This window comes from Myotis lucifugus, unplaced genomic scaffold (assembly GCF_000147115.1).
Source record: "Myotis lucifugus unplaced genomic scaffold, Myoluc2.0 scaffold_33, whole genome shotgun sequence".
Taxonomy (NCBI): domain Eukaryota; kingdom Metazoa; phylum Chordata; class Mammalia; order Chiroptera; family Vespertilionidae; genus Myotis; species Myotis lucifugus.
The window spans coordinates 3,444,387-3,509,507 of NW_005871081.1; the positions used below are offsets into that span (position 1 = coordinate 3,444,387).

General features: G+C 36.5%; 2 protein-coding genes across 3 annotated transcripts in view; both read right to left on the bottom strand.

Annotated features, from left to right (window-relative positions):
* Positions 1-5,776: 5,776 nt before the first annotated feature.
* Positions 5,777-36,491, bottom strand: TNFSF13B (TNF superfamily member 13b). The gene is made up of 6 exons (XM_023752469.1): positions 35,691-36,491; positions 35,493-35,580; positions 20,719-20,786; positions 10,322-10,435; positions 10,084-10,234; positions 5,777-7,385 (listed from the first exon to the last, which is right to left on the bottom strand). Exons 1-6 carry the CDS (start codon positions 36,039-36,041, stop codon positions 7,273-7,275), a joined length of 885 nt encoding a protein of 294 aa, XP_023608237.1. The 5' UTR covers positions 36,042-36,491; the 3' UTR covers positions 5,777-7,272.
* A 17,629-nt stretch (positions 36,492-54,120) lies between these two features.
* ABHD13 (abhydrolase domain containing 13) overlaps positions 54,121-65,121 on the bottom strand; it is a 24,751-nt gene continuing 13,750 nt past the window's right edge. For both annotated transcript variants that reach the window (XM_006086910.3, XM_014454195.2), the window contains exon 2: positions 54,121-57,430. In XM_006086910.3, the coding sequence (XP_006086972.2) occupies positions 56,469-57,410 (942 nt within the window). In that variant the 5' untranslated portion in view covers positions 57,411-57,430 and the 3' untranslated portion in view covers positions 54,121-56,468. The remainder of the gene's footprint in view (positions 57,431-65,121) is intronic.

Here is a 65,121-nt window from a genome sequence, read left to right on the forward strand (position 1 = left end):
TATATATATATATTACTGATTTTTTACAGAGAGGAAGGGAGAGGGATAGAGAGCTAGAAACATCGATGAGAGAGAAACATTGATCAGCTGCCTCCTGCACACCTCCTACTGGGGATGTGCCCGCAACCAAGGTACATGCCCCTGACCGGAATCGAACCTGGGACCCTTCAGTCCGCAGACCGACGCTCCATCCACTGAGCCAAACCGGTTACGGCTCTTTCCTTCTTTTGAATTCCAATTCAAATCCCCATTCTTATGTATGTGTCTGAGGATGTGGGTACGCGTGTCTTTTAAGCAAAAGCATTTAGCACTTAGAATGTGCCAGACACTATATCAGTTCGTTTATTTCTCATAGCAACTCCATGAGTTTACCAGTACTGTTACCTTCATCCCCCAAATTATAAAACTAGTAAACAACTGAACTGGGATTTGAATTCCAGGGGTGTGGCCCTAGAGATGTGCTCTTAACTACCATTCTCCATGTCTTCGCTCTAATATCTTCAAGCAGGGACACTTCATAATTTGTGGGGCCCAGTGCAAAATAAAAATGCAGGGCCCCTTGTTGGAAAAATATTATGAACTTCACAATGGCAATAGCAGGGGATTAAACTAAAAAATAGGGCCTTCCAGAGAGTGTGTGGGGCCCTGTGCTACTGCTTAGATGGCATATCCAAGAGGTCAGTTTTGTCTCCAAATACTCCTTTCTAATATTGTGTGTGTGTGTGTGTGTGTGTGTGTGTGTGTGTGTGTGTGACTATAGGAGAGGGGTGATGGGAAATTATCATTCACATGCAAGACCACATTGTATCAAAGGTACCGTCCTAATTTTGATTCTAGTTCTGTAAAATGCTAACATGTGGGGAATAAAAGTAAAGGGTATAAGAGATGTCCTTGTACTCCTTCTTCTCTATATTTTTATAAGCTTTAAATTATTTCAATATGAAAAGTCAAAAACATGTAAAGCAGAGTGAATCTGTCACTTCAATGGTAAAGAATTCCCTCCTTTCTCTCATAACTATTTTTTCCTGTTATTTGTCCATTCATCACCATCATCTAATTTCGAATGATGCCAGTAAACAAGTTGAATCTCTTTGTTGGCCTCTGATATCCAGAGAGTGGGGTCAGGGCCTCGGTGTGGGGTCAGGAGATGGCTGTCAGTGAGCTTGCACTCAGTGGCCACATCATGGTCATCGCAAAACTTTGTCCAGATGGAATTTTGCCACTTCATACTCAGCTCCAGGGGAGAATATTTGACCTGTTATTGGTTTTTACTAACCTTTAAAAGCACACACAATAGGATTAGTTTTATAAAAACATTCTCATAAAATATATCTACCACTATCAATACAAGCCTAAAGGTAATGTTGCTACCTACCATCATAACTAGCTAGCTAATATTAAAAATAGGAAAGGAGCAAAGGGGAGGCCAGACATTATAAGCATGGTCATCAGGGCAGCTTCACCAGGAAGCTGCAACTTCACGCTCCACGGGGAACCATCGGTCCATTCGCTGCCAATCACTGGGGAAGGGATCCAACAAAGGGGGTGATGGCACATGCCTAGAGAAGTGGGGTGAGATAGGGAAGGTATTTGCCTGTCAGTCTAACCTGGGAAAAAGATAATTAGCCACAGGGATGCAGCCACTGAAAGCATGTGAAATCCTGAAGGATTTCTTGGATAAGCTCCCACTTAAAATCCCCCAAACAATTAATTCTCTCTCTTGCCACTTGAACTCCGGTTTCTCTTTGCTCCGTGACCTGCACTTGTTGTGTGCCTCCATAGCCATGTAACCCCAGAAGCCATATGGCCCATGGCCATGCGGACTGCAGCTGGGAACATACGGAACAAAAACTCTGGGCAATGGCTTTGATCCTAGCTCTGCTGAAGACAAGATGGGTCTTCTTCCATGGCAGCATGGAGGGAGACGGGACCTTGGAAACTAAGGGGCTTAATTCCACAGAAAGGAAACTTTCCACAGCACCTCATTCTCCCATGGGGGCCTCAGGAAATATTTATTCCCATGACACCCCAAGAAGCCCACTTCCACCGGCAATAGGTGGGGACACAGAGAGCACCCCATCAAAAACAATGATACAACCAATGTTTTCCTCTAAATGGTCTAAAATGGATTTCATTACTTTATTCATTTATTTGTGAAAAAATGTTACTTTTGTGTAGCTGGAAATGTTAAACAAAGAAATTAATCAACTTGCACTGCTGCACATCAGATATATCATTGTTTCTGTATTGTTGATCTCATTTGTTTAGTCCTTGAAAATGACAAAGTAAGCAGCCACTGGGTGATCCCAATTGACAGTTCAGTGTCATAACACCACCTCAAACATTTCTTCATCGCACAGAGCTACTCACCCAATCTCAGCACATTAGTTCCTATCTTTGTGATTGGTTCTAAATACGGTGCAGAGTTGCAGTAGGACCTACAAAAACATACAAGATATAACTAAAACAAAACAAATGCCCAAAATTGTAGAGAAAAAAGTATCGTATATTCTAAATATATCATTCAAAGTATTGGTAAAGGCCATAAGATTGTAAAATAAATCTAAATAAGCAACAAATTTTTCCTTGTACTGTATTATTAAATATTTCTATAATTTTATTTTATTATCTTTATTTTTAAAGTGATCTTAAACACAATGTCATTAAATTATTTTTTAAATAACAAAAGGCTTAGTAACTTGGATAATGCCAATGGTGAAGATGAGAAAATCAAAGACAACCTCAAACCAAGCTTAAAAGAAAATTGCACTCCCTTCTGATGGTCTGGACATGGCTTTGCAGGGATAGCCCGTGTTTGGAGGTGCTGACTGCCCCATGCCAGCCCTTCATTCCTGTGTGTGGCCCAAAGAAGAGGAACCCGGAGAAGCTACTCTGACGTGAGCAAGGCTAGAGATCTTAGATTCCCTTTCTAATCATAATTAATTTGTAAAACTTAATCAAATTTATTTTATATACTAGAGGCCTGGTGCACAAAATTCGTGCACTGGGGGGGTGTCTAAATTGGCAGTTGGACATCCCTCTCACAATCCAGGACTGCTGGCTCCCAACTGCTCACCTGCCTGCCTGCCTGCCTGATTACCCCCTAACCACTTCCCTGCCAGCCTGATCGACGCCTAACTGCTCCCCTGCTGGCCCAATTGCCCCCAACTGCCCTCCCCTGCCGGCCCGGTAACCCCCAACTGCCCTCCCCTGCTGGCCTAGTCCCCCCCAACTGCCCTCCCCTGCAGGCCTGGTCCCCCCCAACTGCTCTCCCTCCACTGCAGGTCCGGTCACTCCAACTGTTCTCCCCTGCTGGCCATCTTGTAGTGGCCATCTTGTGACCACATGGGTGTGGCCATCTTTGACCACATGGGGACAGTCATCTTGTGTGAAGGTGTGACAGTCAATTTGCATATTACCTCTTTATTATATAGGATATTTTTTTATTGTTGATGATATTACAGATGTCCCTCGTTTTCACCACTTTATCCCCCTCCACCCAGCCTCTATCCCCATTCCCCAGGCCTTCACCACCCTATTGCCCGTATCCATGGGCTATGCATATGGGTATATATCTTCTTTGGTTTATGTCTTCTCACCCCCCACCCCCACATTAAGGTATGTCAGTTTGTTCCATGCCATGCTTCAGGTTTTATTTTGTTGGTCAATTCATTTTGTTCATTAGATTCCATAAATAAGTGAGATCATGTGATATTTGTCTTTCTCTGATTGGCTTATTTCACTTAGAATAATAGTCTCCAGGTCCATCCATGATGTCCCAAAGAGTAAGAGATCCTTCTTTTTCACAGGTACATAGTATTCCATTGTGTAAATGTACCAAAGCTTTTTTATCCATTCATCTAATGATGGGCACTTGGGCTATTTCCAAATCGTATTGTAAAAAATAAATAAATAAATAAATAAATAAATAAATAAATAAATAAATAAATTTAAAAAGGGAGAGAGAGCCCACCTACCCAATTAATGAGAGTCTGTTAATAAAGACAGATCCTGTGGTGAAACTCTCCTTCTAGTAACAGTTCAAGAAGTGAGAAGTGTTTCATCATTAAAACAGCGCATACTTATTGTAGAACATTCAGAGAAGGCAGAGAAAGGAAATTAAAACTATTCTATCATTCTAAGATAACCCCCTGCACTCAAAGACAATCACCATTGCTTTGGTGTTTGCTTTTCTTTTGTCCTTTATTTTTATGCTGATATTTTTTGTTTTACCAAAAATGGGATCATACTCTACATGCTGTTATAACCTACTTTTCCACTTGACTCTCTTGATCTTCTTCCAGGACTTGGAATAGAGTTCTAGAACATAATTTTAATGACTGCATAGCATTCCATTATGTAGGCATACCTTAATCTACACAGCCAGACACTTATTGAAGTTGTTTCTCTTTTTTGTTAGAGTGTGAGGGGCTACTCTTAAAATCATGCTGTGACAAATATCCTCAAAGAGGGGGGGAAAAGGAGGTAAATCAAATTTATACAAACTTACAAGATTAATTTTACAAAGTGAATGTGCTTGCAGTTAATCTGGAGTAAGCAATATTTTATAACTCCCAGGTTCTTAGCATAGGGCCAGACAGATAACAGGCACTATTTTATAATTCATAATTCAAATTACAAAAGAATTTATGAAATTTTATCAATAAATTGCTGCATCCATAACAAACCACACTGGGAGGACCGTCTCTTACACGATGACTGAGAGTGGAGCTGATTTCTCCAGAGGCCACTGAGGGCTGCACATGATTTCCCTCTGGGCGCTGTGCTAACTGGCTTAGTTCCCACACAAGTGAACAATTTAATACCCTCAAGTAGTTATTCATCATCACACTCCTGATTTCAGATTTTGGACACGAGTGTCTGGACTGGATCCATACACTTAAACCTTAGAAATGTTCTATTGTAGGTAATCCTAGTATAACATCTTTTTTTTTTTCCTAAAATAAGTTGGGGGAAGGGTAGAGCAGTGGGAACTCGGGCGGCGGCTGCTGCGGTGGGAGCCCCATACACACCTGATCTTAATTCTATTTCCTGATATCTAAATAAACTTTCATTCAACCAAAGTCTAATATTCCTCACATTTCATATACGAGGAAGATAGGGTTCACATTTTAACAATGGTTTAAACCGAAAGTAATATAAGATTTAAGAATATTTTATGTGGCTAAATTCTACACCTGCTGACAAAATATGCTAGGTCATTTATAAAGAATAATGGTGCAAGCTGCAGATTTTAATAGCTTAATGTGCAAGCTTATTATAGTGCAGGATTATCTTTTCAAACTTATTCTCCAAGAAATATGTAATTTATATCCTTTCTTTATAAAATACTAATGTGTACAAATCCTTTTTTAAATTTAAATATATTTTATTGATTTTTTACAGAAAGGAAGGGAGAGGGATAGTTAGAAACATCGATGAGAGAGAAACATCGATCAGCTGCCTCCTGCACACCTCCTACTGGGGATGTGCCCGCAACCAAGGTACATGCCCTTGACCGGAATCGAACCTGGGACCCTTCAGTCCACAGGCCAACACTCTATACACTGAGCCAACCAGCTAGGGCTACAAATCCTTTTTGAAATATGTAAAATATTCTTGATTTCAAATACCTTATTGTCATGCCCTAACACATGTGACTTTCTAATGTTTTACAAGTATGTACCTAATTTTTAAAATGGCATTTAGTAGTTATATGGAAAGAAACTAAAAGAGGAGTGGTGTTAGACAAACTCAATCAAAAAATGAGGCAAAAGACTCGGAGCGTTTTTATTTGGCAATCCAAGTTAGCAGCAACACTAAGAAAATTCCTAACCACCTCCTGGTATCAAAACTCCTACCCTACCTATCCCTTCCTTTTAATGATTATATTGTAAAACAAAATAATTGCAAAATAGATTTTGTTTTAACAAAAAAGTCAAAATTATATTTAAACAAAGTTTAAGTTTATATACAAAAATACAAATCATTGCTTTTGTTTTGAAAATTATACCTTTAACATTGTTTTCATACAGACTGGGGGAAATTTAGTGCTGACCAGGGTCTATTCTTCCAGCTACTGATTAAACTAATGAAAGAAACTGTTTAATGAAGTGAAAGCTCTTTAAATTGATGACATTTGACATTTAAAAAACAACAGCAAGCAAAACAAAGGGGAAATAGATGTAATAAATGTCAGTATTATAGCAATCTCAAATGTGGTTCTTTATGAAATGAAAATTAGGTGATATCTTCCGGCATATGGTAACTTTATAAACAGCATATAGCATATAGCATACTTCAGGATGCCAAGAAATTGAATGAAACCCCACCTTCAGTAAAGCTAATAACATGACTGCTTTTGAAGGTTGGGACATGTGAACAGTAGTTTAAAACAGAAAAGGAAATAAAGAAAATTTATATTACATTATTACAAATGTATTCATTAATTTCTAGTGAAGATTTTGTTTTTATATAAGAACAATTATAGTTATTTTTTCAATTAATGGTTATATGCATGAATTAAAATTACCCTACATTAAGTTTCTGAATATTAGCTACAAACAACACACATACGTGCAGACACATGTGAGAGTTATTCTCCTCCTATGAAACCTGTTGGGGAGTGTTCCATTGGGTAATATATAGCATCAGAGAGAAAAACTGCAAACTTGAAATAAACCAAAAAAGACTTACATAGTACTATATCTTCAATTGTTTAATATGATGTTTAAATTTAGGCTTTAATTACTTTCACATGTAGGAAATGCAAAATTTCTATATATTTTTTCTTTTTACTTTCTCCAATGTTAACTGAAAAGGAGAGGGGTGTATTTTACATAAACATAGAGGATGAATTCTGAGGTTTCCCCCTAAAGTCTTACTGTCCTATGGAAATGGGCACTTGTTTCGTAGTGAAAAATGGAATACCGTTTTTGAGCAAATCATTACGGCCCTTTCGAACCCTGAGCTTCCTCTAAGACAAGAAGCTATGACTAAATTGTTTGACATGGCATTATGGTGAAAAAGTCTTCCTAATTCTATCTTTCCTTAAATGAGCTCTACTTCTTGTAATTCACATGACACCCTTTGGCTGTGGTTGTCTGTTAAATTTCCTGTCCGGTCTAGTTTCAGCAAACCAAAACAAATAGCTCACAGAAAAGGCTATGGTAACTACTTTTTTTTTTCCCTTTTGGTATTTCCAGTTAAGTGCTTTCTCCTTAGAGATACATAGAAAGGGAGGAAATTGGCCACAAACAAGGTGTAAATAGGTCACAGAAGTTTCAATGCACCAAAAAAAGTGCCATCTCCATCCTGTGAAATTTTAGCATCTCCACGTGGTATTGCAAGTAGAAGTTCATCTCCTTCTTCCAGCTTTGCAATGCCTGGAAAAGAATGGTTTACAAAAACTTAAAGTGGTTGTCCAATGGGGAAGAAAATAAAAAGGAATGTCAAATAAAACAATTTTGTTTTGGAAAAAGGTTAATGTAGGCATTTACACTTCAAATTACAACAGTGGACTTCTAAACCAGTTATTATTCTACCAGCCTAAAGAAAGTTAAATGAACAGAAGGACTTCCAGCAGATGTAAATCTATTTACCACTTACTGCTTATAAAATGGAGAATCTAAACAGGAACCAAATGTTAAAGTTTAAGAAAAAAAAATGTTAAGTGCATCATAGCACATCCATTGATGGAATATTATATAGTTAAAAATGGTTTTGCTTCATTTTATTGACATGATAAACTTTTATAATAATTTAAAACAAAAATACACAACTATATTTACTTCTAAATGTACATATAAGATGTATAAATCATTAAAAGTATAAAAATACTATTCATTAACAAAGCACATCTATTACATAGTTTTTCTCTAGACTAGAGGCAAGATTATGGGATAAGGAGTAATTTGGATTACTTTTTATTAGTCATTACCATAGAGATTAAAGATAATCTAATATTTTGGCAAAGGCTATAGATCACAAAGCATTAAGTAATATTAACTCTTAAATAAAATGGGAATTAACCCCTACCAAAACATGTTTTGTTTTTTATTTTTCTGTAGGAAATTGTCAAAAGTTTTCTAAAGTAGAAAGAATAATATAAACTCCATGTACTCAGTATTTAGTTTCAATGATTGTTAACCCATTCTCAATCTTGTTTCATCTATAATTTGAAGCAAATTCTAGACATCATATCATTTGAATGCTTCTGTGTGCATCTACACAACTTATCCACAAAAACTTACTACTTTTAAGGTAGATTCTATTTAAAATTCCGACACTAAGTTATTGGCTATTTCAATTCTTTGCGCTTATAGCAATCTAAACTTTTCTACAATAAACACATTTAATTTGTAAATGGAATACTGAATAAGATTCTGCTTAGTGTACAAAGAGGTTCTTTGGTATTATGTTGGGTCCCTCAAAAGGACCAGTTTTAATTTTTTTTTCAGGTTACTGTGGAAGCACTTTGGACATTTACATAGTTTTGTATAGTTTTTAATGGTTTTGAACACATGTGCCCTAGAACAGATACAAACCTGAATTTTCCTATAGAATGGTTTTATTTAATACTAAGCTTATTAGCATGGAGAAATATCTTCAGGGTCAATATTTATTCTTAAAAAGTAAGGCACCCAGGAAATCTGTCAAGAAAGTAAATATGAGAGCAGCAGCTTATTAGAAAATCTGAAAGTTTGCTGTAAAGCTATAACTACTAATGGGTATAAATAAATAGCAGGTTGGCATAGCCTCGTTTAATAAAATTTTGCAACACCAAAATACTAGTCACTGCTGGGTGCAGGGAAGCTTTTTTTAAAATGAAAATTAGGGGTTTCCAATGTAACAAATTTCCTCATTGCCCTGTTAAAGCTGTTTATGGCTGCAGACCCAGAATGACATCATCCCTATCATCACATGCTATTTCCCTTTCTTTCTGATTCATTGTGCATTTGTTAATAAAGGCCTTTGAAATATGCCATTTCAAGTTGAGCAGCCAGTCTCCAACCCTGTGTTTCCTACTGCCATGCATGGCAACTGCAACTGAAGACATTCCTCCGGGTTCCAAATGGATTTGTCAAACTCACCATAGAGGAATGAATGAGTTAAGACAAATATTCTTTTTTTCTAATACCAGCCTTGATTCATTTGGAATTACCCACCCCCCCCCCAAAAAAAAACAAAATAAAGGCCATGTTGTCAATACAGCCCAAACAGACCTGAAATAAATAAAGCCTACCCTTTCTCTTTTCTCTCCGTATCTTTACTGCCCCTGAGTTGAAATACAGGCTCACTGCCACAATTTCACATCCCCAAGTCACCTGTCTGGGATCCATTACACCAGATGTCACCTGTATGAAAGTGTGAGAAGCCACTGGGCAACTTGACCTGATGCTCACATCAGCCAAGGGGAACGCCTTCCATAGCAAGTAAAGAAGAGTTTCTGGTAGCTCACACTCTGGAATCAACCTGGATGGTTTAACCCAAGTTCTGGAACTTGGTCGTTGTGCAACCTAAGACAACGTGGGTCTTAGATTCCACCTTCCTGAAACAGGAGGGTTAAGTGAACAACTATAAAGTGCAGACCAGGGCGCCTGGCACATGGTAATCATTCTCTTATTCTTCTACTAAAGGCCCAGTGCATGAAATTCGTGCAAGAGTAGGCCTTCCTTCCCCCGGCTGCCAGTACTGGCTTTCCTCTGGCACCAGGGACCCGGGCTTCCCTCCAGCTGCCGACAGGTACCCAGGACCTGGGCTTCCCTCACAGCCCTGGCTTCATCCAGAAGATTCTCCGGTCTAATTATCATATTATGCTTTTATTAATATAGATTATTATCACTGTTGTTATTACAGTGTGAAGAAGATACAGCTTAGAATGGTTCTCAGTGTTGATTGCTATGAAGTTACTGCCCTTTTTATATGTATATGAAATTATTATGTATATAAAAATGATAAAACTATTAGTAATGATTTTATCTGCTTCAATTAAAACAGACCAGCTTATCACTCAAGATAATCAAAGCCACACAGTATATCGAGGAATGTCTTTTTGTCTATTTACAGAGAACTATTATTTACCAGCTGAATAACAGGAATTATTGGGTAGTGTTTCAGGCATGTTTTGAATACATCTGAACAAAGTCACCAAACTCAATTCATCCCCAAAGACATGGACTTTTTTCCTCTGTATTAGATGTCCCATGGCAAACGTGCTATCGGTGTATAAAACCTGAGAAACAAACCAAAGAGCTTTGTCAGAGGTGATCACAAAATGGGAAGCATTGTACAGCAACAGCAGAATGAGGGTGGAACCTACCTGACCATATATAAAAAAGTAACCGGTTTCTTTAACTAATATTTTATTTTCTCTTTCTTCTAGGGGCTCTTCCTCTTTTAAAGCTGAGAAAGCCAGGGGAACAAACGTGTAAATCTCCTACAATGAAGGAGAACAAATTTATAAGACAGGGAAAATTGAGAAAATCAGGTTTTTCACCTCTGCCTAATTTACTAAACTAAGTCTGAGACATAGAGGAGATTTTATCTTTGAAGAAAGAAGAAGGAGGAGGAGGAAGGAGGAAGGGGAGGAGGAGGAGAAGGAGGAAAAAGAAGGGGGAGAAGATGAAGAAGAGATGATGAAGAATGAAGATAATATGAAGAAGAAGAAGAAGAGAAGAGAGAAGGAGGTATAGGATGAGGAGAAGAGGTGAGTAGGAGTAGACTTTGGAGTGAAGATGGAGAGGAGGAGGAGGAGGAGGAGAAGGAAGAAGAAGAAGACGAAGAAGAAGAAGAAGAAGAAGAAGAAGAAGAAGAAGAAGATGAAGAAGAAGAAGTGGAGGAGGAGGAGGAGGAGGAGGAGGAGGAGGAGGAGGAAGGAGAAGAAGGAGAAGAAGAAGAAGAAGAAGAAGAAGAAGAAGAAGAAGAAGAAGAAGACAAATCACAGTACTCCACTGGTTTCTCTACTGTTATTTACATATTAACCCAGACAACTACCAGATATAGGAACTTGAGACCAAACCCTTCATTTGAAATGTCTGGTTTTTCTCTCATTCTTCTGAATTCCAGCAATTCACCTAATAAAAGCTGGATGGGAAAGGCTGAGGCAAAGGGTGTACAAAGTGTCTCCGAATAACACACTAAGAGAGATTTCTCAGTTTTCCTTCTGTTCCCAGAGCAGACTCAGTGAGTTTGTGAGAGTTTAGCAAAGGTTATCAGGAGAAAGCAAACTCCTCTTTTCACCGAAATAATGTTAGATCCACTGTGTAAATGGATTGGTTCCTTTCAAGGTGAAGAATGCAGATGGTCTGGTCACCATGATGAAGAGGAAGTAAAGTCCGTAGATGTCCATGTAGCAATCATGGATCCAGGATGTTTGTTGTTCAACTTTGAGTTGAGTTTAGCAAAAAGTCTGCGACTTAACAACAGTTCTAAGAACTGAGACACCGGATGTGCACAGGCCCCACCTACTCAGTGACCTCCCTACTCCATTTTAAGTGACTCTGAGCAATGCTTATTGCATTTTATTTTTTCCATTACCACTTACTGGAAATATTCCTATTAAAGAGAGTACGTGTTTATTTGTTTTTATGTATTGTCTGTGTTTCCCCCCACTGCACACACATGCATATACAACCACATTCACACTCACATACACACATGGATTCTACTCCATAAGGCCAAGGCTATGGTTCTTCTATGGTCATAGCTGTAAACCCAAATGCTAAGAATAAAGCCTAGCACATAGTATGCACTCAGTAATATATGCTGTTGAATAAATATCAAATCCTTAAAGAAAACAAACTAAACAGCACATTAAAAGCTAGAATATACACTTAAACATAAACATTATAACATGTTTCTACATCTTAAAACTTAGATTTTTAGCATGCTAGTTAGACTAAGTGCTGTGATTTAAAGTAAATTTCATCACTGCCTTTATGAAATAATTATGTTGGCATAAAATAAACAAGAGACTTCCACTATCAACATGAGTATGAAAACACATCTCTCCTTCTTTACCTCCTGTAAATAATATGAAAGAAACAGATCTGTGTTCTACAAAATAACTGCAAATGAGATCACACTGAGGGCTGAATGTAGAAGTAAAGAGAAGAATTAAAAATGGTGAGAAGGGCTGGGAGTGCAAACCTCACAAAGAACCAACAAAAATCAGCTCCCTAAAGGTGAACAACCCCTAACTTACATACAGAAATCTCTTACAGACAGACAATCCAGGAAATTTCAATGTTAGCTAAAACACTTGGGAAATTTGGAGGGGGGCAAAGCTCTTTTAAATGAAGGGAAAAAAGGTTTCTGAAGGGGAAAAAACAAAATAAGATTTTGCACAAAACAAAATAAGATGGAAATAAAAAAGAAGGTTAAGAAAAATGTACAACAATAGAATATAGAAAAGAGGTAGGAATTACCAGCATATACTTAATTGGAACCTTGGCATTTTGACAAAACAAACAACAAAAAGTCAAGCAGGGGAACCATCTAGACTAGAGCTACTACAGACTGAAAGGGAACATCATGTGCCAGGAAAAATTGGTTCCAAATAGTTTTATTAATTTACTAAAGGCCCAGTGCATGAAATTCATGCACTCGGGGGTCCCTCAGCCCGGCCTGCACCATCAGTCAGACATCCTTAGTGCTGTTCTCTCCAGACGTGAGCCTGGCTCAGGGCTTCTGGCTGAGTGGTGCTCCTCCTGTGGGAATCACTGACCGCCAGGAGGCAGCACCTGTGTTGAGCATCTGTCCCCTGGTGGTCAGTGCATTTCAAAGCAACTGGTCATTCTGCCGTTCGATCAATTTACATATTAACCTTTTATTATATTGGATTAGTTGCTGCTGTACCAAATTATCACAAATACACTGACAACAACACACATTTATTATCTCACAATTCTAAACATCAGAAGTCTCACTGGGCAAAATCAGGGTGTTGGCAAGTCTGTGGGGCTTTTTTTCAGGAATTTGGGTAACACATCCTTGCCTTTCCAGCTCTGCAATCTGCCTGTGTTCCTTGGCTCATGGCCTCTTCCATCTTCCCAGGCAGCAAGTACCTCATTCTGAAATCTGCTTTCATTACCATGTTGCTTTCTCTGGACTCTGACCCTGCTAATCCCTCTTTTAAAAGGATCTTTGTATTTACACTGGGCCTACTCCAATAAACCAGACTAATCTCTCCTAATTCCTTTTCTTAATCACACTTGGAAAGTTCCCTTTGACCTATAAGGTAATATACTCACAAGTTTTGGGGATTAGGATGTGGATATTTACTCTATCTACCATAATAGGCAATTCTGAGATATATATTAAAATAAGTATTACATTTTTAAGGTAAGTAAATAATTTCTTATAACCAAATAAGAAAGTCAAACCACTTATGAGAACAAAAATTTATCTTACTATAGTTTTCTTCAAAGTACAAAAGACAGTGTAGAAATTTCTACAAGACACTCAAGTAAAGAAAGGGTAAACTGAGAATGTTATATCTAGCCATCTGTCCTAAAAGTGTAAAAACTAAAAAGAAACAGCTTTATCAATGCAAATACTTAGTGACCATTGTTCTCATGCATTCATTTAGAGTAAACTAGAAGAGAATTAAATTCATCAGAGAAGACATGAATGAGGAGACCACAGCAAAAGGACTTGCAATAAGTATTGAAAATATTAATTTGTAAAATAAAGACAAAAACACATAAAGAGAACTTGGACAAAAAAAAGAATAAAATAGTTTAATGTCATGACAATATAGAAATTAAATAATTAACAAATTTAGAGAAGTAAAAGAGGAAAAATATTGGTAGTAAAATTATCAATTGTCTCCCAGCTGGGGTTTAAAGAATGTATATAATTAAAGTTGACAGATCAAGTAATAAAAATATAAAATTTTAATAGTAAATAGATAAAAATTAAGAAATATAATATTGCTATCCAAAAATGTATGGTAAACAAGAGGATAGAGAAATAAAGAGGAATCACATTAATTTGATCATTAGACGATCAACAAATATTGTCTAAAAATATAATTATAGATATCAGAATGATGTCATGGAAAATGGCAGAGTAGAAAGCTCAGAAAATAAGTCTCTTCACTGAAGCAGCAATTAAACTGGCAAAAACTCATAAAAATCAACATTTTTGGATGTATGAAATATGTAGGTAAAATCTGTATATATGCAAAAAACTTGAGAGTACCAAGGGCCTTAATGAAGAGGGTGGGGGGGAAGCCATTAAGTTTCAGTAAAAAAGCATTATAGTATTTTTTGCTTAGTCATTTACCATCTTCCATCTTGGCAGCAGACATGGCAATAGTGGCCTGAGTCCCTGGTGGCACCTTGCTGGTGCCAGGAAGTGAAATAGTTACTTTATTCTCAGACATTAAGGATATGCATTTTGACCCATCTTGAGGCTCCCTTCTGATGGATGCAGCCCCTCAGGCTGTTGTCAATCAAGAGCTTTGAAGACATATACTACCTGTAGCTACCTGGAGCAAGAGACAGCAGATCGGACAGTCGGCAGACTGACAGAAAGCCTGAGAAGGAACAGGCTAAGGAAGAAGATACTTAAAGGAATAAGGGCTTTCACACCCTATCCCATACCCCAAAGAATCTGTAATGCAACACGCATGCCCAGAGCCAGATCCATGCTCAGAAAAGACCTGAAAAAAATCCTAAGCTACCTCTAGGTGATCTTCAGTCTCTACACAGTGGAAGGGGAAGTCTAAGGCAGAGTTGCTGGCAGCTGGACTAAATGCTAAAGGAGTGCCCCAGCTCAGAGCCAATCTGCTAAGAAAAGGGGAATATTTTTTTTATTATTGCTGTTGTTCCTGGAATTTAAGTGAATCTCTGTTAGGATTAGGATTAGAGATTTAAAAAATAAATCTCTGACATATTTCCTTGGGTAAGAAAAACAAAAGAAAAAAAATAAACAAATGGGACCACATCACATTAAAATGTTTTTGCACAGCAAGGAAAACCACCAACAAAACGAAAAGACAGCCTATTGAATGGGAGAAGATATTCACTAATGATACATAAAATAATGAATTAATATCCAAAATTTATAAAGAACTCAGACAACTTAACACCAGAAAAACAAACAACCCAATTAAAAATTGGGCAGAAGACATGAACAGACCTTTTCCAAAGAATACATACAGATGGCCAATAGATAAATGGAAAGTTGCTCAAAATCATTAATCATCAGAGAAATTCACATCAAAACCAAAATGAGATACCACCTCATACTGTCATCAATAAATCAATAAATCAACAAACAACAGTGTTCATGAGAATGTGGAGAAAAGGGAACCCTAGTGCACTATTGATGGGAATGCAGATTGGTGCAACTACTATGGAGGTTCTTTAAAAAATTAAAAATGGAACTGCCTTAAGATCTAGCAATTCCACTTCTGGGAATATATCTGAAGAAACCCAAAACACTAATTCAAAAGAATATATGCATCCCCATGTTCATTGCAGCATTATTTACAATAGCCAAGATATGGAAGCAACCCTGATGCCCATTAATAGATGAGCGGATAAAAATGTGGATACATATACACAATGGAATACTACTTGGCAGTAAAGAAGAATGACATTTTGCAAGATCTAGAAGGTATTATGCTAAATGAAATAAAGTCAGACAGAGAAAGAAAAATACCATATGATTTCGCTTATATGTGGAATCTAATGAACAAAATAAACAAACAAAATAAAAACAGACTCACAGGTACAGAGAACAGACTGATGGCTGAAAGAGGGGAAGTGGGTTGCAGAGCTGGGTGAAAACGGCAAAGGGATTAAGAGGTAGAAATTGATAGTTACAGAATAGTCACAGAGATGTAAAGTACATAGGAAATATAGTCAATAAAATAGTGCTAACTATGCTTAGTACCAAGTGGGTTCTTGAAATATTCGGGGACCACTCTATAAAGCACATGATTGTCTAACGACTAAGCTGTACATCTAAAATTAATACAGAATAATATTGAATGTAAACTGTAATTGAAAAGTTTTAAAAATTGTAAAAATTTTATGATTTTAAGTAAACAAAATCAAATAAATGTCATGCTTTTTAACTTAGATACTGCTATATAAATATTTAAAAGAAATATATTGTTTCACTTTTTTTTTAATGTACTTATCAGCCTTGGCCAGTGTTTATCAGTGGTTAGAGCATGGGCCCATGCACTGAAGGGTTGCAGATTCGATTTCTGGTCAAGGGCATGTACCTTAGTTGCAGATTCAACCCCTGGCCCTGGTTGGTAATGTCTCTCTCACATCAATGTTTCTCTCTCTCTCTCTTTCCCTCCCTCCCTCTCCATCCCTCCCACTCTGTCTAAAATTATATATATATATCCTCGGGTGAGGATTAACAAAAAACACAAACAAAAAAATGTACATATCATACTAACCTTTTAAAATGTGCTTTTCAATCAACATTAAAATATTAAACTATATGTTGATATATGCCCTAATTAGTCTTCGCTAATAAATAATATTCTATGAAAAAAATAAGGCTGACCACAGAGCTAACAAAAAAAAAGACTTCAGTGACCACACAGAATAAGAAATACAGTCTTTGCAAAAATATTTTTGAAAAATCAATAAACCAATGGACAACTGCAGCCCACAACAATCAACAGCAAACCTGTGGGATGGGAAAACATAATTTCCAAACTTACTACATTATAATATTTAAATTGTTCAATCTTCAGAGAAAAATACAAAACATATAAACAAACAGAAAATTATGGATCATTCACAGAAAAAAAAAAGAAATTGTCAGAAACCATTCCCAAGGAAGCCCAGTCATTGAACTTAACAGAAAAAAAAAGACTTTACACCTTTCAAATATGCTTAAAGAGCTAAAGGAAATCATGGAAAGGGAACTGAAGAAAACCAGGAGAATTTTGTTTGAATAGACACTATCAGTAAAGAGATAAAAATTAATTTTGAAAAGGGAACCAAATAGAACTTGTGGAGCTGAAAAGTAAAACAGCTGGGGGGAAAAGTTACTGGAGAGTTTACACAGCAGATAGAGCACACAAAAGACAGAATCATCCCTAGCTGGTTTTGCTCAGTGGATAGAGCATCAGCCTGCAGACTAAAGGGTCCTGGGTTCAATTCTGGTCAAGAGCACATGCCTGGGTTGTGGGCTGGATCCCAGTAGGGGGCTGCAGGAGGCAGTCTATCAATGATTCTCTCTCATCATTAATGTTTCAATCTCTCCCTCTCCCTTCCTCTCTGAAATCAATAAAAATATATTTAAAAATAAAGACAGAATCAGCAAAAGGGAAGACAGAACAATTGAAATTATCCAGTCTGAATAGCAGAAAGAAAAAGGAAGTAAAGAGAGCATAAGAGACTTGTAGGACACCATCAATCATACTAATATATGAATTAAGAGAGTTCCAGAAGAAGAGAAAGGCACACAAAGAATATTTGAAGAAATAATTGCCAAACTCTTTACAACTCTGAAGAAGAATAAATCTATACATCCAAGAAACTCAATGACTTCCAAGATGGATAAACTCAAAAAGATCCATACCAAGACATATTAAAATGAATCAGTTCAAAGACAAAGACAGGATAGTATCTTGAAAGCAGCAAGAGAGAAGCAACTCCTCAAGTACAAGGGATGCCTAATAATAACCGCTGACTTCCCACTTGAAACTATGTAGGCAAAAGGCAGTAGAATCACATATTTAAAGTTCTGAATGAGGGATTATGTCAGCAAGACATGGCAACGTAGAAAGCCTTATAAATTACCCCTCCTCAGAAACAATGATTTAACAATATTATTGGAACCAAAATACCTTGAAGAGAAATTCAGAATCCAGCTAAGAAGTAGAAGTATCCTAAAGAGCACAAAGTGTACTCACATCAGTCCCTCCCCTTAGTAGGTTTAGCTCAGCACCAAGGAGACTGCTTCAGCCCATGATTCCCTCCTGTGGAGGGATGGGGAGTCTGCCTTCTGTGGAGAGAGTTTGCCTCATACCAAACACGGATAAAGCAAAAGAGCTTGGTCCCTGATACTGTTAGAAATAAAGAAAAGGGGAGAACATCCCCTTATAGCCAACATTTTTTTTGCATGATTGAAGAAAAGCAGAGAACTGATGCTTTCCCTTCAGCAGGGAAGAAAGGAAGCAAAGGGGGTCTTGTCCCTAGCCTTAGTGTGGCTAATACCAAGCCCTACTAACCAAGAAACATGTTTCCCTGTCAAAATCAGTCCAGAAAGACTGAAAGAGGTAGCTGCTTCTTCAAATGTAAAGATAACAAAGCAAATCTACAAGGAATATGAAGAATCCAGAAAGCACAACACAATCAAAGAAAGGTAACAAATTTCCGGTAAACAATCTGAAATAAATGGCTGAAATGAGTTGTAAATCACTTTTACTCTAGTGTAAAAGTTAAAAGACAAAGGTATTAAAAAGAACTATGACTACAGTAATTTAAAAGTTACACATTATAAAAAGATGTAAACTATCACATCAATAACATAATGTGTGGGGGAGTGGGAAGTGAAAGTTTAGAGTGGCTGAATGGGTTAAAAAAAATCCAACCATGTGCTGCCTACAAGAGACTTGCTTTAACTTTAAGGACACAGAGAGTCTTAAATGGAAGGGTTAGAAAATAATATTCTATGTAAATAGTAAACAAAAGAGAGAAGTGGCTATTCTTATATCAGACCAAATGGATAGTCAAAAACTGTCACAAGAGACAAAGAAAGTCATTTATGATAATCATCAAGAGGATATAACAAATATATATATCGCACATTGGAGACTCTAAATGTGTAAAGAAAATATTAAGAGCTCTTAAAGAGAAAGTAGACAGTAATATAGTAAGAGTACAATTCAATACCCCATTTTAGAAATAGTTAGATCATCCAAAAGAAAATTAGTACAGAAATAGAATATTTGAACAACACTACAGACTAAGTAAACATAACAGATATATAGAATATTCTATTCTACAGTACCAAAATATACAGTTTTCTTAAGTACAGAGGAAAATTCTCCAGGATAGATGAAATGTTAGGGTGCAAACGAAGTTCCAAAAGTTTGAAAACACTGAAATCATATTAAGTATCTTTTCCAACCACAACAGCATGAAACTAGAAATCAATAACAGGAGGAAAACTGGAACATTCACAAATGCATGGACGTTAACACATTCTTGAACAACCAGAGGGTCAAAAAACAAATCAAAAGGTAAATGAATCCGTGGCCAGGTGGCTCAGTGGATTGGAGCATCATCCATTACACCAAAAGGTAATGAAGAAATATCTTGTGACAAATAAAAATGGAAACAACATATCAAAATTTATAGGGCACAGTAGAGCAATATTACTGAAACGTACATGTATACTTACATTTACATACTGTCCAATGCTTGGTGGCATCACAAAGCCAACCCATGGGTCCAAAGGGCAAAGCACCCAGATGTGCACCCTGGATCGGTGGAGAACAGCCACCACACCAAGAAAATCATAACACTGAGCAATCCATGCTACAATGGAGTAGCAGCTGTATTTTTCTGTGTAGTTTATAGCATTTATTTTTTTTTGGCCAAATGTGCAAAACAAATCTTTTCCAAGTCACATTTTAAAAAAGTTTATCTTTGGACCTTAGGGTTTTTTGCTGGCTTAATTTTAATTCTTAGGAAACAGTTTGCTGCCTACTAAAAGTTGGAAACATATGCCTTTGGAAAATGCAGAGCCATAAATAATAATATAATTTCAAATAGTTCAATATTTGTGTTATGTTTAAAATAACTAAAATCACATAGAAAACTACACATGCAAGATAGCACTCCTGGGAACCATTACAAAGGGCAGTCCAAATTTGTCATCTGGACTTGTTTTCCCATTCCTGGCTCCAGCTTAATTTCCTGACACTTTTGAACTCCCTTTTATGGGTCACAACCCAAACATTCCCTTGCCCCTTGACTGCTTTATGTTTCTCAATAGCATTTAATTTTATGAATAGCATTTACATCTTGTTCATTTCTTTTTCCCCCTGATATAATAAAAGGGTAATATGCAAATGGACCCTAATGGCAGAACGCCCTGGAACGACTGGTCGCTATGATGCACACTGACCACCAGCAGTCAAATGCTTAATGCAGGAGCTGCCCCCTGGTGGTCAGTGCGTTCCTATAGGGGGTGCTCTGCTAAGCCACAAGCCTCTCCTACCTCCTAGGCAGCGCTAAGGATATCCAACTGCAGTTTAGGCCCGCTCCCCAGTGGGGGACCAGGCCTAAGCTGTCAGTCAGACATCCCCCAAGGGGGCCTGGGCTGCCAGAGGGATGTCTGACTGTCAGCTTGGGCCTGATCCTTGACTGCGAGAAGGTGCAGGCCAGGCTGAGGGACCCCCCCCCCCCCCCCGGAGTGCACAAATTTTCATGCACCGGACCCAATTTTTTAAACAATAAAAAATTGAATTTGCTTTAATATTGATTTTGTTTTATCATATGCTATTTAAAATTCCTAAGTATTAGTGTCTCTAAGATAATTCTGTTTTAAAATATTTATATATCTATTCCCTAATTATTTTGAATAAATTTGTTTGTTATTTTACATCTGACTATAAGAAGTTTGACGTAGAGATTGATTTGACCTGAAATTTGAATACAGTCTTTGGACTTGAAACTTACAACTAATTGGACTATACTGAATTCTAAGTGGAAAAATTACTGGGACTATTTTATTACCTTTTCGTATAGTAGGCATGTCACTGTCTGCAATCAGTTGCAAGCAGTCTTGAATGACTGAAAAGCAAAAATGTATCATTTTAGTTACTTGTATAGAAATAGTAAGGGAACTAAGATGACTTAGAACATAAAGCTACAAACTCATTCTCCAGTAACACCAAATCTATTATACTTTCTACATAGCTTGTATATTGTTCCTAAAATTACTTTATGAAATTTGTCCACAGTGTTTTACTATAACTTGTACTTGAAATATAATTTGTCCTTTAAAATTTATGTTTTAGAAAAACTCTACATGCTGTTGAAATACAGTAAGTATATCATCTTTGCTAACATTTATTGAGAAGACACAAATCCAACCTCACAAAACTCCTAAAAATTATGTGCTGAAAGCTAAGTCTTGTAGAGTGTAAACAACTTGTTCAGGACCTGAGGCGGAAACCACATCTGTTTCACTATGGAGCCAAAGTCAGGCTTTTATTAAAATATTTGGACCAAAAAGAGAAGAGTTAGAACATCTTTTAAAAATAAAATGGAAGCATTTCCCTAAGACTGCTTAATCAGTGAAGTTCCTGGGAAGCATCAATGCATATCACATATTACATGTACAGTAGAATATTGCAGGTAATATTGAAGGGAATAAAAAACTATTCTGTTAAATAAAGACAAAAGCTGTCAGGTAAAAGCAAAATAAGTAGACTGTAGAAAAAGAAATCAAAATAGTAAATGTATTTGAAATATATAAGCTTAAGTGTGCCTATTTTAAATTAAGAAACTATTAGTTTATATTTTTATTATCTAGCAAGTATTTTACTCAGCATTGAATAGTTTAAAACATGCTTCTCAATGTATAGATTTTAAGAGCTTGACACAAGAATTTCTGCTCCAGTTGATTAACTGAAATTTTTATAATATTTAAAGCCTAGAATAACAGATGTAATAATTACATATGATATTCTGAGGCTGTGCAAATGCATTGGCCTAAAAAGAATTCCATTAAAGGGACTTATCACATAAAAAAAAATCTGTTAAGAAATTTCCCTTGGCATTTAAAGGTGGGATATAATGTTAAAAACTGCAATTCCTTTATAACCAGGAAACTTTTCTAACACATTTTTATGTTAATCTGATCAATTCGATAGGAACAGCATGTTTGGCCTACTTTGTGATTCTTTCATACATTTGTAAAACAAGGGTAGTCATGTCTGTGCCATAAGGAAAATGTGACTCAGCGCAGTTACTAAGGCCGATCCTCTGCCATGAAAATATATAAAAGCATCGTAACAAGCAGAACAGTTGTAAGGAGGCTTTGAACTTAAGTAACAAAACATCCAAAGCAGCTAAAGTCTGAAGGTCATACCATATCAAAGGTCACACTATATAGCCACATTAAACCTCTTTTAGATGTGTTTCTATTTTTCTAACAAATACTTCTTAAGAAATTACTACTCACAAGGCACCCTGATTACTTTTGTGAGGGAGACAAGGGTCAGTCAGAGCACCTAGTTCTACTCTTTCCTCCACAGAAAGAAAAGAAGAGGATGTTGACAAAAGTCGAATTTCCAGATTTCCATCTTTCTTTTGTTATGTGTACATGCATATTATAAAGATTAAATGAGATAATACCCATGAAACATTTAGTATATAATAATTGCAAAATCACTCTTGGCTAGTAGTAGTAGTAGTAGTAGTAGAAGTGTTAGCATTTTTGTTCCTGATACAGCATTGCACCCAACAAACTGGGAACATAGTGAAGGACACTATGAGAGCATGAAGACCAAGTGAAGCTGATAGAAAAAGGACCAAAGAAATACTATAATACATTACTTCCTATTTCAATGAACCCTTTCCCTGTAAGAGAGTTTTACGCAATGAATGATGCCTCCACACTACCAAATTGATATGAAATTTTTAATTTTAACTGAATGTTAATCTCCGCAGCCTAATGAAAACTTGGCTACAACCTACATTTTGAAATGCAAGGATCAATTCCATCATGTAGTAGCAGAAATTTACTTTTTAGAAGAAAAGATACTATGGAGAGAAAAGTTTACTTCAAGAAATACCCTTCAGAAAAGAAAATGGGATCTAAGGATCACAATAAACTGATGAATAAAACAGAACCAGAGGCATGGAAACATGGAACAGACTGAGGAATCTCAGAAGGAAGGGGAGAGGGGGGTGGGAAGAGATCAACCAAAGGATTTATATGCAAGTATGCGTTGCCCATGAACACAGACAACAGGGTGTGGAAGGCCTGAGGTAGGAACCTGGTGGTGGGGGACAATGGAAATTGAAAGGGGGAGACATTCTAATACTTTCAACAATAAAGATAAAAAATAAAAATTAATGTGCAAAAAAAAAAAAACAACCCACAAAAGAAAATGGGATATGAAAGTGACAGTTCAATAGTAGTGTTTGAACCATACTAGTACACACTAAAGCTAGTACTATTCATTATTTTTTATTATTATTATCCCAGAGGAAGTCACTGGGTGTTTCAAGGAGTTTTGTTGAAAAATAAGATTTCCATCCTAGCCGGTTTGGCTCAGTGGAAACAGTGTCGGCCTTCGGACTGAAGGGTCCTGGTTCGATTCCTAGTCAAGGGCACATGCTCCTGTTGTGGGCTTGATCCCGAGTAGGAGGCGTGCAGGAGGCAGCCAATCAATGATTCTCTCTCATCATTGATGTTTCTCTCTCTCTCTCCCTCTTCCTTCCTCTGTGAAATCAATAAAAGTATATTTTTTAAAAAAGAAAAGAAAAATAAGATTTCCTCATTAGATGTTGCTCAGGTCCCATCAACCTCATCAGTGTTACCTATCTCTTCGCATTTCAACTCTTCCTTCTTAGGAAATTTGATATCTATTACCCATTTATCTCCAGTTCAGACTTTTAGGACTCTCTATTTCAACGTAGATTTGATCTTAACTATAGATTATTGCTCACAAAAAGTGGGCAAAAAAATGAGCATAGTATTTTCTGATATCTCCCAATAGCATAGATATCCAACCACAAAAGTTTTTATTGTAAAACACAATATCAATAACAATTATAAAACGTAATTGATTGTGCTTGGCTTTCATAAGTCTTTCATACATCATCTTCTCTAATATAATTGAAGGGAATTATATAAGAATTAGAGAATAGTTTGACTTTTTATCTAAGCAAGATAATAGCATACATTAAAACCTTTTGTGTCTGATAGGGAAACATATTTCTGAATATATATTTATTATATACATATAATAATGTGGGAAACATAGATAATTATTCTTGTTAAGTACATTTTGACAGCATAAGAAAATTTACTTTTGGAAATATTAAACTTTGTGTAAAATATTTCATTTTACACAAACTTTAATGTTTCTAAAGTAAATATTTCTAAAACAAATTAATATATTGATGACAAAAATAGATTACAAGAGATAATCCCTAAAATAAGAACTTTCACAACAAAATAATTTGCTGGTCAACATTTGATATGATAAAATCTAACTAACTTCACAAATGAAATAGCCTTTAAATATTTTCTATTCAAAAACATTTTGAGTTTGACAGCTACCTTCTTAAGTGTAATATTCAAATAGCATTTAATCAGGGAAAGGGACTTGAAAGTTTATGGGATTGTTAATATTTGTTGTATTACTTTCTAATTCTTCATCGTTCTTCTCACTCATTGGGCTAGAAAATTTTAATTAGAAGAAATCCCTTAAAGAGCTAAACATTGACCTAATACTAGACATAAATTTGTGAATAAATTGAAGACAGAAAGAATTGCTTTAGGATAAAAATTTCTACTGGAATGGAAACACAACAATTTAGATGTGGAAAACTGGATTATAAAGTTTTATTTGATCTATGATAAACAGTTTGCTTGGGTGGCTACTTATGAAATCAGTAAGAGTTGAGAGAGTTTTAAAAGAATTTCTAGAGAACTAGATTGAGAAATACGTACTTGACCTACTATAAAACAGGAAAAATAATCAGGAATTGTTCATCTTGAGAGGAACCAGCCTGATACATGTTGATCATATATGTGTCTATGCATAGAATGAATTGCCATAAAGGGAGACAACAGCAAGCCAAGTTTCAGCTGTTGACCGGTAATAAATATATGAGGATAATTTGGTCTAAAACGCAATTGTACAAATGAAGTAGCCAAGATATATTGTGAAAAAAATTAAAAGTTTGTGACTAATGACTATATGTATTTGAAGGAGAATTAAAAACTATAAAGAAATAAAACTGTTTTTTATTTTTTATTTTTTTTTAAATATATATTTTATTGATTTTTTACAGAGAGGAAGGGAGAGAGATAGAGAGTTAGAAACATCGATGAGAGAGAAACATCGATCAGCTGCCTCCTGCACACCCCAAACTGGGGATGTGCCCGCAACCAAGGTACATGCCCTTGACCGGAATCGAACCTGGGACCTTTCAGTCCGCAGGCCAATGCTCTATCCACTGAGCCAAACCGGCTTCGGCTAAAACTGTTTTTTAAAAAAAGTAAAAAACAAACAAAAAATATACAAGCTTTCAATTCTGGGGAATTCAGAGAGATGGTAGTACTATAATGGCCCTGGGGAAGTAAAAAAGGGGAGTTGTTTTTTTGAGGTCTGGAAAGTAGTTGATAAAATAAAACAGAAATAGCTACAGCTGATAGGAGTAAAAAAATATTTAAATTAAATATTTTCTATGTGTGTATGTGTAGACAGTTTTAAGCATTAATTAGGCATTGTCATGTACCACTTATAATATAATTATATTCTATGCTTAATGTAATGTAGGATATGTAAAATGGTAGCTCTTTACATAGCCTCATAGACAATAAGAGTAAAAAAAACCAAAAACAAATATTTTCATCTAATGTTTTTTTGTTTTACAATTGACCAAATATTTTAATTTGAAATTATTAATTTTATAGTTGAGTCATCATTGCCACAGGTATGTTTTTTCTTTTGACATGACTTTTTAGCATTATTTTAAAATATTTCCCAATTAATGATGTATACTCAGAACTCATTGGATATCAGTAACTTGCCAGTGAAAAACAATATGCAAACTTCTGGATATTTCTGTCTGGATACCATAGTGATTAATCAAGTTCGACATGTCCCAAATCTATTTCTTTATCTTCCTCATACACTCAACTCTTACTCCTCTTTTTTTCTCTTAATGGATATATAACTGTCCTCTGAGTTGCCCAAGGTAGAAACTTTATACACGTACCTAATTCCTTCCTCCTCAATCTTGAAATTCAATAAGCACATTTTAATGGTTTGAATTTCTAACTTTTGTTCAATTTAGATTCTATATTTCATTCAATAATTTTACTGAGCACTACATTTACGACATGTGTTGTGCCAGGGATAGAAAAGACAAAAAAGGAAAAACAATTCCTACCCCCATAAAACTTACAATCTAGTGGGAAGAACAAGCATGAATCAATATGATAAAAACAGAACTAAAGTTGCAATTGTGTGTGAGAGAGAGAATACTCAGGCATTTGACCCAATCAGGAAGGCTTCTCTGAATGATGGCACTTTAATTAAAATCAGAATTAAGGGGATAGGATCTTTCCAGACAAAATTAATAATCATGAGTATTGAGAAAGGCTGATTGGTGTTGGAAGGACACAGCAAGTATGTGTGAAGGAGAGAGAGAGAGAGAGAGAGAGAGAGAGAGAGAGAGAGAGGAACATACCCCATGTTCACATTTTTACCCTTATGGTTCTTACAAATTACATTTGCTTACTAAGTTCTGCCTCTTGTGTTTTCTACAAATCCTAGTCCATCATTTGTATTTCCTCTAAAATTATCTTTCTAAACCTAAATTTTATCTTGTTCTTCCAATATTTATAATTTCTTCAGTGGCCGCTCTTGAACATAAAAACAAAGTCTACTTTCACAGCCTCATGAATTATACTCACCTACCCAGATGTACTTAAACACACAGTTTCAGAAAAGGAGGTCATTTAATGCACCCATGCCTGTGTGTCTGCCATTCCTCTGCATAAATAGCCCTCAGCTTTTCATCTGGTGAAAGCCCCTTCATCCTTCAAGGCTCAGATCAAATATCAACTCTTTCCCTGATCCCACTACACTGTGAACATCATTTCACTATACATACTAATGGTTTCTTTAACTGTCTCTCTCGCCAGACCATGAGTCACTTGATATTAAGGAACATCATTTACAAACTTGTAATGTCTGGTTTAGAGCAGACTGAAACAGAAATCTGTGAAACAATTTATAAAAGAAAATAGTCATCATAACCTTTCCAAATAATTCTTTAAAAACCCATCCTTACTTCATAATACATTAAATAAATTAGTGCTTTAGGGAAAATAGGTTCTATAAAAAAAACTATCTCCATAATATCTGGACCCTCTAACAATAAATCTTTGGGCCCATGTTATATTGAAAACATTTTCCATAACGAATAATTCTCAATAATAAAGTATTTAATCTTCATCTACAGAACTGTAGCATGCGATTATATTTTTAAAGTAAATGGTTGTATACTTTTTGCCTGATTTCTTACTGATTATTTCCCTGACACACTCTATAGCAGCAGTTAGAAGAGAAAAAGGATGAGTGGATGTGTGACTTCAAAACTAATGTCAGAAGCTATCAGGAGGCAGTTATTTTCAATTTCCCCTATCTCCAACAGTCCAGCCATAGGAGGGAGGGAAGGAGGAGAGAAAAGCCTGAACTTGTAAAAACACTTCAATCAATCAGCACTTGCAAAAATCTTAAAAATTTAGAAGAGTTAAGGGATAATGTCAAGATGTTGGCATGTGTTATGCCTCTTCCACCTACTAACATAAGGCCTCTTTTATACTTTTTCTGTTTCCTGTTTTATTATTGTTCTCATACTCTAGGACACAGTCTTCTCTTGCCCAAATCTACTGAGTCTTCCAAACCCAGCTCAGCGCTTCTCCACCAAGAAGTAGGTAATCTTTTAGTCTATAATCATCATTACTAACATTCTATGATTCCATAACTACATGTCTCTCTCACTGCTAATAATATAGCAAGGGTCTGGGTATCAAAGGACTCAGTAATTTTTCTCAAATTTGGTATCTTATTTGAACAGTAAGCATATAAAGCTTGCATAATTGTAAAAACTCAGAATTTATAGTCAATTGGTAATGAATTGACTTCTCAAACCAATGAGCTGTTTAATCATGAGACTGACATAATTTTGAAATGTTTTCTTATCTATATAATGAAAATAATATCTATTTCATAGTGTAAGAATCCATTGCAGTCATAATTTACATGTGCTTTATAAAAGCTAAAGAGCTTATTGTTTATTATCTTAAATTTTACATTAATTTTGTTTAATTCCTCTAACTAAATATTTAGTTTGTTAAGAGGAGGAATTGGGCCTCAATTATATCACCTAAAATAAAGGCAGTAATGACAACCTAACAGGGTTATTGGGAGGGTAAAAGATATCACAGACCAACAGGGCATAACCCAGAGCTTACACATGGAACAAACCAATAACTTAGTTTCTCTCTTCTCTTTTCTGTATATTCCAGAGTGTCTACCTCAGAGCTTTGCATAGTGGCTGTTCACTCTAATATGAGGAAAATATGTTTCTTCTTCAGAAATGGAAATATCCTTTCAAAGAAAACCCCACCACAACAAAGGGACAGCTAACAATGTAGTTTTTTAAAGTAGGACTTGACCTATAAAAATCATACTTAAACATTAAAACTAACACTATCCATTCCTACAGAATTAATAATGAGAACACACCCCTCAATATTAGGAAATTTATGTGTAAAATACCTTCCCATGACTGAACTTTTTAAAATTGAAAGCATAAAGAATTATTGAGCTTTCAAGAGAAGATAGAAACACTTACCCTGGCCTCCCCATTTGAAATGGAAACATATCCTCTTTCCCTTTCCTTGCCCTTAACCCTGCCCTAAATTTTTTACTTTTATTAAAAAGAAATTTTTATTGATTTCAGAGAGGAAGGGAGAGAGGTATATAAACATCAATGATAAGAGAGAATCATCGATCAGCTGCCTCCTGCACACCCCACGCTGGGGCATGTGCCTTGACCAGGGATCAAACCATGACCTCCTGGTTCATAAGTCAATGCTTAACCACTGAGCCATGCCAGCCTGGCTAATATTTTCACTTTTTCAATGTATTTGGCATTTTCTAGTGTTATAATTTACTCATTAATTATGTTTACTGATTATTTTCTGTGTTTATCTGCTTTGTTTGCCAATCAATACCCAACAACTAGAATAATTCTTGGAAACGAGCAGCCTTGCAGGATACATGGAAGAGATGCAATATCACTCTTGGCTCCATTGATTTGTTTCCTGGCTCTTCTGTTTCCCAAAACTTTAAACTTGATAAGAACAGGGTTCAAAGATTTGGTTGTCAGATCACTATTTTCGTTTCAAATACTTTTTTGAAAATTGAACAGAAGCCTGCTCTTGCAACACTGATAAAAGAGTCTGTCATTACTGACGCAGGGGGTAAAAAATAACACTCATGGAAGAATCTGGCCAAAGATTACCATGACAGCAGCCAGCTGTTTCTGTTCTAGGAAAGAATACGCCCTTACTGGGCAAGAGGTTCCAGTTAGCCTAATTTTGATACAAACTGGATCGTTGAGTTCTACATTTTATGCTTTCAACATGTAAGTTACAGCTGAGCCAGAAATGTCAATGAAACAGACTGGACCTTATAGACCCCTCAGACTTCCTATCTTTCCTTGCAAAGGAAATGGGACTATGAATTTCAAAAAAGAAGACTCAAAAATAGTATTGGTATTTTTTATTTTAACAATTGAAAATGTTTACCCCAGATTAACAGCTAAATTACAATAATAGGTGTTAATTTATATTCAAAACTCTGTTTGAAAATGATAATACAATGTGGCCTCTTGGATGATTCCCGGGACATAAAAAGGGAAAACTGGCGAAATTCAAATAAAGTCTGGAGTTTCATTATTAGTTAAGTTCCAATGTTGGTTTCTTAGTTGTGACCAAAGTGCTATGGTAATGTAAGGTGTTCACATTAGGGGACACTGGAGGAGGGATATATGTCAACATCCTGTACTATCTTTGCAACTTTTCTATAATTCTAAAATAAGTACAAACTAAAAAAGTTTACTTAAAAATGAAGAAGCCCTGGCTGGTGTGGCTCACTCAGTTGTTTGGAGCGTCATCCTGTATTCTGAAAGGCTGTGGGTTCAATTCCATACCTAGTTTGTGGGTTTGATCCCCAATCTGGGCAGGTACAGAAGGCAACGAATTGATGTTCTCTCTTGCATTGATATTTCTCTCTCTCTCTTTCTTAAAATCAATAAGCATATCCTCAGGTGAGGATTAAAAAATAAAGAAAGAATAAAAATTAAGAAAAATAACAAAGCAAAATAACAAAGCAGTTTGGTCAAAATCTTACAATAAATATTTAGAAGATAAAATATGGGCACTCTTGTTTTTATATTTCTTTGATTTGTTCATGTTTTCACCACTATTCATTATTACAGTTCAGACAAGTACAATAAACATTATAAAAATGTTTGCCTTTCTATAATTTAAAACACATGATTTCTAATAACCATTAAATACCCTATCAAAAGGAGAAAATACAAAGAAAAATGGTTGTCTTTCTATAATTTAAAACACATGATTTCTAATAACTATTAAATAAACTCATTTTCTTGCTAAAGATGCTTATCTTTAGGTTTTTAAAAATTAATAGATTTCTATAAATTTAAGTTTATAATCAGTAAGTATAATTAATGATAAAGTGAGGTGAGGGTTCAAAATATGGGTCATCATGATTCCATTTGTGAAGAAATTTTAATGAGTAATATTTTTAAAGGCAATCACTTTAAAAATTAAAATTAAGAATATCTCCAAATACACTTTATGGGATTTAAAAGTGAATTTTTGGTTAATCTGAGCCATTTGGCAATTCTTTGATCCTGGATTTCCCCACATTTCTGCTGTTATACTATAATCAGAAATTATCTTATGAAACACATGAAACTTAGTAAGACTTTTATTTGAAATACAACATAATTAAGAAAAACAAACTGGGGCCAAAGTAGCAAATTTTAAAATTTAGTAAAAGCAGCACTTACCCCTGGGAGGACTGGAAGTAGTAGCAAGTGGGAGTGTGGGATGATGGTGGTCCCTTCATCTACTGCTGTCAGTTTATAAATATTCATCAAGCTATATTTTTGAAATATGAACCCTTTATCATCTATAATACTAAAAGTATAATATGCTAATTAGACCAGACATCTTTCTGGATGTCCTTCTGGACAACCTTCCCGACGAAGCCGGGGCTGTGAAGGAAGCCCGGGTCCCGGGTGCCTGCCTGCAGCTGGAGGGAAGCCCGGGTCCCGAGTGCCAGAGGGAAGCCAGTGGTGGCAGCCGGGGGAAGGAAGGCCTACTCTTGCATGATTTTCGTGCATTGGGCCTCTAGTATGTAAATAATACCTCAATGAAAAGGAAAAAAAATTAAATAAAACCATTAATCCATAAAATTTTAGTTAAACAGGTTGCTGAATATAGGAGCTTCTCCATAAGTTTTCAGTTCAAATTGAGTCTACTTGCTGCACCAAGAAGGTCTGAGGCAAGAGGTTCCCAACTCTCCCATGACTCTAGTCTTGTGATCAGGCTTATTCTTTGGTTAATTAGTTGCTTTAAATGGCAAGTTTAAAATTTAATAACTTGGTCTCTAAGTGAAACATGGAAAAATCCCACCAGCAAAATAATTCCAAGTCAATCTTTCTCGCTTCAAATTGAGGCCCAAATCCATCAACAAATATTAAAAGAATACCTACAGATACAAGTAGGTATACAGGAGAAGAAAAAGGAGCCAGACTACATACCTTCCTACTCTTCAGTTGTACAGACAGACATATACAAATGAATAGATGACAGTTTTCCTAGATGATATGTAATTTGTAGCAAATACTGAGGCAGTACTAGGCTTGCTGGTGCTGGGGAGGTTGGGCTTCCTAGACCAACACACTAAAATTTACTTATAAATGGTATATACACACAATAACATTGCAGTGGCTGATGAGATTTATGTTGGATTTATAAAAAATAAGAATAAGTAACATTTTGGTGTATTAGTTGGCAATATTTAGCTATGAACCTTTTTGACATAGTTAAAAAATAATGACACATTGTCATTGAGAAATATATGTAGAAAGCCGAGTTCTAGATAAAAAATAAAAATAATATTATAATTCTGTTAACTATAAATCCATAAATATGTTGCTATGGTTTACAAACAAGCATGAGATCAAATGCTATACCATTTATTTTAAATGATGTACATTTTTAACAGTTTAACAAGCTATTTGAAAATGCTAAGATTCCAGAATAGCAACAACACTTTTTTAAATTAACTTTGAAAGAATAGTGAAACCTACACTTAAAAACTCATGTCTTATTGGGAAATTAAATTCAGTATTTAATAGAGATATTAAACATTACTGAATATATAAATTAAACAGTGTAAAAATTCATTTGTCTCCTCAGTTTTAAATTCCAAGAAAATATTAATGATCCCAAAGTGTATATAGAAAAGCAATAAATAAGAACAAAAGTGAACACTTTGAAAGTAAAAGGGACAACCAAAGGTTTTTGAGCCTTCCTGAAAATATATCAGAACTGGAATGGAAACAAAAAAAATGAGGAAAGCTGCATAGGTTCAATCTGCATAGAATTTTCTCAATCTGCAGAACATCCTACCAAATAACAACAACAAAATCAGAGTTTCAGACAACATTCTTGGGTATATTCATTCATTTTAGAGTAGTACTAAACAAAAGGACAGTGCCCATAACAACAGTCCAGCTGATTTCATTGACAAGGAATAGCATATAGAACCTGTCACTAAGCCTCTTATCTTCAAATCTTCCATCTGAGATTATTGATGTTATGAGTATACAGAGAGAGATATAAAGATACATAGAGATATATACTATGTACTATATATAGATGCATGATATATCTATATACATATATACTATATACTACACATATATACTATATACAGAGGTGGGTGAAGTAGGTTTACAGTTGTGAGTACATGAAACATAGTTTATTATTTATTGTATTCTTTTCCATACAACAACTGTAAACCTACTTTTGCCCACTCCCATATACTATATTAAAGGTCTATAAAAATTGGAGGCAAAACATGATGACAACAATGATCACATCTGGACTGTGAAAACTGGGTAATTTTGATTCACTTGGTTAGAATTTTCTGTTATTCTCTAAGCTTTGTAAAAAATTGCAAATTATTTGAGGACATTTTTTCATCAGTATATAATTTTTTGTGCCATAAAAACACATATACTATGTAAGAACATGTACATGGAAGGAGTTTTAAAATATTAATAGAGAATATTTTGGGGAGTGAAACAAGAGGTTATTGATTTCTTATTCTATTCTTTTCTTCTTAAGTCTGCTGAGCCTATGTCCTCTTTGCAATGGTAAAGTTAAAGTTTATTTTTAACTAATATGTAGAACCAAGGGAATACTAGCACATAAGGTTAAAGATGACTGAGGCATCCTGATCCTACTAGATAGTGAAGCTCATTACATTTACTTAAAATGTTTTCTTTAATACAGATAAACAGATTAGCAAATCAATGAAAATGAGTCTCCAAATGCATTCAACGACATATGAGGAATTTAAAATAATAAAGTAAGCTTTCCATCACAAACAAGTTAAAAATATCATCTAATAAATTTGGTTGAGATATTTAGCAGCAGTTTGGAAGGAAAACATAGAAGGAAGGGAAAATCAAAGCTAGTATGACATATTCTACCAAAGTAAATTCCAGAAAGATTAATGAGTTGAATATCAAATTAAAACACTGTTATAAAAAAAGTCAAAACAGCAGAGAATAGAGTAGACTAAGAGGTTGTTAATGTTTTTAGCTTTGATGCATGAGAGAAAATCAAAAGGAAACGTTTATCACATTAAAATATACAAATGCAAAATCTCTGTACAAGTTTTTAAAAGCAGCACAATATTGTGAAAATATTTACATCAAAATTTTGATACACAATATGTCTAATATAGAGTTTATTCAAAGTTATAAAAGATAGAAGAGACAAATGAGAGACAATTAGCAGAAGATAAAATTAGAAATTATCAAAATATGTGGAAAGAATTTAATTCTTATTTGTAAGCAAACAACAAATTAAATTTGAGATACTGTTTTACAGGTACTAAACAAGCCAAAATAAGTTTTTAAAAATAAGATGCTGTAAAATTGTGGAGAACTTGTACACTATATTTTAATTGCATTTATAACTCATTTTGAAAACAATATGGCAAAAGGTAGCAAGGGTGATAAAAATGAATATCCTCAGACATCCCATCTACAGAATTTATGTTGATCATATAATTCCACATACACAAAAGAGATTAGCACAAAAATTTTGGTGTATTCCATTATAGTAAAAAAAAAAAAAGCGTGGGGAGGAAATTATTATGTTAAATCACTGCATAATGAATAAGTTACCATAGATGTATGAGAATTACTCAGCAATTGGGAAAATGCTTAATATATAATGATAAGTGAATAAAAAATACCATGTTATAAATGCTGTATTTTTTCAATTATGTAGAAAATACAAATGATAAAGTGCAAAATATGAAAATGATTGATGTGTTAAAGTATAGTATAAATACATTTCCTAGTTTAAAAACATTTAAACCCAATTGTTTCTGATAATTGGCACAAATATATGACAACCAGATAAAAATATGATTTTATGAAATAAAAATATCTTTTATGAATAAGACATTTAGTGAAAAACAAATGTACAGTCAAAGCATCGATTGTGGTGTTTGTGTGTGTGTGTGTGTGTGTGTGTGTGTGTGTGTGTGTGTGTGTGTGTCTGAGAGAAGAACACCTAGTCTCTACAAATATGTATAAATAATTACACGTGTTGTTTATCTCACAGCCACGGTGAAGATGAAAGGAAACAGTAGGTGAAGATGAAAGGAAACAGTAGGTGTGACAATACTTATCCTAGGACATCCCTGCCTGGCACATTCTAGGTGCTCCAAGGGTTTATTAAGTTTTGTTATTAGTAAACGCGATGCAAATGTTCTTCATCTTTATGAAGGAACTAAAACTGAGCATTTTAGGAGGTCCCACCAAATCTTAGGTTTCAGGAGTCTTTAAACTTCCATGGAACAAGTGGAACATGAAGAAAGATAGAAACCACGGATATGTATACATTGCAGAGAAGCTTTAAAATCAGTGTGTATGTGTGTATAAAATAAACTCTGTTAAGCACGAAACAAAATAAAGCACACACACCTGCTTCGTTTGATTTCACAGCGTGCCCTCAGGAAATGCTTGTCTGAAGCTGAAACTCCATGACCCAGGTGGACAAACACCAATTCTACGCTAACATGAAGTGCTTTTTTTTTTCTCTGGAGCAATGGGCAATGCTTCTGATACAGGAGTGAACTATTTGATGAGAAATATGTGCCCCCTTTTCCTCCTCAAATACTTCTATGCACACAGGCTGCTCATTGGAGGACAGAACCTGCTGTGCAGCCTATTAAACCTGCCGGTGCTCGGGCTGCTGGAAAGCCACATCTGGTGTAGAGTTCGCAGTTTCTAGGCTATGTCCACCTCTCGCTCCCCCAAACCAGTGCTACCCTCCACGCCTGTGGAGGCTGGGATCTCTGATCCCTAAAGGCTTCTGTGCCGCAGACATACCTGATTCTTCTGGACCCTGAATGGCACGCTTCTTCCTGATGCTCCGACTGAAGTTACTTTCTTGTGCAGCTGGTGGTGCAAAGATCCCCTAAGAGCAGAAAACACCCAGGTTATGGCAAAGATGTCTGAGGAAGGAGAGGCAGCACCGTGGGGAGAACTGTGCCCAGGCCTCACCCAGCTCAGCTGCTTCGAACTTACTTTCAGTGCCGAGATGGCAGCTGGAGCTTCCTGCACAGCTGCCCTGGGAGCTGCTGCTCCCGCCCGGGGAGGGCCTGGCAGCTGCTCAGCTTGGTGCTCCAGCAGTTCCTCCCGGAGGCTCTTCAGCTCCGCTTGCAGGGCAGCCACTCTGCAGAAGGACACCACCGTGAGGCAGCAGGACACCAGGGCCAGCAGCCAGGTCAAGGCCAGCAGCGAGCCATCTCTGGAGAACCGGGCAGAGGGGCTTTCCTTCTGGGGGAGGATGGAGACATACTCCTTCAGTTTCATTTCTTCTCTTCTCTTCAGACCAGGAGAGAGGCGTGCCGGCTTCCCTTCTGTGCAGTCATTCATTTCACTCCTTGGACTTTGAAGGTTTGGGTCTTCAGAATAAGTGACCACGGGGAATGGGTCATTTCCTGTTATCTGTGTTTGTTGATGTCCTACATTGACTACAGCGGCCAGCTTGGCGCTTGCCCTCAGGAGAATTCTCCTGAATTTTCTTCCCACAGGGCTGCATCTCTGCCCCTACGTGCAATAGGTCTTCCTGGCATTCGCACTTCCAGCCGATTGCTCAATCGGTCTTCCTCATTTCACTTTCAGTTTTTGTAAGAATTGTAATGACATCTCCAAACATTCAGACACAAACGAGTCCCTTAAATCTATTGATTCGATGGAACTTAGAGTTTGAGAGAACTTGTAAGCGACATGAGTGTTTAAGGAGCTCCCCCTTTGGCATGATGAGAGAACTGGGTCTGCTGGGGCCATGTAGCTTTGCAGGGAAGGGGGAAAAGAAGACGCAAGTTCCTGCTGGTGTAAGAAAAATAATTAATGTGAAGGTCAGATAAGCGAAGTGCCCTAGCATTGAACTGTACTCAGCTCGAAAGTGATTTATTAACAGCTCTCGAGTAGAAAATAAAATGAAGTATCCTCAAGGGGAGCATAGGAGTCCGCTGGGGAGCAATCTTTCTATTATTATCTTAGCAAAGTAATAAGAAGGATGTGACTGAAATGTGTACGCCTGTTGATTAGATTTGAGGAGGGTTCTTTACAGGAGGGGGAATACATTTTAAAGGGAAGCCTGCGTCATCTTTTACCTCTGGGACTCACTGCTAGGAAGTCAGTTACCCACAGGACAGCTTGCCCTGAGGAGGTGCCCACCTCTGCTGTTCCCACATCTGGAGCTTCTAGTACCCCTGTCTTGAAGGAGAATTGGCCTTACTTCCAGCTCCCAGTGCCTCAGTCCCACCATTCATTGCTCTTTCCCTATAGCACCTTATGTACTAGTCCACATTAGGCTGCCTCTGCCCCAGTCTAACAGGTTTACCAAGTGACCTATTCAAACCAGGATGATCTTAGCTTCAAATCTCTATTGTTAGGCTTGGTGTTGTGGCAAGGACACCCATCCTGAGGTGTCTACCTGGACATTCTCTGGTTTCTGGTTGCTTTGTCCCCAGCACCTACATATCCTGTAAGGAGCTCACACTTCAATAACTGAGTTACCAAGCACTTGCCAAGGCCTGGTGAGGCACAACTGGGTGCTAAGACTGCGAAGCATTAGCTCCATCTCACCACACATGCCTATGTCATCTTCAAAAAGACAGTTACAAAAATAATTTCAGTGAAGGTAAGTAAGGGCTCCAGAGCCAGGGTGCAAAATTGTAACCTCTCTGTTAAATGGGATGATAGCTGTCCCTGGAATTGGTAGTGAGGTTCACCAAAATGTAGAACAAACTACATTTCATATGCTTCCATTTTTCATTCATTTTTACTCATTGCCATTGTTGTGACATGAGATGTTTCTTTCCTTCACCCATTCCATGAAATATGTTACATTACAAAGTCCCACAATAGAGCACTTGTAACGTCTGCAAGAGTTTCCCAAGCAAACAGCTACTGAAGAGTAGGCACATCTTCACCTTTACCAAGTGTCACCGAGCTACCCTCCCATGTTTGTCTCGATAAGTGCGACTTCAGCCGACTTACTCATTTTTACCTACTGGGATTATTATTGTTCCCTTCGTGTCCACAAGTCCCAAGATCTTTTTCAATGACTTTACAAAAATAATAAATTATTCTAATCATTACCTTGGTCCTCCAAGTGTGCTGTTCTCTAATCCCTCAAGTGGAAGTTTTCTATGAGAGATTGCAAACTCTTTTGGTCAGACATCACACAATACAAGTCTTTTGTCACAGCTCTTGTTTCCATGTCAATCACATAGTGTTCCAATTTTTAAAAAGCATTAGTTTGGGAATTATATTAAAGCCTTCTGACTGAAAGTAACTGAAACTCACTCAAGTTATATGTGTGTGTTAATATTACCCAAAAACATAGAAATAAAAGAATTCAAGGCAGTGCTAGAAATCAGTTGCTTTCTCTCTTCTTTCACTCAGGACACCTGCTCATAGCCACTGTGTCTTTCTGGGAGTCAACCTTCTTCCATTGATGACTGACCATTGGTCTCCATATTCTGTTGTAAACGTTCTGAAGAGAAGGGGAATAATTAATTGCTTTAGAGAATTCCCTCTGCCTTTGTCGCTCTGTTGGGCAGAGAACATCATTGCCGACCCTCTCAAGAGGAGCCACTGACCACCCCACATGCAGGCCATTTTACATGTAGCCCACCTTGGGTCAAGCAGTGGGCAACTCTGAACACAGAGGGAGCTAGTGTTTCCTCCCCAAAAGGCAGCACGGAGGCCTCCCCTGACCAGACATGGGGCAAGCAGACTGCCATTTGCATGTCCTCCATGATGACCACACAATTTCTCTGAAGACAGGTAGAAAACTAAGAGGCATTCATCTGCTTTTGAATTTCTTATTAGAAGAACAAGAGGAAGTTATTATTCCATAAATTAAAGATCTGTTTCCTGTGGAGGAAATGGTTTGATGGTAATTCAACTGAAATTCTGTTAAACAAATAGCATGTTTATTTACTGAATAATACACCAAACCACAAGTTTATTCATGGGAGGAAAAGCTGCCATACCTGAGCCACAGAGTTCTCTGTCAGTATTTTGCTATTTTTTACCCACTTCTTTTTCTCAATGGGAATGTACAGCATTCTCCTGTAACATAGCTATACCAAATTTAATTAACAAATTGAGATACCATGTTCCTTGTCCCATTCACCCAGGAGTGGGCAGTGAGGAATGTGCGAGGGTACATTTGAAAAGAATTTAAGTTGTCCAAGGGACTAAACTGCAGCAAAAAATAAACATCCACTCTTTGAATGCTTGCTTCTTATACTGACAACTTCACCAATATTTAAGAAGTTTAACTTCTGGCTTAATAATACTATGAAGAACTAGCGGTTTGGGGAAATCCCTTGTAAACCCCTTTCTTTGAGGAAAAGATTGCCTTTCATAAGAGTTGTATCACTCAAGCACAGAGTCAGTTTTTCTAGATAAGCAGAAGTACCTAAAAACAGATCTGGGTAAAAATGGCTTCTAAAGTACTCAGAATATAAAAAAATAGCTTCATTTCAGAAAAAAAAAATGTTGTTGTCTGGTAGAAATAGATATGCAATCAATGGTTATTATAGTTACAATGAAACTTGATTTAGAAGGCTAAACGCTAACCATTTGTAAACTTAACTGCAAAATAAGCATATGCTTTTAAAATTATACAACTCTGGTCATTTCCTGTACAAAAAATAATGTCAGTGGCAAGGCTGATTTCTTTCTTAATAGACATATTAAAAAGAGAAGTGTGAATGCATTTGCTGGAGCTTAATTTTTGTCATTGTTGGAAAAAACGCACTTTAGTAAGAACTTCATTTTCATTCATGAATATATTCTCAATTTGTTATACAGCTGCTTTCAAATTTAATGCTCTTGAATGTTAGTCTTTATTTGTTTATTTTAAATAAATTTCTGTGTAATCAATGCTATTTTCAATTAGAGTGAAATTTAGTTGTGTCATTCTTTACCTTTATAATAATTATATAAGAATATTTGCATTAACATTAAGGTGAATATGTGCCAGTCAATGCGATCATCTACCTATTTTATATACATGAATGAACAGCCTATAGAATACACATTGACACACAAGGACACTCATCCTATATAATAAATAGGTAATATGCAATTTGACCATCACACCTTCACAAGATGGCTGCCTACAACCAGGCCGGAAGGGGGGGAGGGTAGTGAGGGACGACCAAACGACTGAACAAGCAGGCTGCGTGGGGCGACCAGGCCAGTGGGGGGGCTGTGAGGGTTGACCAGGCCAGCAGGGGGGGCAGTTGGGGGTGACCAGACTGGCAGGGGGGGCAGTTTGGGAGTGACCAGGCTGGAAGGGGGGCGTTCGGGGGTCACCAGGCCAGCAGGGGGGGCAGTAAGAGCAACCAGGCCAGCGGTGGGGCGGGGCAGTGAAGGGCGACTAGGCCAGGGGGGGGGGCGCAGTTGGGGGCAACCAGGCCAGCAGAGGGGAAGATAGGGTGACCAGGCTGGCAGGGGGTACAGTTAGAGGCAACTAGGCAGGCAGGCAGGTGAGTGCTAAGGAGCCAGCAGTCCAGGATTGTGAGAGGGATGCCTGACTGCCGGTTTAGGCCCTATCCCATACTTCAATCCTATTCATCCCAGGGATCAGGCCTAAACTGGCAGTGTGACATCTCCCGAGGGGTCCCAGATTGGAGAGGGTGCAGGTTGGACTGAGGGGACCTGTGCACGAATTTCATGCACCTGGCCTCTAGTGCTAGTATAATACCTGGTTAGATTCGACCACCTCAAAGATGTTGGAAGAAATGATAAAGTAATCCTACCCATGCAGGAAATATTACTTGTGAAATTCTCTTTACCTTTAGAAATTAATAAAGCAGAGTTTAGTTTTGAAACATATTTTTTGGCATTTCCTTTTTTTACTTGAATTTATTGGGGTGACATTGGTTAATAAAATTATGCAAGTTTCAGATATGCAATTCTATAATACATCATCTGTATATTATATCATGTGTTTTTAATGATTTATTTGAAATTTTGTTTATTGAATGTAAGTAGTTAGGCGTTAGGAGTGCAGACTCAGAAGTCAGACATGTCTGTACACCCAATTTTTTGTCACCATCTTAACAGATTATTTCCTGCTCAAGATCTAGAAACTGATTTTGTTTCAATATCCATCTTTGTGTGATGCTGACCAATTGCATCCTTCAATCCTATTCATTGCAATGCAGTCCTAGTGACTCCATCCAGTGGCTACTTATAGCTAAGAGTAAACAAATGAGAGGTTTTTAACAATCAGGTATTGTTATTTTTCCTTTTTGAAAAGGGTGACTGGATTTATTCTGGGTTCACATAGAAAATGCAGGTGCCGGAGTTCATTCATTGTCTTCACTAGCTGAGTTTAGACAGAGACCCCCCCAAAAGTTAGTAGCCATTGAAAGTCCTAGTAAAGGTCAGGGCTTGAAAGTCCTAGCAAAGGTCAGGGCTGTGCACCACCCAGTTAATCTAGGAACCACTCAGTTAATTTAGGTAATAATAGTTGAAGCATCCCCACCTTAGTTCCCTTAATTCCTTAGATACTTATGTAGATACTTGTTGATTATTGTTAATCAGATACTCTCAGAAATCTATTGATGAGTTAATCAGATACTTTTGTCTACTCCTGGAAATTGTCTGCTGATCTGTGTGTCATTGAAACTTCCTTACCCTAAGGGCTACTCCAGATCAATAAAAGATTGGAGCAGCCTGAGCATGGGTGGAAGTCCTTCGGGACTTGCCCACCTGGTCCCCCAATATTGCAAAATTATCTCGTGTCTTGTTCTCTCATTTGTTGTGCAGCTCCTCTTTCAGATACCGAACCCTACTCCACGCAGAACGTGGAGGGAGTGTTACTCGACATGCAGGTCCATTAGATATATCAATGTTAAAAGGAGGCTCATAAAAAAGAGTGCATCATTTTTTAAGAGAAACACAAGAAAAAGACACTCTTCTTGTTCTGTCACATATCTGCATATAACAACCTAGAACAGTGCTGGCTACCCACCTACTGCTGTGAAGTCCTGGTTGCCAGTCTGAGGGTAAGAGAGCAAGATCAGAGAAGAAATCCGGGTCTTTAATAGCACCATTGTGCTGTTGACTTAATCATGTTCTCTTATTTGGGGCCAACTTCTTTGGGTTTTTTTTTAATCCTCACCTGAGGATCTGTTTTATTGATTTTAGAGAGAGAGAAACATCAATGTGAGAGAGAAACATCAATTGGTTGCCTCCCATAGGCATCATGACTGGAGGTGAAACCCACAACCTAGCCAGGAATCAAACCAGCAACCTTGTGGTGTATGGACAACACTCCAAGCAACCAAGCCACCCAGTCAGGGCTGGAGACTTCTTATACTAAGTAATACTTTTTCCTTATTCTTTAAGCCAAGTTGGTTAATGCACCCAAAGACATCCTAATTCTGCTAGATTGAGAATATTTATATTCCTACAACTAAAGAACTTTGCACACAACAGTTTTGAATGTTCTTTTAGAATTTTTCCAAATGTCCTTTTAAAAACTACAATGTAAAAAGAAAAGGTCAGCATGCATTGCTAGAACAACTAATTCATTTAAGAAAAGTCTTATTCTCAGTTCTATAGAGTTATTTTTTGATAACTTCAGTTATTTAGTAGTGTTAGGAAACTTAAGAAAACATCTCTAAAAGTGCTATTATGTGGAGATGTATTTAATGGACCTGCCTTTTCTATGTGGACCCAGATAAATTCAGACCCTTCTTTCAAAAAGGAAATATGAAATCAGAATTAGGAGTCTCCTTGTAAGGAGTAAATCACCTCAAACAAAAGACAAACCAAGGGAGGACCAGGGTATTTTGAGAAAAATGCAACGTAGGTGAATCTTTCTTCTCCTTCCTACCAACTTTTTAAGTTGTCTATCTTTCCTGAGCTAAACTGCAGGGAGCCGAGAGCCTAGAGACGAGCTAGGCTAGATGTTAGTGAGACCTTGGTTCTAATTGGCCCTACACAGAGAAAAATGATGTGAGGCTTTTCCCCCAAAAGTAAGAATTTACAGTATTGTATATGAGACTGGAGTCTCAGAGGATCTTGGAATGAATGGGTAAGCAGAAATATATGAACTCCAGGGGTAGTTCTCATGAGCCCCATATGAATTTGCCAAGTTTCCTTGACCTCTGAGAGCCCACAAAGGAACTAGATGGGTAGAGTTCCTCCTTCTGTCCTTCAGACTGGGACAATATAAGGGGAGCAGAGGGAAGGAAAGTCTCCTTGAATGCCTCATCAGTAAACTGCAAGTTTCCCTGCAGGTACAAGCCCTCTGCTGGGGGTTTGTGACTTTGCAATGTGACTGTAGCTCTGCCTATCAAAGGATTCCTCTATTTCCTGGCCCACTGAATCTGAGTTGACTTTGTGAGTTGCTTTGACCAGTAAGATATGGCAGATGTGACCCAGTTTCTGCTTTCACTCTCTTGGACTGCGTCCCTGAGACTACCAGATAAGAAAGTCTGCCTAGCCTACTTGGGGATGAGAAGACACATGGAGAAGCACCAGAGTGTCCCAGCCAAGAGCCGGCATCTTCTGCCAGACATGTGAGCGAGGACTTCTTGAACCTCCCAGCCCAGCCTGGCTGCCAGAGGCATGTACCACATGAGTGAACTGAGGTGGAACTTGCAAAAGAACCACTCAGAAAATCCACAGAATCACAAAAATAATAAAATCATCACAGTTATAAGACACAAAATTAGGGTGGTTTATTACATAGCAACAGATAATTGAAATATCCCACTCACTGATTATAATTTAATAAAAATAGAAATATTTACAAAAGTTGATCAAAGAGTAGATTACTTGAAAATGTAAAGATACACAGGTAAAGTTTAAATCAAGGAGGTATGCAAAAGTGAAGTTAGAAATAACTACAAAGTGATCAGAATGAAAACAATATATACTAAAACAGCAAAAGTAATACTCATTCATAAAATTATAGTATTGAAAACAAAGCTATAGTCAAAATACAATGATATTCAAAAGAATCAAATGCTCATGTGAAGAAATTAGAAAAAGAATAAAATAAGCCAAAATAATACAGAAAATGAAAAAAAAAAGAAAACTGATGAAGATAAGCATTGATGATTAATTGTTAGTTAGGATGTGAGCCCAGGACACATTTTCAAAAATGTAAAATAATAAAGTTGTTTTTAAAAACAATCTGGCAATACCTAGTAACACTGAAAACATACACATACTTCAAATCACCAATCTTACTGCTAAGAATCTATCCATGCTGGAGAAAACAGTAAAAAAGAACATAAAATCTCACTTAAGATTAAATTCCAGTCCAACTAGCATGGCTCAGTGGTTGAGCATCGACCTATGAACCAGGAGATCATGGTTGGATTCCCAATCAGGGCACATGGTTGGGTTGTGGGCTCGATCCCCAATGTGGGGCGTGTAGGAGGCAGCCAATCAATTATTCTCTCTCATCATTGCTGTTTTTATCTCTCTCTCCCTCTTTCTTTCTCTCAGAAGTCAATTAAATATATTTTTTAAAAGATTAAATTTTATATGTTTAGTCCTCTATTTAGAACCAGTGACTACTTTATTGTTTTCTGTGCTACTCAAATATAAACCTACTTTCTTGTTTGCAAATTGTTTTATTACCAAGTCTTGTTGCTCAACAGAAATATAATTTTATACAAAAATTTATAAAAGCTGTATTAGATAATTGTGGGAAGTCATAAAACATGTCTCACAGATTAGTAAGAATTCATCAATTATACTTATTGTTAATTACTCCTGAATTTATTTAATTTAAAATGAACTTGCTGACTTTTGTCTATTCCTCTGTTAAACATAAGCCTGTTTGTTCTACTACTAGTGTTGAGAGAGAGAGAGAGAGAGAGAGAGAGAGAGAGAGAGAGAGAGAGACACCCAGAATTTTAAGCAAAAGCATAATCTGTTATCTCACAGCTACAGCTGTTTGCATATTTTAAAGTGAATAATGAGTTTCAAATGGTTTCAAAAATAAAACAATCCAGAACCATGGTGGTGTTTCCACACTCAGCAAAAACAATCATGATGCAGTGCCCAAAATTCATGTGAAATTTTCATTATTGTTTATCAGTTAACAATTAAGCTAAGATAACATGTCAAATCAAATAGCAGAGGTATAAGATGGCAGCAGAATAGGTAGATAGATCTATTCTGAACTGAACTGGAAATAAAAATTGGGGAACAGTCACCCTGAATTACCAAATGAATATTATCTGAAGAGGAGATTTTTAACCAAGGACTGGCAAAGGAGGCACCTCAAGACTGGTAGAAAGAGCTGAGACTTGAGGGGGGCTGGCTTCAAGGGAGACAGGCCAAAGAGGCAGGTCTAAGCTTTATGCCTCTTGGGAAACCTCCTGCAACTGAGATATCCCTACATAACCTTAGCATGCCATTTTTCTTGAGAGGTAAAGTGATTCTATACCTGCAAGCTACTGGAAATTATTCAACAAAAAAGAATACATATATGATAGACCTAAGCAAATGACAGAAAGGTGAAGCAAATATGGAGAAAAACAGAAGCAAATTCTTAATCTAAATAACCAAAAATGAATGGTTATCCATTTTATTATTATTTCAACATCTGTGTATGTATAAAAATTTTGTAACTCCCCAAAAAGGAATAAAAGATTAATCCCTGTTTTTTCTATTTACAAGTTCTGTGGAAAGTAACTGTTGGAGGTGGCACATCAGTGTTTTATCAATGTACTTAACAACCCTTTTTCTAAAAAGTAAAATGATAACACTAAGTTGGTGTAAAAGAGCAACTTTTTTATTTGGCCATGATTTGTTATTATATCAACGCATCTGTGTTTGAGTTTTTGGTGTGAGAATAACATAGTATATAGAAGCAAAATAAATAACAAAAATAGCATACAGGCAAGAAGGGAAAAACATAAATATAACATAAAAGTCCTTAAATTTTATGTAAGAGGTATAATAATTGAAAATAAACTGAAAATTAAAAAGAATGTTGAGAGAACTTAAAGAAAGCCTCAAGATATTTTTAAGATATTAATTCAACCCAGATTGATAGTCCATTAATTTCTAGGCTTTTACAAGAAAGTAGCATTCTGGTTTCAGTACTTGCAGGGAAATACAACGAATTAGGATAGTCAAAAAAATCTTGAAAAAAAAATGTTGCAAAAATAAATAAATAAATGATGCAGATTTACATTAAATGGTTGCAAAACTTTCTGCAAAGCTTCACTAAGTAAGAGGGTGGTATTGAAATGAAGATAGAGAAATCAATGAAACAGAATAATGAGGGCATTGTAAATAGCCTCTCCCTCTATGCTGATACAGTAACAGCAGAAGCAATCCTATATAATAAAGAGGTAATATGCAAATTAACCCTCCCAAGATGGATGACCAAACAACTGAACAGCAGGCTGCATGGGGCAACCAGGCCAGCGGGGGGGCCATGAGGGGCGACCAGGCCAGCAGGCGGGGCAGTTGGGGGCGACCAGGCCAGCAGGCGGGGGGCAGTAAGAGGCAACCAGGCTGGCCGGGGCGGGGGGGCAACCAGGCAGGCAGGCAAGTGAGCAATTAGGAGCCAGCAGTCCAGGATTGTGAGAAGGATGTTCGACTGCCTGTTTAGGCCCGATCCCCGGGATCAGGCCTAAACCAGCAGTCGGACATCCCCCAAGGGATCCTGGATTAAAGAGGGTGTAGGCTGGGCTAAGGGGACACCTCCCCCCCCCCCCCCATGCACCAATTTCATGCACTGGGCCTCTAGTACTATAATAAACTGTCTTGGTCTGCTCTTGGCCAATGGGTGGTAATAGTTCCCAAATCTACAAATTGCAAAGTAAACAGAAATTCTAAATGTGAATACCATCATCTCTTTTTCTTACTCCTTTATCTTTATCATAAATATGTTCGTTTCTGCCACCTCTAAGTGTCCAGCAAAAGAAAATGTAAGAATTAACTTTGTCACCATTTTTATTGTCAACCTAGAGGAGTTGACATTAAGTAAATAAAGGTGTGGTAATACAATGCTAATGAGGATTGTTGATGATGAGCTAAATTCATGAATAAATCGTACATAACAGAGAAGCAATAAATTAAAGTGTATATTGATAACATGATTATAGGTTAAAATGGTTAATAAAAGTGTTTCAGAAGTGATGCCTTATACTAACTCCATTTTAAACATTTTTAAGAACTGATAGACTTTTTTTAAAGTAGCTACTCCATTTCACATTCCCACCAGCAATGTGTTCAACATTTCTCCACATACTCACTGATGCTTATTGTTGCCCATATTTTTTAAAAATATTTTTATTGATTTCAGATAGGGAGAGGGAGAAATAGATAGAAATATCGATGAGAAAGAATCATTGATTGGCTGCCTCCTGCATGCCCCACACTGGGGATCAAGCCAGCAAACTGGGCCATGTGCCCTGACCATGAATCGAACTGTGACCTCCTGGTTTATAGGTCAACGCTCAACCACTGAGCAACACCGGTTGGGCCATGTGTTTTATTATATGCACCCTAGTGGTGTGAATATCTCAATGTAGTTTTGATTTGCATTTCCCTTATTACTAATGACATTGAGATCTTTTCTATATGCTTATTGGTCACTTGTATATCTTCTCTGAAGAATGTCTCTTCAAATTCTTTGCCCATTTTTTTTTTAACCCTCACCTGAGGATATTTTTCCATTGATATTTAGAGAGATTGGGAGAGAGAGGGAAAGACAGAGAGAAATATTGATGTGAGAGAAACACATCGATTGGTTGCCTTCTGCATGCGCCCAGATCAGGGCCCAGGCCAGGGAGGAGCCTGAAACCAAGATACATGCCCTTGACTGAATCGAACCCATGACCCTTTGGTCCTCAGGCCTATGTTCTATCCACTGAGCCAAACTGGCTAGGCTTTGCCCATTTTTAAATTGGGTTGTCTTTATATTGTTGAATTGTGTTCTTTTTATATTCTAGAAATAAGATCCTTATCAGAGAAGTGATTTGCAAGTATTTTCTACCATACTGTAGGTTGCCTTTTTATTTTCTTGATAATGTTCTTTGAGGCACAATTAAAAATACACTTTGGCAAGCACAATTTATTTTTTCTTTTGTCGCTTGTGTTTTTGGTATCACAACTAAGAAATCATTACCTATTCCAAGGTCATAAAGCTATGTTTTGTAGCTGTTTTCATCTAGGTCTTTGCTCCATTTTGTACTAATATTTATATGGTGTGATATAGGAATCCAAATTCATTCATGTGCATGTGGATATTCAGTTGACACATGCCATTTGTTGAAAAGACCATCCTTTCAGTAATGAATTGTCTTGGCACTCTTGTCAACAATCAATTGACTGTAAATATATAGGTAATATCTGTAACTTACAAACTAAACTTAAGCTGAGCAAAGACACAAAAGTGAAAATACTCTTAAAAGAGTCAAGCAAAGAGCACAGAGATCAGATGAGATCATTAAGTTTAGCAATAATTAGTTGAAATGGTGTAGGGTAAGACAAGAAGAACCAGAATGTCAGGAGGGCACATTAATGGAAGGCCAAAGAACCCCTTGCTGTGGGACATATACTATGGATGATAGTGATTATGTCCCAACTTTTTTTTTTTTTTATTCCTCACCTGAGTATATTTTTTCCATTGCTTTTTAGAGTGGAAGGGAGAGGGAGGGGGAGAGAAACATTGGTGTGAGAGGGACACATCAATTGGTTGTCTCCCACATGCACTACTACCAAGGCTGGGAATGGAACCTGAAACCAGGTAAGTGTCCTTTACTGGGAATCGAACCCATGACCCTTTCCTGTGTGGGCTGATACTCTACCACTGAGCAACACAGACCAGGGCTCAACTTCTATTCTTCATTATATAGTATATATATATGTCAATATATATCAATATATATCTATCTATATCTATCTATATCTATCTATCTATCTATCTATCTATCTATATATCATTATCCTTGTTATTTTTAAACCAATGAGATGTCACAGTCACTTAAGTTAATGTGACTTGTTGGCATTTTCATGACCTTTATTCCCAGGACATACATTTTGAGGTATGTGGAGAGCGGCTATAGCATTCGGACAGGTTCAAGCCTCAGACTGACTTGTAGCAAAGCCACATACAAGTCCCAGCTTATACTAGCCAAATTATAGCCAAAAGCTATGGTTGTAAGCTTGACCTTATAGTCCGGCCCTGCAGTCCTAGGTAGCTAAGGGATGTGTGCTGCAGGGGGTATAGCAAGTGCTGCCAAAACAAGGCTTGATAGAGTTCAGAGAATGGCCACAACAGGAAAGAAGCAGATTTGAAATTCACAAGAACATTGTAAACATCTTGCCCTTGTTTTGCTTTGTGTGATCTGACTATAAAATAAAGCTTGGGCTTACAGGCTGTGTCACTGTTTCCTCATCCAGGCACAGTGATCCTACCTGGCCCCACCTGTATTCTCATCTGTTTTCTTTAATCCATCACCACCCCTCCTCAGGTTCACCCCTGGCCGTGCTGGACGTGGTTCAGAGGTATGAGTTCAAGGCTCCTCTATTGAGATATGCTAAGGTTTAGATCCCCCAAGTGGCATATGTCCTGAATAATTATTGCCCCCCCCCTTTAATACTTATCAGTAATTTAATCACATGGGTAACTTCTGATCTTTCCACTTTAATCATTGGTTTTGTGTGTGTGTTTAATTTCCCTTCCAAGTTTGTTGTTATTCTAGGTCTCAAACTTCAAGAAATACAAAATATTACAGTAATTGCCTTTGTGCACCTTTTTCCTTCTGAAAGAAGGAAATGTTTGAATGAAGACTTTAATTGGTGAGCCTGTTCTATACAGAAAATATATTTAGCACTATGAGGTGCTTAGCACCATGCCAGGTGCTGTGGAAGAAGAGAACCTTGACAGTTTGCCAGATCTTGGTTTACTGAAGTAGTAAGACACACAAAAGGGAATTAAGACAGTGTGTAATAAGGAAGTGAATAGAATATAGTCAAAGATCAAAGAACAAAATGTAGTGAAGGCAATAGGTATTCAGAAAGGGGAGAAACTTGCTGGAGCTACCATGAATTTGGGTCATGGCTCAGGAGCCTAGTGAGGTGAGAGGCTATTCGATTTAGAGGTTAAAGCACCGGGCATGAGTAAACACATACTAGTAGAAGAGGAATAAGTTTGATTCATAAAAGAGAAAAAGTAGGTAGCTTTTATAACAAGTTTAATTTGTGAAGGACCCTATCGACCAAGAAGTCTGACTTTGATCTAATGAGAAATGCAGTTACTAAATACCCTTCAGTAGGAAAAGGCGTTAAGTTTTTCTGGCAAATTAGAACAGGACAAAGATCAAGGAGTGGGATCAGTGAAGTTAGAAACCAGTTCAGCCTATTCAGTTATCAAGAATGACAAAAAGAAGTCAGAACAATACTTGACACATTACAAGCACTCAATAAAAATGTCAGCTTTTATAAAATAATTTCAGGGACTGGCATGATAATAGTAGAAAGGTTGGGAAAATAAATCATACTGGAAAAATAAATAGCAAAATCAGTTTCAAAAGTATGTTTCATTTTATGAGGAAGATGACTCCCAGATTTTTTGAGACTTGGTTATCTATAAAAGTCTAAGGAAAGAGTACGAGAGAAGTCCTATTAACTTATAGATTTTCCTACAGGAACATATATTTACTCTGAAAAGAATTAGTTGATTGTGTAATATTCATAGTCCATTGGTTGGGAGTGTTCCTGAAGAACTGGTCTACTTTTAATTCAATTTCAACATCTTAAATCTATTACCATATGAATAAGAACTGTCAAACTGTTTGAGACAATGAGGCAATGTACACTGAGTGGCCAGATTATTATGACCACCTCTAATTTGCCTAAAAAATGTGTGCACTGGGGGAGGGGAGTGTCCCTCAGCCCAGCCTGCACCCACTCCAATCTGGGACCCCTTGGGGTATGTCCGATTGCCGGTTTAGGCCTGATCCTAAATTCCTACATTTTCCTACATGTGGACATCCCCCTCACAATCCGGGACTGCTAGCTCCCAACTGCTCACCTGCCTGCCTGCCTGCCTGATCACCCCCTAAGACTCCCCTGCCAGCCGGATCAATGCCTAACTGCTCCCCTGCCGGCCCAATTGCCCCCAACTGCCTCCCCTGCTGCCCTGGTCACCCCCAACTGCCCTCCCCTGCTGCCCTGGTTGCCCCCAACTGCCCTCCCCTGCCAGCCTGGTTGACCCCAACTGCCCTCCCTTACCTACAAATGTCAGGTGATCATCATAACCTGGCCACTCAGTGTATATAGAACTGGAGACAGATTCAAATTATGGCTCCATTCTGGGTAATCTTGAGCATGTTACTGAACCACTTGGAGCCTTCTATCGTAATAAAAAGGTAATATGCTAATTAGACCAACGTCCTTCTGGGCATCCTTCCTGATGAAGCTGGGGCTGGAGGGAAGCAGCCCAGGTCCGGGGTGCCTGCAGGCAGCCGGAGGGAAGCAGCCCGGGTCCAGGGTGCCAGAGGGAAGCCAGTGCCGGCAGCCGGGGGAAAGGCCTACTCTTGCACAAATCTTCATGCATTGGGCCTCTAGTTTTATTATAAAATGGGACTGAAAATTACTCAAAAGGTTTGTTGTGAGGGTTCACTGACATTACATTCTACACTTGAGACTTACACTTGCAGGTATTAAAAAAAAAAAGGGTATTTTTCCCCCCCTTCCCTTAATAAGATAGGAGTTATATTCTCTAACCAGATCCAATTGTTTGTGAACTTTAAGATGTAAGATTGTAAAGCAACAATTGGAGTGAAATAGGAATGTGAAATTATCTTCAGAAAATAAGAAATAGTTCTACAAACTGCTTCATCTTGGGATTTAGGTTGGTGATCTTTCAGGGAAGTACATGAGAGATCCTACTTCCCACCAGATTTACCCATGGAAAGAGGGTCTCCAGGAAATGAATTCTTCACCTCTATTTGCAGGTGGGCTACTTAAGGTTTGTCATACACTTCCTAACATGCCACTATTCATACACCAGTTTCTTGTTAAGAAAGCAAGCTACAGACTCTATATAGAGAACAGGCTGACAGCTAGAGGGGTGGGGGCTCGGGGGTGGGGAGGGGGTTGCTGGCCTGGGTGAAAAAGGTAAAGGGATTAAGAAAAAAAAAAAAGAAGGAACTGATACACACACCCACACCCAAAGAAAGCAAGGTACAAACCCCTAAACGTTGAAAGAATATCAGGCCTTCTGCAAATCTTCCCAAGCCTTTAACTCAATACTAATGGGGGTGAGGGTGGGGAGAAGACCTAAGAATTTCATGAAAAGACACTTGATGAAATCCGAAGGCCACATAACGAAGAACATTTATTCCCTCCTAGATAAAGCAAATGTTTGGGGGCCTATTCATTCACCAGCGACTCATGTAGAAAATAATATTAGCTTAAATGGATGCGAGAGGATAATATGAGAAAAGAGAACATAAACTTCTATTTTCTATCCACACCATCATTATAATAAAAATTCATTAATTTCAGTATACATTCTGAATTTTATTTAACCATTAAGAAAACTTGAATGCCCTACCATATAACTTAGGTTAATAGAAAATATTTTTAAAAACCAAATACAAACTATTTTAAGACATTAATAAAACTTTTAATGTATGAATTTATTGCATGTCAGTACAGAAAAATAGAAAGTATATTTTAAAAGAAATTTATTGTAAAAAACAAATGTAAATGTTGGCCTGCCATGGTTAGCACATAACATTCAAATTTGAGCTAAAAATTTTATTACTTCTTCAAATAAAATATGGCAAAAAAAATGATTTACATTATGAAATTGGATTAAATTATTTTATCTTGAACAGGTTGAAAGCAACTTGAATTTTAAACATATGCTGTACTGACAGAAAATATTATAAACTAACTTAATACACACTCCTTTGTTTCATATGAATATATGGTACTTTTTGTTAAAAAAAGTGTCTCTTACCGTCTTACTTTTAGACTACATTTTTAAGATACAAAATATAAATGGAAGTATATTTGTGCCATTTGGTAAAAACATGTTGACTACTATTTGGATGAATGCATTTCTTTTGCAACACAAGTGAATATATTATTTTTAATTAGCTAAGATGACGTACATATATGGTAATATAAATAAACAGGAATACTTTTTCTATCCTATTATTTAAAAAATAGATGTCTGTGCTCTGTCATTTCCAACTTTACCTGAGTGATATGAAAATACATAAATTTAAGTGGATAATCCAAAAGTATCTAATTTTTTTCAGGTTTTTTTTTTTTTTAAATCCATAATTGTTGTCAAACATAATAGGAGAAACAGAGAGGGAGAGGTTAGTGAAGGATTTCAGTATATCTCAACCATGACCTAATTTAAAAAGTGTCTTCTGTGATATCCTTTTAAATGTTTATCTATTTATTCCTAACCTCAAGAAAACAAGGAACTAAATAAAAACTACGCTTCTACACTTAAACTGAACTTGCAAAATAACATATAAAATTGAATATGGCCTTCACTCTTTAATTCCACCAACAAATCTATTCCCACCTCAAACCAAATCTTTCAAACTTAAGAAATGAATATGAAAGCATGAGGTGGTATGAATTCTCATTAAGAAATATTACATCATTAATCCAGTGACACATTACCAAAGCTAGAACTTTGGTAATTATCATGTGTCTAGACTAGAGCCTATCATGAAAAAAGTAAATTTAAGCTGTCCTATTCAGCTACAAAATTCAGAATTGTAGCTCAGCCATGGTGGCTCAGTGGTTAAGCATCAACCTATGAACCAGGTCACGGTTCGATTCCTGGTCAAGGCACACGCCTGGGTTGCGGGCTCACTCCCATGTGGGGCGTGCAGGAGGCAGCCGATCAATGATTCCCTCTCATCATTGCTGTTTCTATCTCCCTCCCTCTACCTTCCTCTCTGAAAATCAATAAAAATATATTTTTTAAAAATTCGAAATTGTAATGAAAATATCTACCTTACAATCAAAGTGCTTGCAAAAATATAGGGTAGTGGCAGTATTGGGTGCTCCAGTCACTTGGTTAGAAATGTCTGGTATTTAACTGTTTTGCATTGTTATGTTTCCTTTTCACCAATCTCACCAGTTAATTATTTCCTAGATCTACATTTAACACACCACCTTTCACTTTGTTGCTCTTTCTATTCTATTAGTATTCTTTTATCTTCTACAAATTATTTTTCCATATTTTGCAATATCCCTTTTAGGATCCCTTTTGCCATTTCTCCCCAATATTCCTTTTTAAATCAATGGATTTTGATCTAAATAAATTATATCTTGCCATGTTTAAATATTTCCAAATTTACCACAGCTTAATAACTTAAAATTCATTCAGAAACTCCCAGAGCTGCTCTTGGATAAGTGAGCCAGAAGTTAATACACAAGACGGACACACTTCTATTCCCACTAAACCTATGAATCCAAAATGAAGTGACTCATTCAGAATTCACATTTTATTAACACCAAATGCTTTGGCCAAAAATTAGACACATTTTGAAGAAGTGATTTTGTTTTCTATTTCTCCCTATCTAAAGAAATATGCTCAAATACAGAAATTAGGTACTACAACCCTAGAAACAGACTCTTCCCTTTGCTGTAGGAAGAAAGGCTCCTTAACCCAAAGAGAATGAAGGTAGGGATGGGATACATGTACTTTACAACTTTTGAAGTCTTGACTTAAAAAGATAAAAAAAAAAAAGACTGTTTATAAACATGGAGTATTTTAAAAAGCATAAAACAAAACACTGATGAAGAAAAAGCTTTTAGGCTTCATCAGCATAATATTTACAACTAAATTTGATAAATTCCTTCATAGTGTAGTAGATTAAATGATTACATGAAAATGTAAGAAGGTACTTTATAAACTTTTAAGAATGATATGAGTCTAAGGTTTTCCATGTAAGCTCATGTCTAAGTACACTAGATCTTGTATTAAATTTTTTCCCTTTAGTACACTATTTAAGACAGTCATTCTACATAGCAATGATTGACAAGATGAAAAGTATCTTTAATTGTAGTGAAATTATACATACAAAATACACTTTCCATGATATGCATTACCAAATTTGTTTTTAAAAGCATGACTTTTTTTTACAATAATTTATAGAAAAACATCATATTTGCTGTGTTTTCTAAATATTGACATAAAGTGAATGAGGCGAAAGTTATTTGGCAAAAGTATTTCTAGCCCTATCTCCATAGAAAGAGTTTTTAAATTAAGGTCAAAACTATTGACCCATTATTTCTGTTCTAGCTGCTTGCACAAAGCCAATAAATATAGCCAAAATATTCAAAATATTACATTTAAAGCTGACATAATGCACAGAGCTCAAATACATCTAATTTTTGAGGACTGCTTGACACAACTTAGTACACTTATGCCTCAAAGCTTATATATATGTATATATATATATATTTAAGGTAAATCCTGCAATTTTAGGGAGCTTTTTTAAAAGATTTTTTCATACATTTCTATATGACTAAATACTACTTCCCACTGATAGCCATTTAATAGTTAAATGGGGTAATATGTTCTGTGATAAAAAGCTGTAGCATTCCTTCATCCCCACATTCCTACATGTAGAAAATAAGACTTCCTAAAATTGTCTTTTGTTGCAGTTCTATTTTATAACTAAAATATTAAGCCAAAGAACATAACTTTTTTGGTTTTGTTGTGTTTATTTTCAGAAAGTCCAATAAATGACACCTTGGCTTTAGAGGGTTAGATATACCTAGATACTGGGACTTAAAAATCAAATGAGGGAACTTATGTAAAACAGTATGTACAATTATGTAATAAGAGTTCCTACTTTAATTCTTAAACAAGTTATCTTCATTATGACTGCCATTGGTGGTTTACCTGTAGACTTATGAAATTGATAAAAGGTAAAATTCTCTTTGCCACCAAAACTACAAATGTAAAAAAGTTCAAAGATGCACACTGAAGCTGCAGTGAAATTCTAAATTTCTATTTTTGCATGCCATGATCTAGACTGTACCTAACAAAACACAGTACATTTTTGTTGGAAAGTGGGGTCCCATTTATTTGTAAGAAAAAGCTGAATCTCAGCATACGCCAGAGCAAAATTCAATAGCAACCTGCACACAGGCCTCAATTTCACTTCTTGCCAAAACCAAAATAGTTTACATAAAAATAGATATAACCCAGGTTACCATATACATTGGTATATGACCAGTGCTATTTACATTAAAAACATTGCATTGCATAATTCAAGAAATAAAATATCATCATGCATTTTAAGGTGAAAAATGCAGTTATAGAACTAAGCTTGTATACCATGATTGTCCCAATATTTACTAAAGGAATAATATCCGAAGGTTTCTTGTCTGTATTTCCCCTTCCACACCCAGACATTAACCTTAAGTATCATATAGAGTGTACCACTTTAGCAACAAGAAACTTTTGAATATATTCTACTGGCATATTAAACTAAAGATACAGACACATAAACACATTGAAAGGTTTGATGAAAATGTATGAAATAATCCCAACAATTATAGTTTTTCAAATGTAAAAAACTATTTGGATCATCTTTAAAGAGCACTAAAGTCCTTTCAACATTTAATGTCACTCTTCAGACAAGTACAGATATAACACACTTCCAGAAAGAAACATTCTTTATCATTCTGCACAAACTAAAATACAGTGCAATAAAAAAAAAAAACATTATATAATTGTCACATTAGATGAAGTTTTTGCCATTTCTTCAGGAGAATGACTCTTTATTACTTCTTTGATGAAGTGAAGTAACCCTGGCATTGCCATGTGTCATTATGAGTTCCATCAGGAAAAATGGCTAATCTCTTAGTCCGAGATGGGGAGAGTTCATAAAGCTGCTTCATCATTACTGGTGGAATTAATTGGTCAGAGAGTCCAGAGATGAAAAGAGAAGGCATTCTGCACTGAGAAATTTTTCTGTAGGACAAAAATTTATTTTTGTAGCACCATAAAGGAAGGTAACGCATTGGAAAGAATGAAAATAAAGTTCTGGCCATATGTGGTATGCTTAAAAATGTGTTCTCCACCATAATGGCTGAAATCCTATGTGAATTTTCAGAAGCCAAATGAATAGCCACTGCTCCTCCCAAGGAACGACCAAAAAGAAAAATTTTTGTTTTGTCAAGGTCAGGTCTAGTCATCACATAGTCTAGCACAGCTTCAGAATCTAAGTAGAGTCCTTCTTCACTTGCTTCTCCATCACTTTTCCCATATCCTCGATAATCAACAAGCAAAAGATTAACTTTGAGGTTAACCAACATAAGCAATGCATTTGGTAACCTGTGACCTATGTTGCCTGCATTCCCATGAAAATAAATTATGGTTGGAGAATAGGGTGAATTGTCTCCAGTATATCTTACCAAAATAAGATTCAGACGCACTCCATCTTTGGTTCTGATAAAAATGTTTTCATGTGGAATACCAGTGGGCATGGGAACATAAAGGCGTGAGGAAGATGGCTGTTCTGGAAAATAGAGCAATACATCCTGGAATTTATATAGAATACCTGCTATTGATATGAATATTAACAAAAGTAAGATAATGCCTCCATACAGATGAAAAGTCACTATTAAAGGTAAGAGAGAAATACGGCAGAGCGCCCAAGACCAGGAGGCCAAGGTTATTAGCCATCTTTCAACAAAGTTCCACAGCATCCAGGACTTTTCCATTGTAGCTCTCTGTAAGTGTCCTAAAGAGAAAAAAAGAGAGACATTATCAGTAATCCAACACATATCTCTTATTTTAAAGTTAGATCCATGATACATATAAATCTTGATACTAGATGAATCCTTGGAAGCCTCCATCAGTTCATCCACAAAAATGGTTGCTCTAATTTCCCTTGTCCCTTCTGTTAACAGTCTCCTTTCTCCCTCCAGTGCTATCACAGTCATCAAACCATATTCATTTTGTGAAATGTGCTTACTAGTATTTATTGCCTGGTTCCCAATTTTTTATATGAAGGAACAAGGAGGCACAGGAATAAGTATAAGTGGATTGGCTGTATTTTCATTTTTTTCAGATAAACAGTTGGAAGTGGAATTGCTGGATCGTATTATCTTTCTATTTTTAATTTTCTGAGGAACCTCCATACTGTTTTCATGGTGGCTGTACCAATTTACATCCCACCAACAGTGAACAATGGTTCCCTTTCGCCACATCCTTACTAATATTTGTTATTTCTTGTCTTTTTTATACTAGCATTTTAACAGGTATGAGGTGATATCTCACTGTTTTGATTTGTATTTTCCTGATGAGTAATGTTTTCATGTACTATTGGCCATCTGTATATCTTCTTTGGAAAAATGTTTATTCAGACATTCTGCCCTTTTATTTTTTAGCTACTGTATTATATGAGTTCTTTATATATTTTGGATTTTAAACCCTTACCAGATATATGATTTGCAAATACTCTCTCCCCTTCAAAGGTTGTCTTTTCATTTTGGTAATGGTTTTCTTTGTTGTTCAGAAGCTTTTAAATTTGATATAGTCCCATTTGTTTATTTTTGCTTTTGTTACCTTTGCTTTTAGTGTCAGAGCCAAAAAACCATTACCAAAACTTATATTAAGGAGCTTACCAGTTTTCTTTCTAGGAGTTTGGTGATTTTCAGGTCTTACATTGAAGTCTTTACTCCAATTTGAGTTAATTTGTGTGCATGGTAAGATAGTGATCCAGTTTTTCCAGCACCATTTATTGATGATATTATCCTTTCCCATTAAATTCCTGGATTCTTTGTTGTAAATTAATTGACCATGTATGTGTGGGTTTATTTCAGGGCTCTATTCTGCTCCACTGATTTATGTGCCAATGCAATACTGTTTTGATTACTACAGTTTTGTAATACAGTTTAAATTCAGGGAGAGAGATGCCTCCCACTTTGTTTTCCTTTCTAAAGATTGCTTTTGACTACTTGGGGTCTTTTGTGGTTCCACAGAAACTTTAGGATATTTTGTTCTATTTCTGTGAAAAATGCCATTGGAATTTTGATACAGATTGTATTAAGTCTGTAGTTTGCTTTGGGTAGCATGAATATGTTAAGAATATTAATTCTTCCAATCTATGAGCATGGAATAGCTTTTCACTTAATTGTATCTTCTTCAATTTCTTTCATTAATGTCTTACAGTTTTCAGTATACTGGTATTTCACATCCTTGGTTAAACTGATTCCTAGATATCTTACTCTTTTTGATGGAATTGAAAATAGGATTGTTTTCTTATTTCTCTTTCTGATAATTTATTAGTACATAGAAACACAACAGATTTTGGAATTCTACAGCATCACTGAGATAGTTTGAGGGCAAACCTGATTAAAGAGGTAGTTAACAGACTAACCTATCAAGACCAATCTGACGTAATATTGTCAATATTCTTTTTACATTGTAGAAAAAAATATAATTAAACAAACCAGAACAAGAAAAATAAAATATTTTCCTCTCTACCTGGAGGTTTTCACAGCTAAACTTAAAAAGTAATTTATTTAAATTAACCATTAGTTTCTAATATTGTATTTTCAGGAAAAATAAGTAACATATATGATTAAAAAGAAATTTCAGATTACTAATATAACAAAATATGTAAAATCTTTTATATAGTCCTTATTGCAATTTCATACCAGTGAGTCAATACTGATTGCTATGCTGTATTGATAAAGCCATAAATACTTGGGGGATAAGTTAAAAGAAACAGAAATTCTCTTTGTGAACCAGAGAAAAATTAAAAAATGACTTATTAGAGACATTTTTTTAAAATATTGCTGAAAAAGACAACTGATAAAAATACAGAAAAAAGCTATCAAAAGTCAACTTTTTAATCAAATAAAAAATGTATGCATGTTGTCTTAAAATGGCAAGAGGTAAGACACATTACACTTTTTCTTATATATTTACCAAGTTTTAAAAGACATTAAATTCTTTTACTACAAAACTATCAGAAAGAAGCCACTCTTACATTTGATACATAATTGTTAATTTTTAAAACTGTACTGTAGCCATAAGCTAATAAATGTGGCATTTTAATTCATCATGTTAGGTTTAAACACTACAGAAATATAAAATAAAGTTAGAATGGCTATAAAGATGAGTTAGATGATTTAATAGATTCAATTTTTCACTATTATTTCACCAAACATATTTACTATTTTGTTAAACAGATTTTAAATTTGAATTCTTGTTCAAATGACTGCACATAAACCCATAGTATTTTTCTGAAGTTTCTCTGAAATCAATACTGCCACCCAGTTGCAGAAAGTTTTATTACAATGAGCACTATACTAGAGAAAAGCAGGTATATCAGGTAAACAAAAACCCAAACCTAAAAACTATAGAATCAATACCTGACCACTGTGTGTCAGAACTAGTTAAAAATCAGACTGAAAGAGTAAGCCAATTACAGTAAATACTAAATCATTGTTCTTGGTCAACAAAAAAAGGCCTTTCACAATCTATGACTGTTATTTTACCAATAGCTTAAAGTAGACAGGGCTACTCTCTATATCCACTCGTTGTTGTGAATAATTCTCAACAACACATCTGGTCACTTAAACATTTAATCTAATGGTTACTTAGTTTAATTTTATTTTTTTAATTATAAGCAATATCTGAGTGATTTTTCATATATACACAGAAGTTGTATTGGGCAAGTATGAAAACACATTGGCATTAACTGTATACATCAAAATAAAAGAATTTTATGTAATAATTAGGATTAACAAGGTTTGGGATGTAAAATATAAATATACTAGAGCACTGTAATATTTCAAAAATAAATTATTTAATATATTTCTTTAGTGAAAATTTTTACTTTTTTTTTTCATAATCAGGCCAATCATTTGTGAGAAGTATCAGAGAGATGGTTAACTCAAACATAGTAGGGGGAAAAAGCACAAAAATTCCATCAGTCTTAAAGTCTATGCCAGGGGTGGGCAACATTTTTGTGCTTGCCAAAACCAGCAAAATCTCTGACTCAAACTTCTTTTGCGTGCCAACCCTAATTTTTTGAGAACATGTTACGCCTACTTGATATCTCTTAAGGTGTACATATGTGAAGAACCTTGAAGAAATAATAAAATTCATTCGAGCGACAAAAACACAGTATATGATGATGAAAAATACATTTATTTTTTAATGTATACATGTACACTGATAGTCCGACAGAAAACTTTATGACTCCGTTTGATATTATCAGTGGGACTTTTGCTGCTGCATCACTGATTGACAGAGATTTTACATCAGGTTTATATTTCGTGACCTTCAGAGATATGCACGAGCTAGTACTTTCATCCGTCAAGCTATTCCTATTACAAGACTTAACAAAATTCATCACTGAGAACAAAGATTCACAAGCGTATGTGGATGAAAACATGGAGAGTAATGCTGTTGCAAAGTTTTTTAAACAGAAAAAATTTTCTGGAATGGCATTCCAAGTCCTCAATAGTTCATTTTCGACACTTCTCTCTGGTACTCTTGTCTCTAATCGCTTTTTTTTTCAATGTTTTCCAAGTCAACTCTAAGGTCAATAATTTTCTGCTTCCAAACTGAGCTACTCTGAAATTCAATCAACTGCATTTCAAAGTCAGCCATGTCTATCCATGAAAACATTTGTAAGTTTAGTTCCTCCAGTTTCATGCTGTCTGGAAACCTCATGAATTTTGCTGTCTCTTCCAGTTCTCTGAATTTCGCAAATCTTGAGAACTGCTCAATAGTTGACTCGATGATGTTTAAAAACAGCTTTTGAAGGCTTTGACAGTCTGTTCTGTCATCTTTTGGGAGGTCTTTGATGTGCCTCTTGAGGTTTGGGAAATATCTAAATCTCTCACCATCCACATCCCTCTTAAAGACTTCCAGTTTCTTTTCTAAAGCCTTTATGTAACCAAACATAACATCAAGTGTCTTGCCAGTTCCTTGTAATTTAACATTTAAGTCATTCAAATGTTCACAAAAATTGTAAATGGAAGATTATGAGAGAGGGTTTCGCATGCCAGCAAAAGTTACTGGCGCTGCCATGTTTGTGCACGCGTGCCAGGGGTTGCCCACACCTGGTCTATGCTATACCTATCTGCAGAATAATTTTGGGTTTATCACTTATTTCCAGTCTGAATTCTTTTTCAGTAGAATGAGAACTTAAAAATGCCTACATTATCAAATGAAATTTTAAAAAGCATTTATAAATGCTATAGATCTATTAACTTTATTTGCTTTTGTGACCAAGTATTTCTGGCATTCTTAACTGTGTTCTGCTCAAGTTAACATAAAATCAGAATTTACCACACAACTATAAGAAAAAAAAAATCTGAAAATTTGAAAAGGACATGATAAAGCATTTCTATAACCCAGATAATCCCAGGAGTGAATTGACTCAATTTTCAAATGAAAGTGTATAGCAATGACTAAAAAAACCTACTGCAACACTAGATAAAATACAAAGTTTCTAATATCTAGACAAGGCATATTTTTTAATTCAAACCACACACACACACACACACACACACACACCCAATATCTAGTTAAAATTTTCAATTATTCAAACTGAAAAATAATTGTTTTAAGTAGCTTCTTTAGTTTCTAATTTCAACATACAATACTGAATTTAAATAGACCAGGAACTATGTTTCTCTTTTTCACTACTGTATTCCCTACTAGGTAGTATAACACTTTACATATACTCAAGAGTAAAAATTTTTAAAAAAACAATCCAGTAATATATCTGAATTATTAAACTTCTGCTCAATCCAGATTTCTTTCCACTTCTAAGAAAACATAACTGTATTCTGAGCACTGGGCACATGTTTAAGAGTGGATATCAGAAAAATTGCATATTTGAATCCATTATTGGTTAGGGAAAATATTCAACTTGCAGTTTTCCACAAAGCATTCCTGAAATATCACTTTAACTAAATTACTTTGTGATAAACAAACATAATCTTACAATGGATTGTTAAACGGTGAGAGTCAGAATAAAAGCCAATTCATTTTGAGGAACATCTAATGGAAGTCAATTTTAAGGGCAGGTTAGTAAAAACTGCTCTGGATTGTCTACTTGTCTTTTCTAATATGTTTATGGCACACGAATGGTCTAGAAAGAGACCTCCACTCACTGACTGCCTTATTTTTACATAATCCAATTTGCCAATAATTTCTGCTCCCTAGTCTTTATCATAAGGGAACTAGAACAAGCAAACTTAACACCGGAAAAATTTTTTATTTACTAAATTTGCTGAAACTATCACAGATGTTATTATGATAGTTGATGTAAATGAATAGTGTCTCTGATACAGTCCACTGTAGGCTCTACAGCAAGCTTTATGCAAGTTTTCCATTTATTTTGCTAATAAATTGAGTAAAGGGTTAACAAAAACCTTTTCTCTCCATAAAAGAAATTACCTCTGGCTAACCTTCTAGCATGGTTTCCCTGGAAACCTCATAAAGGCAGGATATCAGTTATGTTTCTAAGCAACATTTTGTGTGCTAAACTTGACCACTATTGGTGAGCTAAATCTGGATTGAGCAGACAGGGAGCAGGGCTACACATGCCAAGTGAGAAGTAAAAAGAGTGGGCTTTTCTGAATGGTACATAATCTGCAACTGGCCTGTCCCTCTGCTGAATCCTGCACACTATGCCCATGTGCTGTTACAAAAGATATTGTCTTGTGGAGCACAAAACAGGTCAGGAGGCACCCACCCATGTGTCATCTTTCCACTAGCCTATACTATCACTCAGGAACAATACACCTGATGATGATTTCTTGGGTTTTCTATCTCATTTCTTTCAACAAAGCAGAGAGGCTTGTGCCAGGTATGGTCCATTGGGTCTTATGAGTGTGAATGCCCAGCTGAACACAAGACCACTGCTTCTGGTCATGAAGAAAAAGCAAAGTGATTAGTTACCCTCTAAAGCAGTGGTTCTCAACCTTCCTAATGCCGCGACCCTTGTATATAGTTCCTCATGTTGTGGTGACCCCCAACCATAAAATTATTTTCGTTGCTACTTCATAACTGTAATTTTGCTATTGCTATGAATCGTAATGTAAATATCTGATATACAGGATGTATTTTCATTGTTACAAACTGAACATAATTAAAGCATAGTGATTAATCACAAAAACAATATGTAATTATATGTGTTTTCCGATGGTCTTAGGCGACCCCTGTGAAAGGGTCGTTCGAGCCCCAAAGGGGTTGCGACCCACAGGTTAAGAACCGCTGCTCTAAAGTATGTCCTTTGGGGCAAAATATTTATAAAATGTGTTGCCAGGAGAGATGGATTATTTGCCAGGTTCTTTTCCATGCTGAAATGCATTTGCTGATAACATCTTAGCATCATAAACAATCAAGAGAAATGGTGAGTTTCATATATTCAAAGTTCAATCAAGCTTACTACTACTTAGAAGGGTACCTTACAGGGAAAAAAGATTACATCTGTGGAGAAGAGAATCTTAGTCAACCAATAAACTCTCATCTCTCTTGCTTCTACATTACTAGAAACCCAGTGGGGTCTGGCCGCCAACCCGATCGGGGGCGGGGCTGGCCAGGGGGAGGGGGAGGGATTGGTGGGCTGGCCCTGACCCCTGGTTGAACTCCCGGTCAAGGGGACAATTTGCATATTAGCCTTTTATTATATAGGACTAGAGGCCCAGTGCATGAAATTCATGCACTCCTGGGGGGGGGGGGTGGTCCCTCAGCCCAGACTGCACCTTCTTACAGTCTGGGAGCTATCAGTCGGACATCCTTAGCGCTGCCGTGGAGGTGGAAGAGGCTCCCACCACCGCTGCTGCGCTAGCCAGCCATGAGCCCGGCTTCTGGCTGAGCGGTGCTCCTCCTGTGAAAGCACACTGACCACCAGGGGACAGCTCCTGCATTCAGTATCTGCCCCCTAGTGGTCAGTGCGTGTCATAGCGACCAGTCGTCGTTCTATTTGGTTGATTTGCATATTAGCCTTTTATTATATAGATTATGTGTTTAACCTTATGTCTACATCTCAAATAAATGCCTTATTACCATTTCTCACTTCTGCCTTTTGCCATGTTACCACACCAGCTGTCACATGTCAAATGTCTCTAATACATGTCTATAAGTTTAACCACCCCTGGTAACTCAACTACTTACTATCATGAGAATCTGATGTAGTAACTCTTACAATGATCCTATATAATAAAGAGGTAATATGCAAATTGACCATCACACCTTCACAAGATGGCTGCCTACGACCAGACGGGCAGGGCGTTAATGAGGGACGACCAAACGACTAAACAGCAGGTTGTGTGGGGCAACCAGGCCAGCAGGGAGGGCCGTTGGGGGCGACCAGGCTGGCAGCGGGGGGCAGATAGGGGCAACCAGGCGGGTGGGGGGGGGGGCAGTTATGGGAGACCAGGCCAGTGGGGGGGGGGG

Bases quoted from the DNA above. Each gene is read 5' to 3' on its own strand.
- TNFSF13B (XM_023752469.1), bottom strand. From the start codon at position 36,041: ATGAATGACTGCACAGAAGGGAAGCCGGCACGCCTCTCTCCTGGTCTG. The intron at 10,235-10,321 runs GTAGGTTCCACC...TTTGTTTCTCAG, and splicing joins ACTTTTTTATATATGGTCAG to GTTTTATACACCGATAGCAC. The intron at 7,386-10,083 runs GTAAATAATAGT...ATTCTTTTCCAG, and splicing joins TAATTCCTGTTATTCAGCTG to GCATTGCAAAGCTGGAAGAA.